The sequence below is a fragment of the Physella acuta genome, unplaced genomic scaffold, assembly GCF_028476545.2.
Source record: "Physella acuta isolate Inbredline_101_S28 unplaced genomic scaffold, ASM2847654v3 ptg001452l, whole genome shotgun sequence".
Classification (NCBI taxonomy): domain Eukaryota; kingdom Metazoa; phylum Mollusca; class Gastropoda; family Physidae; genus Physella; species Physella acuta.
Window position 1 is genome coordinate 414087 of NW_026732967.1, and position 65914 is coordinate 480000.

The window sequence follows — 65914 nt, forward strand, 5'->3', positions numbered from 1 at the left end:
CTTAGTACCACGGCCTTTTTTCTTTATTTCAGCCTCATTCTGAAGATTGATTCCTAGTATACGGTTAGGTCTGACTGTGCCTGTATAATGAATACCTAGCTTCTGCAATTCAACTAAAAGAGCCATACCTGCAAAAAGTTATCTGCTTAAATTTTATAATTGAATGAGGGTTGTCCAGGTACATTTTGTGGCAAAGATGAACACAGCTTTTCTCCACACTGTATTGATTAGCCATTTCAACTAGAAGATCTAACATGTCCTCAGTCAGAAATTCTTCAAAGAACTGCAGAGGAGATGGCAGTTCATAATGGTCTGGAACACGGGTTCCCAACCAGGGGGTCGCGACCCCCCTGGGGGTCGCGAAGGGCTTTCTGGGGGGGTCGCCAACTGGTATACTAAACCTTAGTAATTTGAAACAAAACATAAATATTTAGAAGAATTTTTGAAATTCGGCTTTACAAACATCACTGGAAGAAGCAAATCGTACTGTACAAAGTTGTTCTCAGTCACGAGTTTATGAAATCTTCAAAACTAAAACGTCATTTGAGACGAGTCATTCGAAATACACCAAAAAAGATATGGAGTTCTTTCGTCGGCATGAAGCTAGTTGCAAACGTCAGAGACTTGATCGAACAGGAAGTTTTCACCAAGGAAACTCATGATTAGTGCAAGCATCAAATAAAGTCGCCACAGAAAATGCCAAGCAAAAAAAAAAAAAAAAACAATAGGAGTACATCCCATCAAACGCTGCATGTTGAAGATGGTTAAGTTAATTCTTACACGTCCGTAGATGTTAAATAACACATTTTTTTATTGAAATTAAGCTTTCACCATTGTTTGCTTTTCAAGTTGATAAATCAACAGACGTGAGTTCGTGTTCGCAGTTGCTGGTCTTTGTCTATATTTATTCAGATGATAGTAAAGAAGAGTTGCTCTTTTGTGAAGGTAGCATGGAGAAAATAAAAACGTTTTTTATTTTAATTGGATTATTTTAAAATGGGTTAAAACGGCTGTAAGGTTTTGTACGGATGGTGCACCATCTATGTTTAGGTAAAATCGGGCTTTCAGAAAGCAGAAAATATTTAGCTCCCTAAGGCCTAACCACTGCTCTCACCAATCGCCATCAAGACTCCATTGCTAGTATAAGTCGTAAATTATATAAAATCTGGAGCCTTCAAAGAACTGAGCAAAAACATTAATATAGATTTTCTACACTACAGTGCGCTGGCTGTCAAACGAATTGTTGTAAATCGTGCTTTTTAATTGAAATCTGAAATCAAATTGTTCTTGGAAAAGCAAAGGAAACAAGACTTTTTTTTTACTTAAAACGACATAGAGTGGTTGGAGAGAGTATCATACCTAGCAGATGTGTTCGAACATCAAGATAAGCTTAACCTGAAGCTTCGTGGAAAATGAACGAATATTATCACTTTCCATGATAATCTCGGGGCATTTTTATCAAAGCTGCAAAATCGGCGAAGAAAATAAAATCTTGGAAATATTGTACATTTAAGAAACTCTGCAGTGTGGTAGATGAATCTAATTGTGAGATAATTGCAATTTTGAAAGAAGAAATTTCTGGGCATCTTGAATCTATTGAAAACGAACTGCAGCGCTATTTCTCTGAGCTGAAAAAAAAAGAATCTGCATTGACGCGATATCCATTCTCTTCTTCCCTTGATGTTGCCAGCATTTCCGATAAATTACTAGATGAATTCTTTGATTTGTAGAATGATTCCGCGTAAGATGAAAAACTTCAGACACAATTTTGGTGTAGTATTAACCATTTATATCAAAAAAATAAAATTGATTGACTTTTCGAGAATACAATTTTATTTTGAACACTATTTTTCGATTAAAAACACAATTTACTCATGGTATTAAAACAGTTATCAAAAGTAGTTCATATTGAAAGTCTACTAGAAAATCTTATTTTAGTGCTTATTAATTTCCATACTAATTTCGGCTTTTTAATTCTATGGGGGTCGCGGGTCCTTAATTTTTATAAAAGGGGGTCGCCACTCGAAAAAGGTTGGGAACCACTGGTCTGGAAGTTGCAGCTTTTCACCTCTGAAGATGACATCAGGTGGCTCAAATGTTTTGTGCCAATGATATGTTTTTTTTTGTTTTAACTGACTGGAGTTTCTAGCAACTTATTCTCATCTGAGTCTGGTGTATCTGCAACACCAACTATTTCTTCATTGTCATATTCATTTGCTAAGGTGTATAATTCATCTTCATCATCAGTGGATGACACTTCATCTTCTAAGTCGCTTTCATTATGGTTAATAGTGTCTAAAATGTTCAATACTTCACTTGTAGTGTAGAACATCTTAAAGGAATGTGCCATTCTGTTAAGAAGAGAAAACAATAATTATTTACAATTTTAAAAAATACATTCAAATAGGCCCTATTTATTTAAAATAATCACTAGATCTAGGTAGATCTAGAATCTAGAACTAACATTCTAGATGCCTAAATTGTGTAAATAAAACCATATCTTGCTAAAAAAATAAAAATAAAACTATTTTTTTGTTTGTATAAATAAAACAACATAAACCATATGACAATTTCAGAATTTGGTTACATTGTGCTCCAGTAACCATTAAAGCCCACGGGGGCCACTGGGTCACCAGTAACCCAAAAAATTTTGAACGTCTAAAACTAAAAATTAGCCGTACTTTTTATTAATATTGACATTTAAAGTTTTTAATTAATATATTTTAAATTTAAAAAAAAACGTAAAAAGTATTTATAACTTACCTAAAATGATGTTTTTATTCTTCAAAAGCAAGTCGTAAATTGTATTTTTAAAGCTGCATGGGAGCCACCATTTGCAACAGGGAAATGACTTAGTAATATTAAAAATAAGACAACAGAATTAACTCCCTTGTGTACCACAGTATGAACAATGGGCTTTAGAGGTAAAAAATATTTTAAAAATGCATTTTGTAAAAAAGTGTGAAGCTTTCAGCCAGGTGGGTCACCGGTGACCCGGTGGGCCTCAGAGGGTTAAGAAAGGATATTAGGAGACTCCCTGGAAAGTAAAGGCAAGCCACAACCAGACATGACTATTAACTAGTCATTTTATTTTTTTTGTACCTTAAAAGTAAGTGATTTTAACTGATGGTCACAGCGAATTGGGGTCAAGACAATATTTTTGAACTAGGTGGGGTGGGCAGAGCCGGCGTTAGGGGTACGCGGGGCCTATGGCCAACCATCCGCGCGGGGCCTTATATTTTTTTCATTGGTGCATAATTAAATAAAACATGTACAGTGTGGCGTTTTTTTTTCTTCTCAACGCGAATTAATATTAAAACGATATATATATATGGTATTTTTAAGCTGCTTATCAATGTCGTATTAACATTAAGACACTGATTAACAAATAATTTGTTTACTTAGAAGTGCTTTTGAAACATTGCTTGTTTCTGTTAAGGCTTTTTGTTTGAAAAGTAAAAAATAAAACAGATATAAGTTTGAGACACACATTAAAGAGACGATGAACGTCAGCATCAAACCTAATTTCTTTTTTACATTTATGTTTATTTATGAAAATCTTACCAGTACTTTCACAAACGAAGATCTAATTGTCTTGCCTTTCGTGAGGAAAATTCCATTATTATATCATCATAGTCCATACTGGAGGCTATGTCTTTTTCTATTTTTCTATCCTCGCTTTTGATGCACCTGATTCATACTTGCGAAACCTATCTCTGTCTCTTGTAGCCATGGTGTAGAGGAAAAATGGTGAAATCACTTTGAAGCAACGTTAAATCGGTCCACAGTGGCGGGTGATAGTATCAATATTTTCTCAATTTATCGAGTGTTAACAGTGGCATTCAAAGTGTGTGGATGCCGGGGAAAATAGCAAAACATTAATAGATTTCGGAATAAGCTCGAATCGTGAAAAACACTGTTTACGGCTATAGATATCCAAATTAAATGACTCAAATGTAATCACGGACGCTCAGTAAGGTGGAACACTGGGGGGGGGGGGGTGACAGTTGGTGGGGTGAGGTGAAGGATAACTGTACATTTAAATCTATGGGATGCCAAACCCTTAAAAGAATCAGTTCGGGTACTAAGTTACTGGATCTCTGACCGCAGCCATTCAAGAGAAGGTGCGTGTTTATAGAGCGTCCGCGTATTACATTACAGATTAAGACCGCGTTCTCACAAGAGAAGGTCCATTTAGGGGGGTGACACCAAGGCAAAAAATTGCAAAATATATAGAGAAAAACTTGAGGGGGTGCAAATCGAAAGTTTGAGGGGGGGGGAGGGGGGGTGCAAATCGAAAGTTTGAGGAGGGGGGTGCAAATTTTGAAAGTTTGAGGGGGGGGGGTGCAAATCGAGAATTTGCAATTTTTTTTCCCGGGAAGGGGCATTCCCCCATCAGCTCTCTCCCCCCCCCCCCCTCCTCCTCTGCAAGCCATCATCAGGTCACTGACTGTTTACTACAAGCACCCCCGTCTGCTCACTAAAAAAACGTCTTTAACGGTCCGCAAACAATAGGGGTATCTGTTTACGTTTCTCCCGATTTTACCTCCCATGTCAGGTCGGGGGCTAATTCGCGACCGCCATCTCCAGTCACCTCAGGACAATAGCGAGTCGACCGTTCCAGCGATGTGTGACACTAATGTCTTTCTTTAGAATAGCGGTCTGTCCCAGTCCATATAGAGGATAACTCACTAACATCAGCCGTGGCCTCAGTTTTAACATCCAACAATTTCGGCCATTTAGTTGTTTTTTTTTTATTTTATTCAGCAAAGATTATTTAAGTTTACAAACTAATTCAGGCAACAATGGCGTTGCTGAAGCGCGGGGCCCCTTCAAGCGCGGGGCCCTGGGCGACCGCCCCGTTTGCCACCCCCTAACGCCGGCTCTGCATCTTGGTCCACAGACAGCAGCCTTGCGTGTGCGACACGGCTAGGCACATGTCACATGACATGGAACACAGGTACATCGCTCACAAAAGCATAAAAAAACAACGTCAACAGTTCAGTTGCGGTCCCACAGTCATATTTTTATCCCCCTTTGGCTTGTAACCATATGTGTTACATGCACAATGCCATTGAAGTATTAGTTTTAAACAGTATGTTTAATATCATAGTGGTTATTTGTTTGATTTGTTGTATTTTTCAATATTGAAATAATTTTTAAAAGTATTTTATAACTTCACTTAGATTAGCCTTGTAAACTTGCATAAATTAATACATCCTACTTTTTGCTTCATATTAAGCATTAGCCCTGTACTTTATCATTTATATACGTTTATATACATACATATATACATATATATACATACTTACGTCGGTACACGTAACAAGTGAATTAAAGGCCTATATATTTTAATGTTATACTTGTTTGAGAAAATTATTTTATAAAATAGTTATTGGTTAAAAGGCAATGTGCTTTACTACTCGTTGAACGATATTAGTGACAAAGCAAAGAAATAATTAAATAACTAAAAAGCCTGCACATTTAAAATAAGATAGACTACCAATACCTATTAGGAAAACCAAATTCTCTACATTAGTCAACACAACACCATATTAAATGAACACACTGATTAAGAGAATTGAAGGATTCCTTTAAAACCCGGCTGTTCAATAGTATTTCTGTTGTTTTTTAAAGTAATTTGTACTACTTTTAGCCAAGAAAATTGTATACATTTCTAACGTACGTCTTAATAAGTAGATCTATAGATCTAAATCAAATTTGAATGAAATAGTTCATTTCTTCATATTCTAAAATTAGAAGATGACGCCATTAGTTTTGTGTACTTTCCATAGTTCAAATATTTGACAGCATTGTTTTTTGCTTTCTTGTTCCAACCATAACCACTTTTCTGGTTGCTTAATTAAAAATGTGTTTCTACATTTGAATATGCCTTTATATTTATTTTCCTACTCTAAATAAAATTTAGTCTATACTTTTAAAACATCCAACATATTGTTTTCAACAAAATTACATACCTTTAACTTCTCCATATATCACTCAACATACTGACCACATAGCCTAAAAAATGTTGCGGACAGAGAGAGAGAGAGAGAAGTGAGCACATAGACTTTTGTATAAATTATGATACACACACATATATATATATATATATATATATATATATATATATATATATATATATATATATATATATATGTACCTATATACATAGACCTATATATACATATGTACATTTTTACCTATATATACATTTATACACATATATATATATACATATGTACCTATATATATATATATATATATATATATATATATATATATATATATATATATATATATATATATATATATATATATATAATACATATATATATACATTATATGTATATATAAACTTCTTTTTATTGCTTTTAAGAAAGCAATTTAATTTTTATTGCATCGACAAGTCTGTTTGGCTTATTATTCATGCCTATTGGTTTTCTCATTTTTCTGTTTTCTACTAAACTTGTGTCACTAATGAATGAGAGATGTTGTGACAAAGTCAAGCCAAACTACTTGATATTAAATGGGGCAGACTGGCTGACTACTAACATTCAATTACTAATCTGAAAGTCTGGGTTCAGGTCATGAACATACCTGAGTCTGCCCAGCACTAATGGGTACCTGACTCAGTTTGGGGAAAGTAAAGATGGCTTAGCTCTTGCTACCATGCCTCTAGCTGTTTTTATCTAACAATCACTATTGAATTCCTAGATTATGCCACTTGCAAAAATTGTAAATCAATATATTCATTTACTTGCATTTTGTCCATTAATCAAAAGGTATGCACTAATAAAATTTGTGTCCATTAATCAAATGTTATACACATATAAAATGTGTGTCCATTAATCAAATGCTATACACATATAAAATGTGTGTCCATTAATCAAATGCTATACACATATAAAATGTCTGTCCATTAATCAAATGCTATACACATATAAAATGTGTGTCCATTAATCAAATGCTATACACATATAAAATGTGTGTCCATTAATCAAATGCTATACACATATAAAATGTGTGTCCATTAATCAAATGCTATACACATATAAAATGTGTGTCCATTAATCAAATGCTATACACATATAAAATGTGTGTCCATTAATCAAATGCTATACACATATAAAATTTGTGTCCATTAATCAAATGTTATACACATATAACATTTGAACTCTAACAATCTTCTGCAGTATAAACATGCCAGAAAATTTTACTCAATATGCTGACAAATAATTTGTTTTTAATTGTTTTTAAATTGTAAAATTACTATTTTCATTTTTAGAAGTATTTTTATCCTAAAAATAATAAGGTGTTGCTCATATTTTATGGTTGTTTTAATGTAACGTTAACAATTGTGGATGACTTCTCTTCTTAGTTATCATGCAAGTTCATAAGGATGATTATTTCTCCAGAAGTCCTGGCAATAAAATCCACATAAATATAAATAAGTCAAAACACACTTGGCACTAAAATCAATGGAAATATAACCCTGGCCCACGAGGCACTAAAATCAAAGTGAATATAACCCTGGTCTATGAGGCACTAAAATCAATGTGAATATAACCCTGGTCTATGAGGCACTAAAATCAATGTGAATATAACCCTGGTCTATGAGGCACTAAAATCAATGTGAATATAACCCTGGCCCACGAGGCACTAAAATCAAAGTGAATATAACCCTGGTCTATGAGGCACTAAAATCAATGTGAATATAACCCTGGTCTATGAGGCACTAAAATCAATGTGAATATAACCCTGGTCTATGAGGCACTAAAATCAATGTGAATATAACCCTGGTCTATGAGGCACTAAAATCAATGTGAATATAACCCTGGACTGCAAGGCACTAAAATCAATGTGAATATAACCCTCGCTCACGAGGCACTAAAATCAATGTGAATATAACCCTGGTGTTATGATGTATGTTTTAGTAGGTATTGAATTGAGTGCTTGTTGGTGCGGAGAATATGGTGAACACATGGGTATGATGACGCGGTACGAAAGATAGTGACGTTTTAGGTTAGAGAGTTGGTTGCTATGAGTTTATGTGTGAGCAGTTGAATCCATATCGTCGGTGCGGAAGGACGTGTGTTGTTGTAGATACGAGATTAAAAGATCTATACACGGATTACTTGGTTCCTCTTATCTCTGAGCGTTGTAGACTCGTTTGAATGTGACATAACCTAGTGGTTATCAAGGTGTAATACTCTCTCCCTGGTATTGGAGGCGAGTGAAATGGTAGTTGGCTGGGTCAAGTAAATTAAACCCTCTCACAGCAACACATAACCGTAACACCTGGTCTATGAGGCACTAAAATCAATGTGAATATAACCCTGGACCACGAGGCAATAAAATTAATGTGAATATAACCAGACTGAACACAGGACAGGGTCAATCTGTGTTGTCAGAGTGTCTGCCCCACTAAACTGTGTTTTTTGTAAGTCTTCCCCCTCCCCCCTATACACAAACCCCGAAAGTTTCAAGTGTTCCGCATGGAACATTGGAGAACACAAAGACTAAAGACAAAGAGCCTCAGCGGCCTTTTCGGAAAGGCCTAGGTTAATACTAGGATAACAGTTACCGTTATTATGCCGTTATAATATATCGCATTTGAGTTTTCCGTTTTTCCAGGAATTTCCGATGTTCAATTTTTAAAATTGACCACCGCCTGCGTCCACTTTCTAACGAGCAGGCTACGTTGAATTGTTGTTTTGGACTTTCTCAGAAATAACTGTGTTCTTAAAATTATTTTTCAGGGATTATAACCAGCTGCAGTCACAACTGACATCATTGTAAGTCATAATGTGGCTGCAGTCACAACTGACATCATCGTAAGTCATAATGTGGCTGCAGTCACAACTGACATCATTGTAAGTCATAATGTGATGAGTGGGTCAACTTAACGACAGTGTTCATTGAATTAAATTTATGTTACTGAGTGATAGAACAATTTACTGTTGGCGTTTTTAGATGTTTCTGGTCTAGGTATCACAACAAACTAGGTGTTTTTAGACATAAGTATTTAGTCTAGTTTAGTAGTTATCTCAACAAAATTTCAATTGTCTTAAACATTGATAAATTTTTTCAAAGGTCACCTTTAACAACTTTGATATTCAGCTGAACTGTAAGCCCCTGGTTGTAAAGGTGTAATCGTATTTCTTTATCTGTCACCAGATCAAGGGAGTTTCCAGACTAGCTAGGTCATGTCTGTGTGATACTCAGGACAAGCTATGTGGCGGTTTGATCTAACAAAGATTTACTGTAATAGATCTTGGTTATAACAAACATCTACTGTAATAAATCTTGGATATAACAAACATCTACTGTAATAAATCTTGGATATAACAAACATCTACTGTAATAAATCTTGGATATAACAAACATCTACTGTAATAAATCTTGGATATAACAAACATCTACTGTAATAAATCTTGGATATAACAAACATCTAATGTAATAAATCTTGGATATAACAAACATCTACTGTAATAGATCTTGTAACAAAGAGAGAGTCTATTTACTATCTATAATCCTCTCTGCTGGCTGAATTATGCAGCTGTCTTATTAGCTCAACTTTTGTTAGTGAGATTGGCCAACATGTTTTTGTTTTAGATAGGGGGTCATTAAGATAACAGCAATAATCACATGGCCAATTATCTCAGCCTGTTATTAATTTTTAATCAAAAGCAGTTCTGCTCAAGGTGTGTTGCGCATTTTGGATCTTGAAGTCTACAATTTATAGTCAATCTATGTAGGCCATAAAGTCTACAATTTATAGTCAATCTATGTAGGCCATAAAGTCTACAATTTATAGTCAATCTATGTAGGCCATAAAGTCTACAATTTATAGTCAATCTATGTAGGCCATTAAAAATCTGGTTTTCACATTCCATGTAAGTTTTGAGAGTCTAGTTTTCATATTCCATGTAAGCTTTGAGTCTAGTTTCATATTCCATGTAAGCTTTGAGAGTCGTTTTCATATTGAGTCTCTTTCTTTTGTGTTGTGTGACATCTGCCTCTGGTGATTTGTGTTTGACATCTGCCTCTGGTGATTTGTGTTTGACATCTGCCTCTTGTGATTTGTGTTTGACATCTGCCTCTGGTGATTTGTGTTTGACATCTGCCTCTGGTGATTTGTGTTTGACATCTGCCTCTGGTGATTTGTGTTTGACATCTGCCTCTCGTGATTTGTGTTTGACATCTGCCTCTGGTGATTTGTGTTTGACATCTGTTGCTGGTGAGTTGTGTCTGACAAACTCCTAAAACTGTCGTCACATTGAACTGCATGTTTAAGAGATGAAAGTCTACCCTGCTCACTCCTAATGCAGGTGATGTTACTCACAGCTGTTACAGCAACTTGTTACAGTCTTTTTCACTACCTCACCTATAATGTTAACACCAGCAGTAAATGGTTTAACACCAGCAGCTGAGCTAGGACTTATTGAGCTATCACTGAGCTAAGACGTATTTAGCTATCACTGAGCTAAGACTTATTGAGCTATCACTGAGCTAAGACTTATTGAGCTATCACTGAGCTAGGACTTATTGAGCTATCACTGAGCTAAGACTTATTGAGCTATCACTGAGCTAAGACTTATTGAGCTATCACTGAGCTAGGACTTATTGAGCTATCACTGAGCTAAGACTTATTGAGCTATCACTGAGCTAGGACTTATTGAGCTATCACTGAGCTAAGACTTATTGAGCTATCACTGAGCTAAGACTTATTGAGCTATCACTGAGCTAAGACTTATTGAGCTATCACTGAGCTAAGACTTATTGAGCTATCACTGAGCTAGGACTTATTGAGCTATCACTGAGCTAAGACTTATTGAGCTATCACTGAGCTAGGACTTATTGAGCTATCACTGAGCTAAGACTTATTGAGCTATCACTGAGCTAGGACTTATTGAGCTATTACTGAGCTAGGACTTATTGAGCTATCACTGAGGTAGGACTTATTGAGCTATCACTGAGCTAAGACTTATTGAGCTATCACTGAGCTAGGACTTATTGAGCTATCACATTGAATATCACATTCATATATTGGCTAGTCTACACAAGCAGTCTCAAGTATCCCCCTCACATTTTCGACTCAGTTATACATATATAGTAGTATATATTTGGCTCAGTTATACTTATAAAGTAGTACATTTTTGGCTCAGTTATACAAAGAAAGTTTTACTACATTATTTGTTGTGTCATCATTCAGACGGACTGAAAGAAAAACAAATAAAAGTTGATTCTGGGCGAGCTGATGTGCTCTATGTTGTGTCTAAGTATTTAACAACACAGCCAATTTTACAAATGTGTTAGTTCATCAACACCGGTATTGCAAACTTGTGTCCTGTGGTTTTATCACTCTCCATCAATCTCCAGCAACCTTGCTACGTGTTCAATACCCCTCCCTCCCCCCCCCCCCCCCCCCCCACACCCCTCCCCACCCCTCAGCCTCATCGGCTCAATGCATGACAGAATCAAGTCAATAAGAAACATTGACATGATGGACCCAATCAATAAGAAAACATTGACATGATTGGACCCAATCAATAAGAAAACATAGCCATGATTGGACCCAATTAATTAGAAATATTGACATGATTGGACCCAATCAATAAGAAACATTGACATGATTGGACCCAATCAATAAGAAACATTGACATGATTTGACCCAATTAATTAGAAACATTGACATGATTGGACCCAATCAATAAGAAACATTGACATGATTGGCCCCAATCAATATGAAACATTGACATGATTGGACCCAATCAATAAGAAAACATTGACATGATTGGACCCAATCATTAAGAAACATTGACATGATTGGCCCGAATCAATAAGAAACATTGACATGATTGGACCCAATCAATAAGAAAACATTGACATGATTGGACCCAATCAATAAGAAACATTGACATGATTGGCCCCAATCAATAAGAAACATTGACATGATTGTACCCAATCAATAAGAAACATTGACATGATTGGACCCAATCAATAAGAAACATTGACTTTATTGGATGATCGGACCAAGTGATTAATTTGTGTTGACAATTTTTAAATTATTGTTTTAACTCGACCTTGACACGGCTGGAAAAAGTCCCAACCAAGGGCACCTGCACAAGACTTGTGCCAATCACTTGACATTGATTTATCAGATCAATAAACAGATCAATATCCCAGCCTCAACTGCTGTTGTGTGAAGTCTGTCCCTATAATCATGTTTATGAGATCTACCTCTTCTGTGTCATTTAACTCAATGCTCATTGACTTTCCTTATTACTAGATCTAGAATTATTATTTAGAAGGATTATCTAGAAAGATTATCTAGAAGGATTATCTAGAAGTATAACATAATTGTGCTCTACACACACTGGAGTTCATTCATACATTTTTCTTCTATTTCTGCACAGGGTCCAAGAATCAGCAGTGCTCATGTCAGGGTCCTTGTCAAGTCAACATGTGACAATGTGGTCAAGGTCAAGGTCCAGTCAATGTATAACAATGTGGTCAAGGTCCAGTCAACCTGTGACAATGTGGTCAAGATCAAGGTCCAGTCAACTTGTGACAATGTGGTCAAGGTCCAGTCAACTAGTGACAATGTGGTCAAGATCAAGGTCCAGCCAACTTGTGACAATGTTTTTGACCCTGACTTTAGTCCTGTCTTGTTTTGTTGGTCAGGGAACAACCTTTTCACTAAGTGAGCTCAGTCAGCTAGCAGGTAGGTTTAACTATTTCATAGCACACTAGACTAGTAAATACAGTAGATCAAATAGTGACTAGAATAAAGAATGGCTATTTAAGTTGTACCGAACTAGTAGATTGATTAATACTTTAAAAATCAGCTTGAAATTAAAAGGGGTTACTTAAATACAATTTTTTGATAACTATATAAAAATTAATTTTAACCCCAAAATGTGATCAGCTAATGAAAACCAAATTCTACTTTCATCAAAAATTTTCATTTAATACATATTTATTTGTCACACGTTATCTTTCTCGTGTATACGTAGTATAGAGAAAGTATTGTAATCGTGCAAAAAGAAAAATCGAGATTTTTACAAAACTCGACGTTTTACACCTCACTGATACGGAAAAACATAATTTTGCAATCTTGTCCGTATGTCTGTGTGTGTGTGTGTCTGTGTGTCTGTCCGTGTGCAAACACGATAACTTGAGTACCGTTACAGCTAGGTTGATGAAATTTCATATATAAGTATTATATCAAAATCGTAGATCCGTATCAACTTTTGAGCAATTTCCGACAATCGGAAGTGGTACTTTTTCTACTTTGAATTTTTCAAAAGCCTATAACTTGAGTACTATTTCAGATAGATAAATGAAATTTCACATGTAAGTAAAAGATCTAATTCTCTACCTTCTGTTAAATTTTGAGTAGTTTCCGTTGACCGGAAGTAGTAAGTTACGCTACTTCCGATTTCTCAAAAAACTAATGTAAATTTATTAAGTACTAATACTATTGCGCACTATTATACACACCTTTATTAGGCGTTCGCTTGGTGCGCAATTGTTTTTTACTGAGATTCTATTCTATTTTTAAAAGTTTCAGTATTTAAAATGGATTAAAAATCATAACTATATCCCCAGTTACCATCCCCTGTTGTTTTATTAATACTAATAGTTTCGCTGTCTGTCTATCTATCTGTCTGACAAGAACGCTCTAGAGAAAAGACAAGCAATTTAAAAACATGCATAGTAATTCGAAAAACGAAGTATGACGTCGACACATTTAGCGTAGAGTTGAAAATAATCTCAGGGCGGAAAGTACACAGTAATATAATGACGTCATTGAATCTTGCGTAAACATTGAATAATAAAAAGGAAATGTTGTCTAATCTAAATGGTTTGCGTGAAGAGTTTCTTGCATACAATTCTTCGGGTAGGGGCGAAGCCCCACCCTCCGCGTAAGAACGTCTGAGCCCCCCCCCCCTCCCCAACTCAAAAGAAATTTCCTCATCGATACTCTATAATAAAATTACCGCCTAATTAATGTGTCTGATCTAAAACGTGGTTTTCTTGCAATGGGACGGTAGACATGTTTTTTTTTTTGGGGGGGGGGGGGGGGGTGGAGGGGTGGGGGTGTGTGTATGGGGGGGGGGGTGGTGTGTGGGGGGGGGGGGGTGGTGTGTGGGGGGGGGGGGGTGGGGGGTGGGTTGGTTTCAGTGTTTCTTTCAGACTTTTTCCTCCCCGGAGAGGGGTGGGGGGTACTTGAAATTTTCGGGGGCGGGGGTAGAATTTTCTGGGAGGGGGCGGACACTGGAAAAAGTATATAATTATATTTCGTTGAATGGGACGGTAGACATGTTTTTTTTTTGGGGGGGGGGGGTGGGGGCGGTGTGTGGAGGGGGTGGTGTGTGGGGGTGGGGGTGGTGTGTGGTGGGGGGTGGGGGTGGTGTGTGGGGGGTGGTGTGTGGGGGTGGGTTGGTTTCAGTGTTTCTTTCAGACTTTTTCCTCCCCGGAGAGGGGTGGGGGTACTTGAAATTTTCGGGGGCGGGGGTAGAATTTTCTGGGAGGGGGCGGACACTGGAAAAAGTATATAATTATATTTCGTTGAATGGGACGGTAGACATGTTTTTTTTTTGGGGGGGGGCGGTGTGTGGAGGGGGTGGTGTGTGGGGGTGAGGGGTGGGGGTGGGGGTGGTGTGTGGTGGGGGGTGGGGTGGGGGTGGTGTGTGGGGGGTGGGTTGGTTTTAGTTTAGAGAAAAGAGACAGCACTATCAGCCTAGCGCCCGTTGTACCCTTCCTCAACGGGCCATTTATCTAGTATAAGAATATTCGAGAAAGTTTAGGGGAGATCACTACCGGTTTATTTCTTAATATGCTCATTTTTGTTCTGAGCAAAACTGTTTAAAAACAATTTAGGTTGTCATAAAAATCCGAAAAAGCACCCTCCATTTTGAACTTTTTGACATTTTTTAAAAACGCTTAGGCTTTTTATTTATGCATTTTAATGAAAATCTTTTTCTTTCGGATTTATTGGCTGCCCCCTTCTGCAATGTATACAATTATAATTGTCCCGATCTAGCCATTTCTGAATGGTTGCGTATTTTCTATACTATATATGACAAACATATTCCTAAAATCTCTAAAAGGGTTAAGACTACATACAAACCTTCTTGGTTTAACAACAATATCGAATCTGCAATTAATAAAAGAGACTGGCTTAAACGTTATGGAACTTTCCCTCTCCAAGCCACTAGAAATACATATAAACAAATGCATGTCAAACTACCTAGAAAAGCATAAGTAATCAGTCTGGGTTTAGAAATTTTCATTCTTGTCACACTGCTCTGATTAAGATGAATGAAAACTGGCTTAAAAATATTAACAAAAACCTACTCTGTGGCTCGCTGTTCGTCGATTTCAGAAAAGCCTTTGATTCTATTGATCACACCATATTTCTTAAAAAACTAATTCCATACAAATTCCACGACTTTACAGTTAGGTTACTTCACTCCTTTTTATCTAACAGATCTCATTGCGTGTTTCACCTTAATACCATCTCTTCACAGAAATATGTCAATATAGGGGTTCCACAGGGCTCAACTTTTTAGCGCAATTTCCATTCTGGAGAATTGCGTTTATTAACCCGTCATTTCTGGATGTATGAATGAATGGATGGATGGATGGATGTGTGTCCGCAGCTTTAAGTCGTATCTCCTCCTCAACGAAGCAATATCGATGACTAGTTCCAAAGCAATTGTGTTAAGCAAGTTACGAGGATGAGCATAGGCCATAAAAATTCCGGGTTTCTTTCATGTATTCCCGGAAAAGCCAAAAAACCTCGAAAAAATGCAGTTTTTTTGCCCATATCTCGGCAACCAGACCACTTAACGACTTGAAACATGTACCAATCGATTCCTGCCATAATTTAGAACAATATTGCCGAAGAAAGTTTTCAAAAATATCCTCTCGTTCGGGCACAAATTTTAAAATTACATAAACACCTACAAACCAATCGTTCTTCTAGCTTGAACGCACCCCAGCATTATACGTCAGAGCTATTTTTTGATAACATAAGGAAATTGCGCATAAATGTCACTAGACTTTTTTAATTAACTTGTTTCTTTATACATTAATGATCTTCCATTACACATTGACGCTGGTCAGTGCGAGATGTTCGCTGATGATACTTCGTTACATGTCTTTGCAGACAGTGCTGAGTCACTCAGTTACAAACTTCAAACATGTGCCAATCAGCTTGCTACTTGGACAAAATTTAACAAAATGAAACTTCACCCCGATAAAACCAAGTCAATGTTTATTACAACTCATCAGAAACGCCTTCGTCTTCCATCCACCGCATTACGCATTACTATAGACAATACAAACATTGAACAGGTTAACAGTTACAAATGCCTAGGATTGGTTATAGATCACAACCTCACTTGGTCCGATCATATTCATTTTCTAAGAATGTCCTTATTAAAGACAAATTTTCAATTAGCAAGGATAAAGAACTTTCTCGACTATAGGAGCAGGCTAGTTTTTTTATGAAGCTTTTATTCAATCTAGGTTGGATTATGCTTCTGTAGTGTGGAGCGGCAGCTTTATAACTAAGCAGAGTCCTCTTCTATCTTTACAAAAAAAGGCTATAAAACTGGTTACTGGCTTGTCTAGTAGTCTGGATTCTTTTATTACAACTAAAATACTTCCATTAAATAAAAAGATAATATATACTAAATCAATTTTTTTTTATATAAAATATTCCACGAAACAGCCCCCTCTAACCTCTTACTTATCAGACCAATTTTCTTTTAACATAAAATTAAATCGTCGTCTTCATTTACCATTCCCATATACAACTTTTTTCCAGAAACATAGCTTCACCTACTCTGGTTCTAATTTGTGGAACAATCTTCCTAATAAAATAAAGCTATCTAGATCTGAAAATATATTCAAATCTGAACTAAAACTACAATTATTTAATGACCTCTCTAATTGACCTCATTGTAACATTTCTCATTCATCTATTATATTCTCTTTTTTATCTCATTTTATATTATAACTATGTAACATTATTTCTTTATTCCACCTTTTTAGTGCTATGTTACTGCTATGTGTTATTGAATTGTTTTATTTGTTTAAACGGCCAATGTGAAAAAAGGCCTTCGTGCCTACAATTGTAACTGTTTTTTGAATAAATTTAAATTTTGAATAAATTTGAAACCCTAACCAGTGGCGGAACTAGAAAAAAAGAGCCACCCCGCAAAATTTTTTTAGCTCCCCCCCCCCATATATATATATATGGTAATCGTTTTATAAAACAACCATCAAGTCAAAAATGCAAGAAAATTAGATTTTTTTAAAACTATAACAAAAATTATTGTGGTCGGCCGTGCCCCCCCCCCCCCTCCCCGCATTGCGGGGTCTGGCGGCACTGTAGTTCCGCCCCTGACCCTAAAACATATCCCTATCCGTAACCCCTAACCCTAGGCTGAGGCGGATGCTTAGATTTTTGTCTTTTCCTTAAGGTTAGGCTTAATGTAATAAATAGGTATAGAATTTGAGTTAGAGCTAGGAATCTAACTTTCGGCGGGGGGGGGGGGGGGGGGGGGGGGGCCTGACAAAAAATCGAAAATTGTAGCATCGATCGCAAATCTTTGGCGATTTATAGTTTGGTGCACCTTAAAACTACGAGAACTGCCGAGACTACACTAGACTATGCTGATGTTTGTACAAATCTCGCGATATTTGGGTGATAAAAAAAATTCCCGGCTATTTATCGGATTTCCCGGCAGGGTTGGGGAAATATTTTTTTTAATTCCCGTTTTTTTCCCCCAGGCTCTGTGGGAACCCTGTATATTTAGTCTTGTGTTTCTTCATAGCCCGTTTGTAGTTTTGTCCTTACATGTTACGTCACGCACTTGTTAACCCGTAACAGCGATTCCGTGTGTTCACAACAGGAGGGGTTTGTTCGAAATGGACGGGGGTGGCGGATGGTCGACTCCAAAACAAAACTATTTTGTGTCATTGTGGAGGTAAAGTCTGATATATATTTATATATAGGCCTATACATAGTGGTACCTCGAGGTGTGTGTTTAATTAGTTCTGTAACATGCAGAGGCGTAGCGACCCTTCCCGGCGCCCGGGGACATACTTTCAATTTGGCGCCCCCCTCGGGAGCAAATTTTCGATTTGCACCCCCCCTCGAACTTTACATTTGCACACCCCCCCCCCTCGAACTTTTCATTTGCACCCCCCCCCGTCAAACTTTCGATTTGGCGCCCCCCCCCCCCCCTAAGGTCGGCGAACAAGGCCGACTGAGGAGAAGCCAACCAAGGAATGACAAAAAAAAAAACCATGCAAAACACAATGATGTGCCTAAAATTCGTTAATAATTAACATTTCTAGAGCGTATTTAACAAAATTCATTACAAAAATGTGTTTGCTGTGTAAATTAGATTACAGTATTTTTACTTATTAGTGTTATAAACCACAAATCTTTTATCGTTTATAAAAATACTAAAAAAAAAAAACAACCCACATCAATAAACACCCAAAATTTTACAATTCTCAACAATTTAAATACAAATATTTATTAGAATATTTTTGTGACTTTTTTTCTGTTTTTTTTCTGTGACTTTTTTCCATTGACCGGCCCAATGTAGGGTGCAGGAAATAGTCGGAAGAGCTTCACTTTGTTAACACTATACTTCATACTTAAACGTTCACAGAGCAGAATTGAACCTATATGTTACTATGTCATGTTTTGTTTCCGTTTGTGCCCAAGACACATGGGGCTGATGAAGTTGAGTTTCAGTTGAGTTAATCTGTTTCAGAGACCTCGGCATATGTAGGGGTTAGTGTGGTCAGCACTATGCCAAATCGCTTATTTTCCTAACACTTAGGTACCCATCAGAGCTGGTTGGACTCAGGGACACTCTACTGACTTGAACTGAGATTCAACCTTGAGACTTTCGGGTTAGCAGTCTGTCTCTATACCACTAGGCCAAAATGTTTGGTTACTTGCACTTCATTTTTGTCAATCCTTTACTCATGACTGGTCTTTACTTTTTTCAACGTTTCCTCATTTTCCCACTGTCCAAGGAGGTTTTTTTTTTCTTCAGTCTTTTGGAAATTAGTTAGGTAAGTGTTAATAAATAACACTGGTGCATAATCTGTTGAACCCGCTAATCTGGTTACTCGTATATCAAATGTATGTCAAAGCTAATTTTAGCTGGCCTTGACAGCTCACTCAAATCTCAATAATAATATCTTGGGGAACGCATATGTTGAGGTACCTCGGTTTGAACTTGTTTGGCCAAAAGTATTTTCAAATGATGAAGTTACTCAAGTACAAATGTACATGGATGGTTGACCGTATGTGTGCTTAAGGATACCCAGAAGGTAAATAATTGATCAGACATGAATACTGTTTACAAGACTGGTGCTAAACTCATTCATAAGTGTTGTTGTTTTTAATGACATAAATTTGCAATTCAATCAAGTTTTAATAACATGGAAGCAATAATAATTTATATTACTAGAAAATTGTATGGCCACTTTCAACTTTCAGTCGTTGGACTCTCTACTCTCATCACATGCTCTATTACTTCAAGTTTTTCTGACTTGTCAGTTTTCTGTTCTAGCTGGTGTCTGTCTGAGATGTGAGCAGCTAAAGATTCAAATTTCCCAACAAAATCCAGACTGCTCTCATTCACCATTCCATGAAGTGTACCATCAACCTGCATGAAAAATTTAATTTACAGATTCTACAGTTTTATGAATTATACAATTGTTTGGATATAAATTTAGTTTCAAATAATTTTTCTCAAGGGAATATATATATATATATATATATATATATATATATATATATATATATATATATATATATATATATATATATATATATGAATCTTAAGTAAAATATAATTTAGCTACCAACAGTAAGGTGATTTAAAAAGGATTTTTTTCAATATTTGTTAAATTGTTGTTAGTTTTTAAAAATTTGATAGGCTAATATAATAACAAGGTCATAGATTTTAGTAGCCCACCATATTCCTATTCAAAAGCACTCTTTAAAACTAACATAGGCATCTTAGTGCTCATGGCGGAGACTGGGGCACACCGGGGCATACGACCACTAATGCAGTTTGACCAGTGAAGGAAGTAGTGTGCTGACCCCCCTGTGAAGGACACCAAATCAACAGATCCATGCTATTTTTTTATCCCTTCTCAGAAACCAGTCCAAGGCTATTGTTATCGACTTCCTGAAGTTTTATGGCAACTGAATGAAAGGTGTAGTAATGCAAAAAAGAGCCACTCAGCCATACTTTCTTTTTTATATATATAGAAGATCACCAGCTTAAAATAAAATAATGTGACAGTGACGCCTTATTTCAATTTTATAATGCTATTTTTTCATGACGCCTATGTCACTGTCAGCATGACCATGAGCAACAGGTCAGAGGTGGTTTGTTATGGAGAGACATGTACTGTAGCTAAACAACCTACACACATTACTTACTACCCATAACCCACTGTGCAATATCATACCACCCTAAACACATTAAAAACCACACCCCATAAACCTTCCAACATCAAAAACTACACCAAAAAAAAAAAGGGGGGGGGGATTAATCAGCTGTATTTATACAAAACTGTAAACTTCTGTACTCCATGATCCACCCACTTCAAGCAAAATACAATAACACAAATTACAAAATAAAAAATCTTTTAATTCTTTTTGATAGGCCTACTACATTTTCCAGACATTCTTTTTTTTAAAGTTAATTTGATCAGTGTATGCCTAAGTACTCCCCCCCCCTCTCAATCAAAGGCAATGAGCTAATGTGTCCATTACTAGTGCTGTGAAATTTTCTAGTTTGTGCATTGCCTTGATGACATAACATGTTCATGTACTGCAGTCAACTGTTAATTCTGGTCCATGGGTTTAAGTTAGGATTCATACGTTAAGTGATAGTGAGGATGAGTTTGTTAAAGATAATTAGTCAATCACCACATCATTGAAGACCTTGACCTAGAAGTGAAACATAGCAGATATAGATAATGCTTTAGTCTAGAATAGACAAGTGTGTATTTTAGGGATGAAAGACATCTGCATGATGTAGTAGAATAACTTGGACAAGCCTATTGCAGCAGTTCAATGAAATGTCTTGATACAATGTGATTAGAAACAGAACTCTTTAAACAGCTTTCTTGAGTGACCAAAGTCCACTGAGTTTGAGACCTCTTTAAATAGCTTTCTTCAGTGACATAAGTCTATTGAGTTTATAGCTTTCTTGAGTGACCACTGATTTTGAAGATGGTTCTAACATCATAAGAAACTAGAGTTGTAAAACCCAGATAGTGCCCTCATACATTGTGTCTTTAGAGATGCCAATTCCCATTGCAAGCAATATCTTCCCCCTTCTCTGCAAGCCTTGATGATTTCTATACACCAAATAGGGGTTCATAAAGGTAAATATTTTCAATGCTCACTTTTCTTTGCAATAGGTATTTTCTTAATACAATATTAAAATTAAGATCATATTGTTTTTAGTATTATAATTACTGTATTTATTATCCAGAAAAGATTTTTATGAATTTTTGAGGGTCTAGGAAACAATTCGATTTTATTGAAAAAATAAAAATGGCATTGTTTTTGCACATCATGCACTTTTTTTCAGACAGATGATCTACACAAACCAAGGTTTCATTGTAAAGTTTATGGGTAAGTAACATCAATAGTGAGAATATGAAATAGTCGTGTTAAAAACTCACATCAAGCTTGACAAAAGAGTCTTGTGAGCCATCACCAAATAGCAGGTTCTCAGAAAACATATTGCCAGTTTTAACAGGCGTTGACGATAAGGAATCATCCTTTTTAAAGCTTGGATCTCCCAGAAGAGAACTTAAAGAAATATCTTTGGCCTGGATAAGCAAATTTACATTTTTATATACCATTATCATATTCCCCAACATAATTTTATATTAATATATATATTAATATTATTATATACCCACAAAGCTTTAGCTTTATTATATATCTCAACATAACTTTATAACCCCACAAGATTTTAGCCTCTACTACATTTATACATTATTACATACCCCACATCACTTTAATAGCTTCTATATTTTTTTACAATACTATTTACCCCACATAACGTTCTACCCACACATAATGTTAGTCTCGTCTATATTCTTCTGTAATGCTATAAAATGTGTGCAGCGAACAATTATTTTACCATTACATATACCCTACTTTTTATGTTACCCAATTTTTACTATTTCGTAGATGGAGTAGAGAGGAAGTATTGTAATCGCGCACAAAAAACAAACAAAAAACCAGAGATTTGTGAAAATCTCGGGGTTTTTAGACCTCCCTGAGTCGGAAAAACTTAATTTTGCAATCTTGTCTGTATGTCTGTGTGTGTGTGTGTCTGTGAACATGATAACTTGAGTACCATTGCATCTAGGTGGACCAAATTTCATGAATAAGTATTACATCAAATTGGTACTTCTGTATCAACTTTTAAGCAATTTCTGATAACCAGAAGTGGAACTTATTCTACTTTCGGTTCTTCAAAAGCCTATAATTTAAGTACTATTTCTGATAGATAGATGAGATTTCACATATAAATAAAAGATATAACTCTTTTTCTGCCAAATTTTGAATAATTTCCAGTGACCGGAAGTACTACTTTACGCTATTTCTGGTATCTCAAAAAACATAAATTTATAAATTACTAATGTTCCGCACTTTAATACACACACTGTTTACTGTTCAGATGGTGCACAGTTCTTTTTTCTACGAGATTCTACTCTATATTAAAAAGTGTAAGTAAGTAAAAATTGATTAAAAAGCATGTCTATATCTCGAGTTGCCATCCCCATAGTGTTATATAAGAATATTCTAATATTTGAGAAAGTTTGGGGGAGATCACTCCCACTTTATTTTATTACACTTTATAAAAGTGACTTAACAACATAATCATACTGAGGCAAACAGCTCTACTAAAAGTGAATGAATATATTTGTCAAATAACTGAAAAATGTCATTAGATGTAAAAAAAAAAAAAAAGCACTTCTTTACCTGAGATGGCTGACTAAATGCTATGATGGAAGGTTCTGGTACATCTGATGAACCATTATCAAAATACACAGCATAGTTAGACAATGAGGAAACTGTGGTTGAAGGTTTCTCAGGTTGGCCACTTGCTGTTTTAAATGAAGATGATTCTCCCAAAATCGAACTTAAAGAAACATCCTGTGACTAGGAGTGAAAGAAATTCACTAAGGTGAAGATGAGTCAGTTCAATTTAAAAAGCAGTTTACAGTTGTGAAAGCTTAAGTTATACAATTTTACAGACTTATTTACTATCCTAGTTATGGATGCAATATCTGCTAAAATAGTGACAAAAAATTATCAAGTAAAGATTATGACTTTATTGAGCTTACTTCTGAAGGTATCCATTTGTCAGATAAATCTAATTTAATTGGTGATGGAAACATGTTGGCAGATGAATGAAGATAAGACATTCCAGAATGGGGAGGTGTGCCAAGAACAGTTGAGTCAAATTCTGATTGATTTTCCGCGATGCCAAGTGATTTTTTAGGTGTGCCCAGCAAACCTGGAGGTAAAATATTTTAAACTTTCAGAACTTTTGTAAAAAGTAGTGCCTACAAAAAAAATTTAGTTGACTTACTAACCAGAAAAACCTTGCTCCGAATTCTGTAAAACCATATCTAAGAACTTGTCACCCGCATCAGGACCCACTACAAAAAACATGAACACATTTATTGGTCGCACTATATACAGATACGGACAATTTTTTAATCAACCAAGCCTGAATTATTGATTACTTATAACATCATGATAAATAATATGTAATCCTAATGCTACTTACTGTTAGAACTAGCAACAACAGATAATGATATATCAAAGTCTGACATGCTAATATCTCCTTGTGATGTAATAGACTGACTGCTTTGTTTAGGTGATGATGTACTATTAAAAAAGGATGGTGTAGAGGTGCTTGTTACACAAAATGAAGCCAGAACTGATTCCGGCTGACTCTGCTCAACTTGTATTTTTTCTGGACTCAGTGGACATACATTTTTCTAGAAGAAATATCAAGCATTCAATGCAACTAGATGTCAAGATTTTTAAGATTAAAGTTACTTTTCAAAAACAGTTCTACTTTTTTCTATGACAAAAGAACATGTTAAATAAAATAAATACCTCAATTGATTTTGTGGGGAGTTGGATACTATTTTCAAGTCTACCGCAGTCTGTTGAAAATAAACATAGCACATCAGTTAACTAAAGAGCTGATCATTATATTGTAGTTTTATGCAGTAAATGTTTCTGTAGCGTTCAGTTTTATTTCAGAGTATTACACAGAGTAATTCCTCTGCTGTTGAATCAGGATTGATTAATAATGTAACACATATCTTTGTGTTCCCAGCCAAGGGGCAATAATGAAAATCATATTTGATTATGTGCCCTGTGGGTTTGCAAAGTGCTTGTTGTGTTTTGCTCTTGTGAGCGATTTTCGCGTTTTTTTTTCAAGTCAAGTGACCTCTAGAAGATCTGGTTAGTGTAGTTTGGAGTTCAAAACAGCAGTACAACCAAACCACGTGTGGTTAAGTCACAATGTTCTGACAGTCGTAGTTGGTAAAATAGTATAGCCCTGATGATGGTATGGTCATTAAATTTTACTGTTCTAATGCAGCATGTTGCAGACTAGATATTTTGAGTAAATATTAATTAAAGTCGTTAAGGTTGTTATGATGTGTGTTTCATCAGTCATGATGGTGCAAACGAATATTGGTGCAAAATGTATAATGAACGTATTGAATGGTAACGCTATACGCAAGAATGTGACGTTAGAGTTATGGTGCAATAAACAGTGGAGTTAACTAATGCCATCCTGTCAAGTCATTTTTTAACATTGATGTCGTGGTATTTGTCAGAACTCTATGGTGAATACTGAATTGGTTAGAGAGGAACTTGATGGTATTAAAAACCCTCTCACTGCATAGCTGCGGGTTACACAGACCCCAGTTATAACAAGGGTTGTTATGGTAAGCCTCGGCACAAGTTGTATTTTATAGACAACTAGCGTGCCGCCCCCGCACGTTGAAGTTGAGTTAAAAAAAAAGTCCAGGGAGGCAGAAACCTCGGCAGGCACAACTTCTCAAATTTTCATGATGAAAAGTTGTAATAATGCATAAAAAACAAACAAACTAACTAGTCGTACTTTCAATTTTAAAAATATATGTTAGTAAATCATTAAGAATGTGTCTTTAATTGAAATTTATCCTGAGTTTTATGCTGATAACAAAACAAGCTTTGAACTCTTACCTTTGAAAGGCTCTTTTGATTGACAAGTTGATATCACATTTATAGGCTGAGCATTTTTAAAGAAATCTTCTGGTCTTACTTTTACTACCAATGGCTGAGATGGCTATTTAAGAAAACAAAAAAAGGTGTCAAATTAAGCCAACAAAAATAATAAGTGCTAATTTCAATTTTTTGTGAACATTATAAATTAATGAGACTAACACAACCTCCTCTCCCATGAAAAGCTTCTAGGAAACATCCTTCCAACACCCACAACCTATAACTGTACTTGTTTGAAGAATTTTTTTTAACCAAAAACTGTTTATTAACATTTTTGTAAATTAATTATACATTGAGCTTTGCAGCTAACACATACAATGTATAAAAACCTTCACAACTAATCTTATAAACACTTTAAAAATAAGAAAAAAATTATAATATTAAAGGTTAGCAAAAGAAATGTTCACACATACATACACACATGTACATATAAACACACACACACACACATATATATATATATATATTTATATATGTTACGGTCAAAGCCCGAAGTGCGGCCAAAGCGCGGATTGGCCGGACAATCTGCGCAGTGGCCGACTCTCTTGGCCAAAGCCCGAAGAACTTAGCACTAAGATCGTATTTCGTACATTGGCCGGCCAATGCGCGCTCTGGCCGGGACGTACTGGCCAAAGTCCGAAGCGCTTAAACTTGACAGCGTATTTTGTACATAGGCCGGCCAATGCGCGCACTGGCCGGGATGTCCTGGCCAATGTTCTATGTAGACTAAGTTGTGATCGCATTTTCATTATTCTGGGTGCGTTTTCATTGAGAGTAACGTATTGTTTAGCTCTTGTTTGTATAGCATTCTATATGCAAGGCGACATGGATCAAAAGGGCCGTCAGACCATGAGACAGACATAGCAGATGGCTGTCAAAAGAAAATAATGTAAATCCATGTTAGTTTCCATATATGGGCTCTCGATAAAATAGTTACTGAGGAAGATCTTGAGAAATTGAACAAGAAATGGAGGTTGCCATAAATGCAACGACATCCTCAGCTAACACATCTACTGCTGAGGCCAAACGTCCAGACCAGTTGCGTGACAATAATGTGGCCAACAAATTCTATATAGTTTGTGAAAAACATTGTAGTGCAGCTCATTCTTTTGGATCCTGTGGCAACGATGTCCATGCTATTTGTGGAATACCCAATGAAGCAGACGAAGGGTACGGAGGGAACATTACCTGCAGATTGTGTCACAACAAACAAGACATCATGGAACGCAGATCAGCAGCTCATACTGGCTTGCAAACTCAAGGTGCTAAGATGCTTAAAACATCAAATACAAAATTTAGAGATGGTGAAGTGGGTGAAAATGTATGCATCAGTTTTCCAGATGTTGATAGAGGTCACGGTGATCCCCGAAGCGTGATTGCAGTTGTCATGAGCGTCGAGGGCGGTTTCTACAAATTAGGAACGGAACATGGTGTTCTAAAACAATTGTATGCTAGAAGTGAGTTTTCGAAAAACTGCTCTTATTGTCGTCAGTTGGCACTGAAAAAAAATTACTACGAACCATCGCATCTTCACAATCATTGACTGGGGGCCAAGGCTACACTCGCTGCAATTGCACAACTAAGTGCACAACAAATAGCTGCAAGTGTAAAAATAACAAGCTGCTATGTAATTCTAAATGCCAACTTGTTGTAACAAATGATGATATTGATAGATTGAGACTATAGTACAATAAAAAATTTGAAAGTTTCTGTCATTTACTTTAATTAATAATCAATAAAGACTTAATTTCATGATCCTTAAGGCATAAAAAAAAACCAAAATCTGCTCATGATCTTCTAATTCGGACTTTGGCCGGTCATCCCTAGCCAGATGATCTTCTAATTAAGACTTTGGCCGGTCCACCATGGCCAGCCTGCGGATTGGCCGATCAAAGGACGAAATCAAGCAAAGTTTCGGACTTTGACCGACCTATGGGAGGCGATATTGGCCAATGCGCAGATTGGCCGGCCAATCCTAGCATTGGCAGACTTCGGGCTTTGACCCTAACATTATATATATATATATATATATATATATATATATATATATATATATACATATATACATATATATACATGTGACACACAAGTAGGCCTACACTCGTGCACATATATGTGTATATATATTTACATATTCACACACACACACACACATATATATATATATATATATATATATATATATATATATATATATATATATATATATATATATATATATATATATATATATACACATATATATACATATGTATACAAATATTAATACACATACATCTTTATACATACATATACACATATATATATATAGAAATATATCTTCAAATATATATCTATCTATAAATATATATACATCTATAAATAAATAAATATTTAAATTTTTTAGCAGTAATATATTCTTGACATTCATGACAGTTTGTAATTATGTATAGGACTAATATACCTAAAGAAGAAAGTTGAAAAAGCCTCAACTAGGTAGTTAAATACATCCAAGCACTTGTAAAAGTTATAGATAATTCATATCCCACTCCAAAGCAAGTAAAAAATTTGTCAAATACCTGAATAAAAGCTACAACTTGCTCTGTATCACTTTTTGGTAACAGAGTTCTCTGAACTATAATTGAAGGTGTCCTCCTAATTCTGGGACCTAACATTCGTTTTTTCAGTAATCTCCGAGGGCTTGGTGCTTGTTGCTGAAAATTAGTCATTAATTATAAGCCAACCTGTTAATATAAATTTGAAACTTTTAAAAACAAATTAAATTTCAAAATCAATATTGCTCCTAGAAACAACTATTTTTCTCTGACTATCTATTTCTGACCATGATTTCCTTGGCTTGTTGTTGTAGCCTTTGCTGTTCCTCTAATTTGAGTTGATCTTCCCTTGAAATCTTGTAAGTGGGCAATAAAGGAACACGAAAAATTGGATCAGGTCCATTGATCTGACAAAATGTAGAAAATGGTGAATAAAATCTGAAACTTAATTTTCCTCAATAAACTACCAGAAAACAATTAAAAGAGAATGAAAACAAACAATTGTTAGCAAAATATTGTATGTAATAACAATTAAAATTTAACTTTTCTATCTCTAATGATTCTTTAAGGCAAGTAGATTTTTTTTTACCAACATTATCTGCACCTTTTGACTTGTTCTACAGACTTGTATATCAAGAATTTTTTATCAGTAGATGTATTATTTATTACATATTATTAGTTCAGTCTGTTTCAAGTAAACTAATTTATAAGTAGGCACATCAAAACATTTTTAAAGAGGTAATTTTCAAAAGAATTTTTTTAAAATGCACAATGTCAAATCAATGTGTCAATTTAAATAAATGACCCAAACTTTTCTGGTACAAGAGCCTACAAGACAACTATATCAAAATGTATGGGACTAACAATTCATTAAATTATGGGACTAACAGTTCATTAAATTTAAATGTATGGGACTAACAGTTCATTAAATTTAAATGTATGGGATTAACAGTTCTATGAATTCAAAGGTATGATTGAAACATTAAAATAATGCATTAGTTCAATGTGAGACAAAAATATTGACCAAATGTTAAATGTATTCATTTCTGCACATTATTCATTAATTTATGACCAGGTAATATGAATGGCATAAAAAGACTTCTGAGTTAATAGCATTAGGATAAAAATGGTCACTAGGCTTCCACTAATAAACTGTGTAATATTAAAAACAATAAAAATTAAAATAAAATACTTATTACCATATGAGCACTTTCTACTTTCTCGTATATATGAAGTATAGAGAAAGTATTGTAATCGTGCACAAAAATAACATGAAATTTTGACAGTTTTCACCGTTTTACTCCTCAGTCCTTCATCACATCCGGAGTATAGAGGACTTATTTTAATCAGGCAAAAATTATAAATACAAATATATATACATTTTGGCTTTTTAAGCGTTATCGAGTCGTAAAAACTGGACTTAGCAATTCTGTCCGTATGTCTGTGTGTCTGTCTGTGTGTCTGTGTGTAAACACGATAACTTGAGTACCGTTACAGCTAGGTTGATGAAATTTCATATATAAGTATTTTATCAAAATCGTAGATCCTGATCAACTTTTGAGCGCTTTTCGGAAGTGGTACTTTTTCTACTTTGAATTTTTCAAAAGCCTATAAGTTGCGTACTATTTTAGATAGATGCATGAAATTTCACACGTAAGTAAAAGATCTAATTCTCTACCTTCTGTTGAATTTTGAGTAATTTCCGTTGACCGGAAGTACTAATTTATGCTATTTCCGATTTCTCAAAAAACGCATGTAAATTTATAAAGTACAAATATTATCTCGCACTTTTATACACATTTTATTAGGCGTTCACTTGGTGTGGGACGGAGTGGTCTAGCGGTAGAGAGCTGGACTGCTAACCCATTAGTCTCGAGTTCGAATCCAAGTTCAAGTCAGTAGACCGTCCCTGAGTCCACCCAACTCTGATGGGTACCTAACTCCTGTTAGGGAGAGTAAAGGTGGCTGGGCATAGTGCTGACCACACTATCTCTTCATATGCCGAGGTCACAGAAACAAGTGAACTCTACTTCACTTGCCCCATAGACCGTCAGGTTTGAAAGGGAAACTTTTCACTTGGTGTGCAATTCTTTTTTTTTAACAAGATTCTATTCTATTATAAAAAGTTTAAGTAATTAAAAATGGATAACAAATATTGTCTATGTCCTGAGTTGCCATCCCTCGTAATTTTATATTAGAATATTCGAGAAAGTTTAGGGGAGATCACTCCCGGTTTATTATTGTAGAAAACTGGAAGTAAAAGTTTCAGTGGAATAAAAGCTCAATTTGAGGTACCTTTATTAGGAGTTCTATAGGTCCTACATAGCAAAACAGCTATAAGAGTGATAGACTTTAAAAGTTACACTATGCATTAATTCCTTACGAGTAATTTTAGTATAAACTCTTGAAAGCTAGACGTTTGTCAAAATACAATGCTCATACGAGAAATAATGCACTTTTCATCTGCTAAAAAGTGCAATTAGTAGGAAATGGGATATCTACCTGAACAGATCCAGGTGGGGGCCCAGCAATGAATGTTCCCCCAACTGTTGTCAGCTCCGACACAGATCCTTGTACTTGGCTACCAGATGTCTCTAGTTTCAGCAATTCTGTCATAGTTCCTGTATCTTTGGTATTTTCTCTTCTCTCACAAATTTGTCTTTTAGAGCGATTAGACTTGACTGGTCCATCACGCCCACAGTGAGCACAAGGTATGTTTTTGCTTGGATTCTTTATTTGGTCTGAGCCTTTCTCCTGAAAATCAATAATTCAATATTTAGTTAAGGTGGTTTTAAAAGTTTTAAAGTTTCTGGCCTATGACTTTTTTAATATGTGCTTTAGGGGTTGTCCATAAATGAAGTCACAATCTTTTGACCAATTTTATACCCCTCCCCATGTCACAGAAAGTCAGACCCCCCCTTAGATGACATCACACCGCCTAATTTTTAAAATAGTTTTTATCACTGGTTGACACAGCTTTAAAATTAAGTTTGCATCTCCTTCCGTGATACCATGTGTAGGTAAATTGTACAGAGAAACAATGAAAAAATGAAAGGATTATTTACAAAATTTTATGTAGGTAAATGTAGGTCGTCTTTGCAGACCCGACAACGCTTGTGAAAATAGCAGTAGTACATGTTCTATATCAAGGTGCTTTGACCATAGGTGGTTAGTCTACAGATGGGGTGGGATCGCAGGAGCTTTGTCCATACAGGGCAAGGATTAACTTAATAAAGGATTAAAAAGTTGCGTCATTACACTTTACAGTGTGGCATGATATATTAAAATGATTACTAATCATGTATGTAAAAAAAAATCAGCTGAGAAACAATACATCATGCTGCTCGAAAAAATATGACATATACTCTAACAGATGTACGGACATATTTGGTGTGTGACTGCACATCTGTCATTTTGTTAACCATTAAAGTATTATTTCTTCTATTAAATTAGTGTCATACTATTTTTTATCATTTGGATGTGCTATTTATTTTCATTATTTATTTTTGAAACTTTACTTGTCATATTATTTCTGTTAAATTTATGTTTATTAATAAATCTAGTAGGCCTTGCACAAGCTTTTATGTGGAGTAAAATAACAGCTTTCACTTGCTTTGGTTCATGTTAATTTATATTAATGGAAAAATCAAAGAAAACTTGTTATAAAATTGATAAAAATGTGTTCATCATATCATGAAATAACTGTTCATTAATATTATTATTAAAAAAACTACATGTGGAATAATCACCCATAGAAGAAAAAACTAGTCAAACCCCAATGTGGTCAAAGCCCTGCGTTCCCATAGTAGCAAGTGTGAGGAATTTATAGTTCACCTTATGCCTGGGACTTTACTTTCCCCAACTCAATTCAGTTATTCATCAGAGCTATGTAGACTCAGAAATCTTCTCTCACAAATTAAAAACAGATAAAGGTTTATGAAATTCACCAACTAGAATATTCAATTGCACGTGTTACTAATATTGAAGAGAATGTAAACAAATGACAAGAAATTCAAACTTAAATCTGGGCAAAATGTTACAGAAGATATATTTAAAAAATTATATTTTTAAAATTTATTTTATTTAAAGGGTTACATCAAAATAAAAAATGATGCAAATATTGAATAAAAAAATGATCTAATAATAATAATTTTGTAACACAAAAAAAAGAACAACTGAAAAAATGTAGGTGAATCATTAGGCTAGGATTAAAACAGTATGACGCCACACTGTCTAGACCTCCCTTCCCCCTCGTCACAAAAGTTTGAACAACCTCCCCCAGGCATGTGAAGTAATTTAAACATAACCCCTATATGAAAAAAGATTTAATGAAATTTGAATTTTCTATGTAATTTTCACAGTAATAAAAACCAACTGATTTCATGCTAGAAGGTCACAACTGTAATCCTGTGCAGAATATACTTTGATAGATTTTATGTGAGATAAAAAAATTATTATGCCATGAGAAATGCATTCATATTTTATTAGCAACAAAACTAAGAAATTGTTTTTTTTCTATTGCTGATTGGAATATATTGTGATTTGACAAACACAATTACTCATACCAAGAGAACAAGTTGACTTACTGGATACTTGGAGTAATCTGTCAACTCTAGAGTAGCAATATTACACAAGCGGCGTAAGACATTACTCATCTGATTAGCTGCTTGAGTTAACAAGGGAGGCAACTGAATCTTTGGCGGATTTTTCTCTCTCCATTCATATTCCAACCGGATGACACTTTCACGTCCTAGCATCATACTTAAGTGAAGAAGAGTTACATTGTTGGATGACTTTTGTGTAAAGCCTTCGGCAGCTAAGTTTGTCAATCTCACTACTTCACGTTCAGATTCCTCTTTTAAATCTTGAACAGAAACTGAAGTTAGACACTCATTTTTAGATGGTGATAAAGAATTATCACTTAAACTGGCAGACTGCTCACAGTTGTCTGAGGGAGCATTGATTTCATCTGTAATATGCAGCTTTTTTGATGACTTGGTTAACTTTCTTTTACTTAATGATGAGGGTGACAAAACATTTTGTGGAGGTGATCGTAGCTCAGAAGGTTTGTTTGTGTGGCTGATTGATGTGTGGCTGGGTGGTGAGAAAGGCGGTTCGTCAGGAAACATGGCATTTTCATCATCAATGACTACTGATGGCGGTGTTGGCCCTGGAGGTGTTGGCCCCACCCCATCAGGCACATTTGGACCACTAGTTGAACTCACAAGAGAAGGGTCATTTTCTACAAATGAGCTCATGTCTGTGGCTACAGCTGAGAGTAAACTAGCAAAGGTAGCTGGTGAATCAGATACTTTGCAAGACTGCTCTACATTGTCTTTTATACTGATGAGGTTCTGCTCAGATTTAATACATGGGCCAGGATCTTGAGAACTTTCTGAAACTGGTTTGTCCTCCACTTGTTTATCTTTGTCATCAACTATTTTATCGGACTCTTTGGAATTTCTTGACCTTTTTTTTTTTTGCAATGTAGCTGTTAAAGAAATTGTTAGGGTTAATAAAATAAATCATTTTGTTTGTAAGTCTTTAATATTTTAATTTATGAGCTCCAACACAAAAACATCTGCAAAAAAATGGCAACTTACGAAGAATATTTTCTCTATAACTCCGAAAAGTGACATCTATTTTGGGTTGTTCTCGTGGAATAATTGTCACTGGGGTCAATTTACAGTGAGGATGCAAAAAAAACACTAACTCTTCATTGACAGCTTCAGAAGATTTCAAACTTTCTTTCTGATAAGTACTTAAGGTTTGAAATAATTTGTAAAGATTATCTTTTCATAAGTTTGGGAATTTTATTAAAGAAAGAGGAGTAAAACAATTTGTAATAAATCCTTAATAGCTGTTCTTACATGAAATGAATAACGATACTTGTGAACTAAATAAGCCACAAATTGATGATGCTTAATTGTCTGCCCATTTCAGGAGTTCTCTAGAATCATGTTCTTGTAAAGGGGGTAATAACCATGTTTGAGGATTGAATTTGATAGAGCTGATAACTATAGTGAGGTAACTGATAGAGGTGTAATGTACTAGACCCTGTCAAGTATTAGTGCAGCGCATGCATCAAGTTTGTGTACACCTTGGATCATTTCATAAATTAACTTTTTTATTGTTGAATTATGTCTTGTGACAGCACAAAACTCTAATCCTTAATATTAGCTGTTACTTTAAACAAATCAAAGTAACCTAATGTTCTACTTTAACCTAACTAATATTATATACTAGCGTACCCATCCCACACATTGCTACAATCTCAAGAGAAAGGCTGATGCAACATCATAAGATCGATTCATGTATACATTGCCAATAATGTATTTTTGGAGGATTGACTGTTTTCCAAACTAAATTTTCTTAATTTAAACACTATATTTCTTGGATCATATCTTTTGGAGCCTGGTTTGTCCACACTACCACCCAGACACCTTTATGCATGCTGTATGCAGAGGCGTAGTTAGGGGGGGGGGGGGGCTGCCCCGGGTTCGCCCCTAGGGAAATAAGAGCACCTCCCTTAGTTACCATACCAGATGATCCTTTGCCATTGATTACAACTGGGAAATAATTTACAATTAGCAAAACTGAATACTTAAAAAGAAAATGAATGCATTTAACTTTAAGGATACCCTTCTCACTCTGTGTGGTTTCCATTTCTTATCTAGGTATTTGAATACTGATTCTAGGGTTCTGTTAGGTGTAACTTTCATACGAACTCGAGGATTCTGTGATAGAGCTTGAACTTTGGCCCATGCTTGACTGTTTTTAGGTGTTAGTTCTAGTAACATTTGATTAGGCATCTTGTAATTTTCTGAGGGTTCAGGTACTGAAATGGCAGATTTGAATAGAAATCACACTTTATTCAAAACAAAACACGTGGACCTTATCACATTAACTACATTTGAACACCCTTTTGTAACTCCAAATTTTTAATGTTAACATACACAACAAAATAAGCATGACCAAAATTATCAAATTGTATTTTAAAATGCTACCTTCAATTCGATTTAATTTCTTTAAGTATGTACAAACTGGTGTTTTGATTTTCCCACTTCTGAAACCTCTAATAGAAATGTAAAATAAAATGAATTTATCTCACACACACATAAAAAAAAGCTTTTAAAAATTCAAATTTTGAAAAACATTTCTAAATCTAAGTTTGTAGTTAATTAATGACAACCAAATTACAAAAAGACAAATAGCATGGCCGAATATCAAATTTTCTAAAAACATGTCACTAACACTCAAGCTTACCGTCCTCGCTTCCCTCGACTGGTGTAAACAGTTTCACTGGAGACAAATTTGAAAACAATTGTAAGGGGAAAAAAGCAAGGTAGTTATATTTTCTGTGATCTTACACAGCTTCATAATTACATATATTGAATAAAATATCCACTGTGCTTTTTTTTCAAAACAGTCAATGCAGTTCAAAAGTGTACAGATAAATAAAAGTTTTGTGTTGAATGTTAAGCCACTCCATGAAAGGAAAATTAAATCTCTCTGCCACTCCATGAAAGGAAAATCTCTCTGCCCTTCTATGCCACTCCATGAAAGGAAAATCTCTCTGCCCTTCTATGCCACTCTCTGAAGGGAAGAGAAAATCTCTCTGCCCTTCTATGCCACTCTCTGAAGGGAGGAGAAAATCACTCTGCCCTTCTATGCCACTCTCTGAAGGGAAAGCAAAATCTCTCTGCCCTGTCACTCTATGAAGGGAAAAGAAAATCTCTCTGCCACGTAACTTTTTTATTGCCCAACAAGCTGCCTAAACAAATTTAGTTGCCATACTTTGTTGAATTTTACAATTAGATTAAAAAATTTAGCAATTATCTCTAGTTTTAGAATAATATCAAAGTATTGCAACAATTAACTATAGTTTTAGTATAAAATCAAAGTATAATAGTAATAACTCTAGTCAACAATAAAATCATACTAGCTTTAAATTTCTAAGCATTTATTAACTTACCCAAATTGAATTAATTCATTGAGACATCTTTCAAATTGTGGATCAGTTTCTAGAAATAAAAAGAGAAATATTTATTGAAATTCAGTAGAAGTAAAAGAAATTATGTACTTAATAACAATTATTCTTATTTGAAAAAAAAAAGCCTACCTTTCACATGTTTCTTCAAAACGCCATAATTTATGAGCCCATACAACTCTTGAGTTTTCATCTTCACATCTGGAAATATAACAGCTTAAGAATATATTCTTGTAATATTGCATTTATTTTGTGCTTATGAGAAAACCACCATTATCTTGACTCTCAAATTCAGACTAAAAATGTTATTTCAACGCCTAAATGAAATGAAGTCTAAAATGAATAAATCTAGTAATAAACTTAAATAACCAAAGAAAAATAAGATATTTCAATAATGACTTAGGTAGACATAGTCGTCAAGGCCAGTGCAACCATAAGAAACTGGTAAGAGGTGGATTGTGTTGTGTAGCAAAAAGTCAGTTAAGTCAAAGTAATATAAAAAGCCGTTCAGTAAAAAGGTAAAAGTTACATCTTTGCTAGTATAGTTACTTGTATTGCACAGACAAGCAGGCTTTCATAAATAATGTCTCATTAACAAACAGAACCTATAGAGTCCTTGCATATGACGTCACGGATAGTTCAGTATGAAACCATCCGCCATTGAGGTGTACAGGCCCACATTCAAAATGGCGGTGTGTGCTGTGAAAGGTTGTGATACTTGAAGTGGTAGATCTAAAGGATTCCTCTAATTCGACCGCCAAAGGTTATATTTAACCAAGGTGATAGAGATCATCAGTCAACAGAATGTAGACGCGTCAAGTTTTAGCCAATATTTATCAGAGTTATATGAGTGAAGCAGCAGCAAATCAAATGCGAATATGTTCTCGACACTTTTTGCTCCTCTCAAAATTTCTCACCTCCATGATTCCCAGCCCCCGCTTGTTTCTAATCCATCATCTCTTTGTAGGTAACAGAGATTAATGTTCTTGGATCTCAGCCAATCAGACATAGCATCACTTAGGTAATTTATTACCCTCAGGGTCCAGCAGGGAGAACAAAGGAGAAATCAGTCCAACTGATCTGCATCTATATTTAACTAAACTAGGTCCAGTATCTGATACATATTACTGTTATAAGACACAGTAGGTAATTTATTATAGCCTTCTACTACAAAAATATCAACTACTTGCTAGTAAAATAGTATAAACTGTTTAAAATTTAATTAAAGTAGCAGATTCTAGATCTAAGCCTGGTCATACAATCTATTTCAATTTCAGATAATTTCATTTGCTAAATGAAATGATTAGCACTTAGAGCTAGATTCTAGATCTTAGAGACAATTAAATTTTATTATTAGACCTATTTTTTTATTTATTATTGGTGTATTTTGAATCAAATATAGATCTAAATTTTGTAATTAAATTTAATTAAATAAGTAGATTATATGTCTACCTAATGGAGCAAGTCACACTAAATCAGTGGTTCCCAAACTTTTTCGAGTGGCAACCCTTTTTAAAAAAAGGGAGTGACCCGCGACTCCAATAGAATTAAAAAGCCGGAATGAGAAAGGAAATTAATAAAAACTAAAATAAGAATTTCTAGTAGGAAATATGAATCATTCTTGATGTTTTAATACGATGAGTAAAATTACATGCTATTAACAAGCCTTAACATTCGCTGTTGAGTTTTTGTTAACGCCAACCTCATGTCATTATCAACATTTATTTCATTTCTTTGTTTTGTTTTTAATTCGAGAAGTGTTGAAAATCTATTCTTGCAAAGATATGTAGACGAAAAAGGAGCTAAGACTTGAAAGGCTATCAATTTCACATTTGAGTATGAATGGTGCATACTACACCAACATTGTGTGAGCAGTTTTTCGTTACACATTAGGTAACGCGGAATCTTTCCGCAACTTTAAGAATGTGTCTGGCAATTCATTGGGAATCAAGAGAAGTAGAAAATACGTAACGTATCAATGCAGATTCTTCTAACAAACGCCACAGTTCATTTTCGAGATATTCAAGATGCCCAGAATCCTCTTAACTTTTTGTTCTCAAAATCAGATTCATCTACCACAGCAGAGTTTCTCAAACATTGCAATATCTCCAAGATTTATTTTTCTTCGTCAATTTTGCAGCTTTGATAAAAATCACATGAGATTTTCATGAAAAGAGATAATATTTGTTTATTTTCCATGAAGCGTCAGGTTAAGCTTATGTTGATGTTCAAATATATCTGCTAGGAATGATACTCTCTTCAACCACTCTTAGTCGTTAAAGTATATCAAAAGGTCTTGTTTCCCTTGCACATCTAAGAACAACTTGATTTCATCTTTCAATTCAAAAACACGATTCACAACATTTCCTTTTGATATCAAGCATACTGTAGTGTAGAAAACCGGAACCTCTTTATTCCTGTTTATGCACAGTTCTTGAAACAGACTGTTATTAGGGCTCCAGATTTAATATAATTTTTTACTTTTAGCAATGAAGTTGGAAGAGTTTTGCTAGCAAGGGCATACCTTTGAATAATTAGGGAGCTAAATATTTACAACGTAGATGGCACACCATCCGTACAAACCCCACAGCCATTTTTCCCATTTTAAGCATCCAATTTTTAAAAAATATTAATTTTTGCCAATATATCTTCACAAAATAGCACAGACATGCCTACCTCTGTCAGCCAAAAGTAGGAACAGTTATGCCTAAAAAGAGGAATTTGAAGCCAAAAAGAGGAACATATGCGCTGAAGCAACTTTACTAAGTCAAAAATAAAAATAATTAATTAAAAATTACTTTAATGACATTAGTAGGCCTCTAGTCCTATATAACTAGTCTCTAGGATACATTTAAATACTGCTTAATGTCAGCTTACATTTAAAAAAATAAATTAACCAGTAACCCCCCCCCCCCCCTACCCCCGAATAAAAATCATAGCTTTGACATAACATTATTGATTTGATTATTTATGTCTTGCTATGTTCTATGCTATATGTATAACAAATGCTGAAGGCTTCATCATATGTAATATATAAGTTACGAGCAAAGACCCTTGATCTACCTAGTAAAACTCCTAGTTACTTCTTACTAAGTTCTTCATAATAGTAGTTACTAGTTAAGTTAAACTTACAAGATAGATTAGTATTCACTATTTCAGTATCTACTAGTAGATCTAGTAGTAGTAGAAATACTACTAACTAGATCTAAATCTAGTATTAGATGATACTGGTAAATATTGTAAGTAAACTAGGAAACAGAAACGTGTGCCAAAGGGAGATAATCGCTTTTTCATGACATTTTTTTCAATTTACTTTATTACCATTCTTTATTACTTTTTTTTTTTTTTAAATCGGAACCAAATGAGTCAATTTCGGAATGACGGAACAAATGACTTTTTTAGGTGAAAAAGCGGGACGGTTCCGATTTTCGCGGGACGGTAGGCATGTCTGATAGCAACTCTTCATTGATATCATAGGAATAAATATATTTCACAAAGACAAGCAACAGCTAACACAAACTCACGTCTGTTGAAAAGCAAACAATGGTGAAGGCTTGATTTCATTCAAAATTTGTTCTGTAACACATTCGGACATATCTGCTATATGCCGCTGGATATAGTATTAATAGACACAGATATTTGTTGTATCTTTACTGTGATGGTGGATTTTTACATGGTGAATGATATGTGACGTCATATGCAAGGACTCCATATCATAGCCAGATAGCCAAAGCACAAAAAGTTTGGTCTACAGCCCCACCCAGCTCTCTATACAAGAAAAAATATTTTTTCCTGACTACCTGCAACCTCTGATTAACTTGATGAAAAATAGTGGATAATGTCGGGTGGTAGGCCTATACAGTGTCCATGTGATATCACACTTTCAACAAATAACAATATATAAAAAAATTTGTAGTAAACCCATCGTGTAAAAGATCACTTCTAAAATTGACTTTTATTTCAATCAGACTTTATGAGATCTTAACTGAATTTTATAAATTCTAGACTTTTCACCAACTCTAGTATTGGCCCATTTTGATTTTGTAAAATAGGTCTTAAAATAAATTCTTTTATTTTTTCTATCTTTGGCTAAACAGAAAAATGGATAATCAAAAAAGATTTCATATTTACTTAAAAATAAGTCAATCAGCTGAAAAATATTGATTTTTTCAGCAGAATATTTTTCTCAAATGGAAAAAGAGGAAAAGTTACATATCTGAACACAACTTTAAAATCTTATGGGGAATCTTGTGGGGAAGTGCTGTAGACCTATTTTGTTTCAGAAAAACTTACCATTATCTTTAATGTGTATAAACTTGGCTATTTTGGCCCAAATTCTGTAATAAAAGTAGCGCACTTGGGTTTTGTCTTTCAATGGAAATCCCCGTACTTTGGCAGCAGCTGAGATTTTGTTACTGATAGCTTCAAAATTTCTGCCATACTGGAAATGTACAAATTCACTTAGCTTCAATAAAAAATAAATCAATATGAACATTTTGATAATGAGCTTGTAAAATCTTTACCTTTTCCAAGCCAAGAAAGAAGAGTTTTTTATCACGAATACTCCACTGTGCACATGGTCTCCGGATCTTTTTTTTACCTTTCTTATTTCCTTGCTTGGCTAAAAAACATCAATACTTTACATTTTACTAATAATAATCTCACATTCTTTAAGTAATTAAAAAAGAATTTTTTTTAGCAGCCCTAGAACTTCAATTTCTAGTCTTAAACTAAAAGGTATAAACAAAAATGAAAGTTTTTAAATAACTAAAAGTTTAATATAAGCCTAAATAGTTAAAATAACCACTATATTAAGTAAAATAAGACCTGAATTAAATTAGATAAATCACTATTGCAATCTCTGATAATCTAATTTTAAAATGATCACTATCTATATATATAATTCTCTTCTTGGAGACGCTAGAAAACACCTAGCTGTAAGCGCGCTCCCTACCACCCCCACCCCTACATGGTCTGGTGAACTGTGGTTCACGCTAAATGTTTACAATCGTAGAGCCGGGTTTAGTGACGGCTATTAGGGGCAGATAATGTAGTTTGAAATGAATTTAAACTTAGTGGAGGTAACTAAAAGGAGTTTGCTTTCAAGGGGGGGGGGGGGGGGGGAATGGGTGGGTAATTGGGGGTGGAAAGGAGGGGGGAATCGTCCTTAACGACCATCTGATAGTGTTTTAAGAAAATATATTTTCAGCTGCAGCATTGGTACTGTCGAATTCACAAATTATGAATTACTGAAAAGTAGAAAATAAAACAACTAAATAGCGGCGTATGATACGCCGCGGGTCGGCTCGTTTTTTTTATATTTGTAAAGGCTTAACTACTTACCAGGCTTTGGTTTTTTTGGTGTTGTCTGAGATTTTAAGGGTAGAATGACATTTTCAGGTTCCTCTACATCCCCTACGCGATTACGTTTGATGCTCAGTCTTTCACTAATTCTAACTGGCTTTGGATTGTCATCTTTTGTTTTGAAATCAAAAGATATTTCACTGCATGTTTTTACAAAAGATGATTTATCAACTGCATTATCATCTGTAACCAGCACAGCTTCAAGTGAATGACTGTTAGCAACACTTAAGAGAGTCTCTGAAGTCGAACTACAATCAATGGGTTTGAAAAATAATTGTTAATTAGAGCTAATTAATTTACAATGAACAGTACAAGTTAACATTGCTCTGGGCTAAATATTCTAAAAGATTCAAGAAAATTTAAAGGAGAAGTAACGTCACGTCTAGCTTTTTAAAAAAAGATGCCTGCTGCTTTTTATTTGCTAATATTAGGTTGTTGCGTGTACTTGATTTATTATGGGGTCATCCATAAATGACGTCATGCTTTTTTGATGATTTTTACATCCCCCCTCCCTTCCGTCACACATTGTCACAAAAAGCAAGACCCCCCCCTAAAATGACGTCACACCTTAGCCTACAACCCCACCCCCCTCAAAATTGCAGTTGAATTTTTCTTAAAACATCGATATTTTTCCAAAATCTTGTCTGAACTCTCTCAACATAGAGTATTTTAATCAATTCCTATCACAATTTATTAAAACAGTTTTCTAAAACGCGAAATAATGGCTAAAATTCGTTTTCCAACATTACTTTTGGTTAATGCAAAAATGTGACGTCCCACCATCTGAACCCCCCCTCCTCCCCTCATCACACGCTGTCACAAAATTACGGACCCGCTCTCCCCCCTACAAGTGTGACGTCATTTATGGACGACCCCCTATGGTCACCATTGTAAATAAATTTAAAATATGTTCATCAAAAAAGATAAACCTTCACTTAATCTAGGCCTATAGATCTAGACTAGATCTATATACTAGGCCTATATACTATATAGTATATAATACTATATATCTATATATATAATTCTCTTCTGGGAGCCGTTAGAAAACAAGCTGCAAGCGCCTCCTTGCAGTCCCCTCTCTTTCTCTCTATCACTATCACTACCACCCCCACATTGTCTGGTGAGTTGTGGTCACGCTAAATGTTTACAAAGCTAAATGTTTACAAATCGTAGAGCCGTAGAGCCGGGTTTCTATTAGGGGCAGATAATTTTTGGTACTGTCGAATTCACAAATTATGAATTACTGAAAAGTAGAAAATAAAACATCTAAATAGCGGCGCATGATACGCTGCGGGTCGGCTCGTATAGTAGTAGTAGTATAATATAGGCCCTATACTCAGTATAGGGCCTATATTATACTACTACTATACTCAACTATACTGCCCTATAGTGGCTATAGTCTATAGGCCTACCTAGTAGGCCCCTATCTATATTAATAATATAATAGGGCCTAATATATATATATTATATATTATTATTAGGCCTACTATTAGTATATTAGGCCTAGGCCTATATAGGCCTATATACTATATATTAATATAAGGCCGATTCTAGTCGGAATAAGATACGAATGCGATACGCATGCGCAATGGAGAGAAACTACGACTTGCCTTAGCGGCGATGTTTTCGATGGTACTGCGCATGCGTGTGTTTACAACCGCAGAACCCTAACACCAACCCTAATCCTATCCTTAACCCTATCCCTAATCATATCCCTAACCCTAACCCTAATCCTATCCCTAACCCTAGCCCTAATCCTATCCCTAACCCTAATCCTATCCCTAACTCTATCCCTAATCCTAACCTGGATGATATTTCAAGTCGTCCCTTTGAATCCCGGACAGATCGTCCCCCCGGCGTGGCCTCAGCCAACCGGCGGGCTCGTTGCATTGAGTTAAATATAAACTCAAAACAATAATATAAACAATCTCCTTTTAGGTCGGTCAGGCCACATACCAGGCACGCACAGTGTTGTGTCGTGCCTTAACCAAAATAAACTATCTCCCTTCATTATCATTAGATATATTTAATTAGTTAATTAATTAATTAGCTAATTTATAAAATTATGTATGATGCTATAGCAGTAGGTAAGTTACGGTAAGTATAATTTTTTAAACTATGTATTTGTACTATTAAAGAAACACCTTCGTTGTTTGAATACCACCCCCTCCCCTTCTTGAACTCAAAGTTAAACTTTTAACCCCGTTCGTAGAGACATGCGGTATGTTGTAAGGCGGCGGGTGGGTAGGGTATATACTCATTGAAGAAAAAATCCACTGTGGTGCGTGTTATTGGCCTTGGGCCTTCGGTGACGTTGTTGGCGTTTGCTGTGAGGGGGAGAGGGGTGTGTTATATCCGTTTAAAAAAATCGCAACATGGTATTGGCCTATGATGACGTCGGCGCAAGCGGGGAGGGGGGGGGGGGAAGACACTTTTTTTTTTAAAAACCAAGAACTAGGCGTTTAAAGGCTGTATTGAAAATCAAGGACTGGTATAGCCATGGTGTCGAATTTAACGAGTGATGCTTGCTGGGTCTATCATACGATTGCTTGGCGATGGGAATCTCGTCAAGCTCAGTTTATATTTACAGTGAACTATTGGGATGCTTTCATACACAAAGTAACAGCTACCGAATGTAGCACTTAAAACATCGAGTGCATCCCGCTCATTATAAATTTGAAATACAAGTTATGGATTGTCCAAAAACTTGAAGGACTATCAGAATATATGCATTGTATTATAACATTAATCATTATGATATAACTAAAATGTGTATCCAAATATTTTTAGGCTAACAGGATCTGCATTTAAATAAACAAGACCTATTAGGCTACTTGTGCATGGTAGCACAACTACATTTTTAGATTTCATAATGAGTAGCCTAGTCGTGCATTAAAGGGCTGTACTCAATAACAGGGGTCTCCAAACTACGGCCCGCGGGCCGGATGCGGCCCGCGAGGTCCTCTCATCCGGCCCGCGGAGATCTTTTTGTCCACGGAAAAAAAAACGTTTGTTGGAGTTGGCTGAGCAACTTGCTCAGAAAATCACGACATGCCTGGAAGAAACTGGCCCCCGAAATGAAATTTGATAGTTAACTCGGCCCTCGGACTGAAAAGTTTGGAGACCCCTGCTCAATAACAATGAAAAAAATGAAATGCCGGCTTCAAACTTCAAGCTATGATTTCCCCGTATTCTTCTACTAGAAATCTAGCTCCGTTGTTCTAATGACCTCACCCTCCTCCTCTCACCTAGTTCAATTTAAAGTTACACTTTCAACCCCGTTAGGATGCGTGAACTACTGATGACCTAACTATTGAAAAAAAAAACTATTCTGGCGTTAAATTGCCCTCCCCTACTCGCAGCACTTTGGGGCCATACACATCAGGAAGGTCTAGGTCGGTGTTGTATCTCGTGCAAATTTACTCACAACATGACTACACACTATGGTTGTATCCAGGACTAAAGCTGCGACACTCGCATAGAGTTGGATTTATTCATTAGATCATTGTGCTTCAAATTCTGTTTCAATATTGGATTAGATGGATACAATGTTGGAATTCAGTTAGTTTGTTATATTATATTTATCTAAATGTTGTGTACCATCAGAAACTAAATTGGTTGACAAGACACATGTGTAGGCTAAAGAATGACCTCTAGATCGAGCCAAAGATGGCTGGTTAAGGTTGACAAACTGTGGTTTTCAAATTTCATGGTGATGCTTTTCTGAAGGATTTTATTTTGTGCTTTCTTTGGGATTATTTTGTGTGATGTGATTATTCAGAAGTAATTTGTAAGTAGAAGCTTTTCACATCCAACCATTTTAACAGTTTGCGATTGATCTGCGGCTGGGCTGATTAATTTACATTTAGCGAAACTACACACTACACGGCGCCCTCAGGCCGTTGTTTCAGCATGCCCTACTAGTCAATTATAGACAACTTTAGAATCAATACATAGAGCCAACACACCGATTTTTATTTAATAATCTTCAAGAGCCATTCCTCTAGGGTCGTTATTTTCACGAAATTGTCGTTTTCCATTTTGTTGTCAAGAAACTGGTATTTAGTTCACGAGAACGTATGAAAACCACTCATGCGTGACCGAAATCGTCGATTGGGTGCCTTCACGAGGTTTGACACGTGTTGACCTAGGCCATTGTTTACATCCAAAAATCACCCAAAACGGCCTTTTTTCGAAAAATTTGTTTGAAAAAATGGCTAAGTCCAGTTTTAAAAAGTGTCATTTTCGGGCCCATTTTAAAAAACGTAAAAAAATCCGAACTACACGTAGAAAAAAATGGCTTTTTCGGCCCTTTTTAGCTCCAAAAACGCGTCGCGTAACGTCAGCCGCCAACCAAAACGCGGAGAAAGCGCGCGTTTGATTGGTTGGCGGCTGACACTATGAAATCCTCTAAGGACGATTCGAATGGTATACCCCTAACCCTCATTCTAGCCCTAACCCTAGGTCACTGCGCATAACTATCTTTTGCCGACTAAATGGAGACGTTGGGGAGAAAAATCTTCCGAGTAGACACTTCGTTAATATTACATAACAAAACTAATTTTAAAACCTTAGGCCTAATATTTAATATTAAATTAGTCTATTAGGCTAATAATAATTTAACAATTTTAATTTAACACACTATCACTAATGCACTGAAAATAAGAAAACTTTTTTTTAATTTGATAAAATCATTGAAATGCTAGTACTAGATCTAGATCTAGTACTTAGTTAAAATAGTACCGTTTACTACAACTATCTCTGCCAACTGCCTCATCTAGAGATAATTTTCGACGCTTCGGTGCCATGTCTCAATTAGATGTAGACTCTAGATTAGATCTAGATCTAGTTGTTCTTACAGCTTAGAAAAGAATAAAAATTAGATCTAGATCTAGATCTAGAATACTAGAATTAGGTAGAATTCTCGACTAGATCTAGAATCTAGTACTGACTGTAATAGAGTAATAGCCCCTGTGTAGAGCAGATTACCACAGCTGGTTGGCCAGGACCTTGACTTGATTTAACTTTCTAAACTGCTCCTCATTTTTATGTAACTATTAAATCTATAACTAGATTCTAGATCTAGATCTAAATATTTAGTAAATATCCCTATGGGTTTATTAAAGTGTAGTGTAAATCATAGTTTGTTATTATTTTTAACAACAAAGCTCTAAATCTAGATTCTAGATCTAGAATTTAGTTAGTCGATATCAAAATTCTAGAAACAATAAAATCGGATGTAAAAATAATTAGACTAGATTTCTTGACTCTATATTAGATTCTATATCCAGATATCTGATCCAGATCTGGATTCTAGATCTAGATCTAGGCCTGATCAATATTAGATTAGATTTAGATTTATATCGATCTAGATCTCTCTAGATTTAGATTTTTTATAATACTAAAATACAGTTATTTTAAACAAGTTTCGTTTGTTTGGCCTAACCCTAGCCCTAATTAGATCTAGTAATATTACAAACTGACAAGTTTCAAACAACTAACCCTTCAAATTTCACTGATATAATCAAACTGATGCACACACACACACAAATTGTTAATAAAGACTTGCGTACCCGTCCCCGCGCGTTGCCGCGGGGATAGAAGTAAGTCTGACGATATAATTAAGACGGGTTTCATCAATGCGTTCATAGATGCGTGAACTTCTTTTCTAAAACTGAGTTATTTAAATGTAAAGATGCATGCGCTTGGGCCTAGGATCATAATTATCGGGACACGGGTTTACCTACACTACCGCATGAAAACCTTGAGTGTGCGATAATAACTCAGCGAATTAATGAGGTAGAACACACTTCGGTGACCACCCTTGTATCAAGGACGTAGAGGGGCGATCTCGGGAGCCCCCAGTTACACTACCGCAGAGGTGCCGCGTACGGCCCCTTGCTACTTAAAACTAACATAGGCACCATCGTGCTCATTGGATAACCCGGAGTGCCAAATAGCATCCTGTTAACAATCATGCAGATTGCGTCATTCACTAGACTGACACAAATTCGAACAGTGTTTTTAGCGCAATTTCCATACTGGCAATTGCGTTTAATAATGCGTCATTTCTGGATGGATGGATGTGTGGATGTCTGTCCGCAGCTTTAAGTCGTATCTCCTCCTCAACGAAGCAATATCGAGGACTAGTTCCAAAGCAAATATGTTAAGCAAGTTCCGAGGATGATAGTGGGCCAAAAAATTCCCGGAATTCCCTCCTGGATTTCCCGGAAAAGTAAAAAAAACCTCGAAAAATGCAGTTTTTTGCCCATATTTCGGCAACCAGACCACTTAGCGACTTGAAACATTTACCAATCGATTCCTGCCATAATTTAGAACAATATTGCCGAAGAAAGTTTTTAAAAATATCCTTTCGTTCGGTCACAAAAAATTAATTAAGAAATATTTACTACTTTTTAAATCTGAGCATCGTGTAGGCCTACTCGTTGATATAGGTTAATATAGTTGTCTTTTTTTAGCGCAATTTCCATTCTGGAGAATTGCGATTATTAACTCGTCATTTCTGGGAATGGATGGATGGATGGATGGATGTCCGCAGGTTTAAGTCGTATCTCCTCCTCAACGAAGCAATATCGAGGACTAGTTCCAAAAGCAAATATGTTAAGCAAGTTCCGAGGATGATTGGGGCCAAAAAAATTCCCGGAATTCTTTCCTGGATTTCCCGGAAAAGCCAAAAAAAAAAACTCGAAAAAATGCAGTTTTTTTACTCATATCTCGGCAACCAGACCACTTAGCGACTTGAAACATTTACCAATCGATTCCTGCCATAATTTAGAACAATATTGCCGAAGAAAGTTTTCAAAAATATCCTTTCGTTCGGTCACAATTTTTTTTTAAAAATTACATTATTCATAATACATTACAGTACTATATAGCAAAGAAGGCAGTGTAAGGCGAAGGAGGAGGAGGGTAAATCATGTGACCTGGCTGGCTTAGCAGCGAACTGCGCGAGCCGCAGGCGAAGGAGGAGGAGGGTAAATCATGTGACCTGGCTGGCTTAGCAGCGAACTGCGCGAGCAGTTCTATATAGCAATATAGAGAGCGCGACAACTAAATACCCCCTACACGTCCGCAAATTTTTAAAAATCTCGTTTAAAATGAGCATCTTGTAGGCCTACTCGTTAAAATAAAACTATTTCCGTTGACGTAGAGTAAAGCACACCCCCCCCCCCGGCCTGCAAAAATTCTATACCATTCTCACAATTATTAAGACTGCGACGTATTTGTCAAGATGATGACGAATTTTGGATCAAGGCCCATGAGCTACTACAGTTCTTCCGACTCCGGTCATACCCGGAGCATATACTCCAGTCAGCACTACACCGCATAACAACTGTTGACCACCAAGCCTCCCTTCAACAATTTCCAAAACAAAAAAAAGATAGAAGTAAACTCATCTTACCCTATCATCCTCATTCAGTTTTGGCTAAAAATATCATTATAAAAAATTATTCTATCCTCAAGTCAGACCCCCCATTTAGGCCATTTATTTCAACAGAATCCTTTGGTTGTGTATAGAAGGGAACGCAACCTTAGAGACCTTTTGGTTCGCAGCCGCCTGCCACCCACTACCAACACCGGTTTTGGCACCACTCCTTGTCCCCGTAAATGCAATACCTGTCATTTCACCCTTCAGGTTGAATCACTGCAGCTGCCGAAGGGAACCCTCAAAATTAAAAATCACTTCAACTGTGAGTCCCGCAACGTAGTTTACGTCATCCAGTGCAGGCGTTGCAACATCTTTTATATCGGACAAACGGGGAAAAGATTGTCTGACAGGGTTAGCCAACACCTGCGATCAATCAACAATGAAGACGGTCTTCCTGTGGCCAAACACTTCAACAAGAGTGGGCATGACTTAAAAAAGGACTTTTGTGTAACCGCCGTTCGGTTTTGCCACAATTTTAAAAATCGCCTTAGCACTGAAACGCGACTAATACTTAAATTTGGTACACGGGCACCCGATGGCTTGAATGAACAGATATCTTTCACCGAACAACCCCCCCTCCCGCATACACCACGCCCCCAACCCCACCCCTATACGGTGTCCAAGCGTCCTTCTCACACGTCTTTTCTTTTGGATATCGTGGCTAGCAGACAAGACGTGTTTTCACTGTCGAGCTAAGTCAAAAAATGTGTTACTGTTTGTCTTTATTTGTCTAATCTGTAATCACACTGTTGTGTGCTGACGAAGACCATGGGTCGAAACGTCCATAGTACTTGTAACTGTCTTTAACTTGTGAGGTAACTAATACTATCTGTTTTATTACTAATTACATTAACCTCACTGCAGCTACCATTTGTTTTTTTAATACTTGTAAAATAAACCGGGAGTTATCTCCCCTAAACTTTCTCGAATATTCTTATGTAACACTACGTGGGATGGCAACTCGGAATGTAAACATGATTTTTAATTACTTAAACTTTTAAAATAGAATAGAATCTCGTAGAAAAAAGAATTGCGCACAAGCGAACGCCAAAACAAATAGTGCATAATAGTGCGGAATATTATTAGTACTTTATAAATTTACATGCGTTTTTGAGAAATCGGAAATAGCGTAAATTACTACTTCCGATCAACGGAAATTACTCAAAATTTGGTAAAAGGTAGAGGATTATATCTTTTACTTAGATATTTGTAATAGATTGGGATAATTGTGAGGTCAAGGGAACTCACTCTTCTGTATTAGTATTATATTTATGTTGTTATCTTGAGTGATGTCCCTTGGGCATTGTACTTCCTTCCCCCCTCTTTGCATCATGGCCGGTCTGTAAATAAAAGCTGTTTTACATATTGATGGCTTCTGTCTCCGTTGTATACATAATCTACCTCATTTGGCGACGAAGGATAAACATCTACTAGAAAGAGCACCTACTTAAGCAAAAAAGAGGTTTGCTAGAGCTTATTAGCTAATTATTTCTAGAATAATGGCGCTGTATGGCCAAATAAAGCAATTTGATGCGAATGATGAAATCATTCAAGATTACCTAGAGAGGTTAAGCTTTTACCTAGAAGCAAACAACGTGAAGATAGAAGCCAAAAAGAGAGCTGTTTTGTTAACAGTCATAGGGCCTCAACAATTTAGGCTACTAAAAGACTTATGCGCACCAGCTAGTTTAACTACCAAGAGCTTTAACGAGCTGAGCAAATTGCTTACAGACCACCATGCGCCTGTGCCATCAAAGTTTTTATGTCGAGCTAGATTTGACAGTAGGACTCGTCAACCAAACGAGTCAATATCAGAATATGTTGCTGCTTTACGTCATTTAAGTAGATTCTGTGAATTTGGAGAAACGCTGTCTGACAGACTATGTGAAAAGTTTGTGACAGGTGTAAACAGCCCTGATATTCAAAGAAAGTTGCTGCTCGAGTCAGATCTAAAATTGGAAAAAGCAATACAACTTGCAATGTCATTCCAGCAGTCATCAGATGCGGCGAGATCTTTAGCACCTTCAGAGATCCATGCAGTAAACAGCAAGTTAGTCAACAAACACCAACCCTATCAGAGCATTCCAACTTATGCTAAACAGCCTGCTCGTTCAAATCCTAGATCTAAATCTAGTAATAATTATCAAAAATGTCATCGATGCAAGGGTCCCCATGCATCTCATCGGTGCAAGTTCAAGTTAGCAACTTGTTATAAGTGCGGTAAGCAAGGTCACATTGCTAAGGCCTGCTTTGCAAAGTCTTCGTCTGTTGCTAAATCTAGCCAGTCAAGACAGTACCGCAACCAAAAGCAGCACTATGTTAACTCTCACCAAGAATACCTAACCCAACCAATGAACCACTCTACCTGTGAAAATGCTCAAACTGATTTGCAGCCGGATTTCAACCTATTCTCTGTGAAATCAATAAGTCATGCTCCCATCAATGTACCAGTTAATATCAACGGTAAGAGCATCAGCTTCCAACTTGACACTGGAGCATCTCTAACAGTCATAACAAAGAAAGATTTTGACGCTGTCACAGGAGGATCAGTGCCTCTACAGCCATGTCACAAGTGTCTAACAACATACACTGGTGACAATGTTCCGGTAATAGGAGAGTGTATGGTTCATGTAAATTATAATGGTCAAAGTGTTAAACTTCCTCTTCTTGTGGTTGAAGGAAATGGACCGCCATTACTAGGTAGGAACTGGTTAAGTAATCTTAAGTTAAATTGGGAGAGTATTTGTACATTGAAGAATGTAAAAGAATCTAGTCTTACTTCACTAGATAGAGTTATATCTGAAAATGAAAGTGTTTTTAGTAATCCAGGATTACTAAAGGATAGAACAGTGAAGTTAAGCATTAAAGACACAAATCCAAGATACTGCAAAGCTAGAATTCCACCTTATGCAATGAGGAACAAAATTGAAAATGAGCTAAGTAGATTGGAATCTAATGGCATTATAAAGAAGGTAGACTATTCCGATTGGGCGTCACCCATTGTGCCAGTGTTAAAGAAGGATGGTTCTATAAGAATTTGTGGAGATTACAAAACTACACTGAATAAGCAAATAGAGCTAAATAGGTACCCTATACCTAACATTGAGGAAATTTCTTTGAATTTGGCAGGAGGAGACAAATTCACTGAATTAGACTTTAGTCATGCTTACACTCAACTAGAACTGCATCCAGATTCAAAAGTCTATACGACAATAAACACACATAAAGGACTCTACCAATATGAAAGACTATGTTTTGGTATATCATCCAGCCCTGGAATTTTCCAAGCTGTCATGGACAGTATTTTTAAGGACATTCCAAATGTTTGTGTGTACTTTGACAATGTGTACATAACTGGTAAGAATGACACTGAACATCTTAAAACACTAGATAAAGTATTGAAAATTGTTGGTGAAAAAGGTTTAAAGATAAAAAAAGATAAATGTCAATTCATGCTGACAGAAATTAGTTTTCTTGGTTATATATTGAGCAAGCAAGGCATTAGACCTCAACCTGAGAAAACAAAAGCCATTAAAGAAGCACCCAAACCTGAAAATACCCAACAACTAAGAGCTTTTTTGGGCTTAATAAATTATTATGCAAAGTTCATAGGAAATCTGTCTGGTAAACTATCACCACTGTACAAGCTGCTACAGAAAAATGCAACTTGGCACTGGGGTAAACAACAAGAAACTGCTTTTAATACAGCAAAAGAGGCTTTGTCTGCTGACACCTTACTAACTCACTATGACCCAGGGAAAAGACTTATATTAACATGTGATGCTTCACCAGATGGTGTAGGAGCAGTCTTGTCCCACATGGATGAGAAGGGTGACAGACCCATTGCTTTTGCCAGTAGATCTTTGAACCAGGCTGAGAAAAATTATTCTCAGTTAGATAGGGAAGGCTTAGGCATCATTTTTGGTGTTAAGAAATTTCATAAGTTTCTGTTTGGTAGGAAGTTCACCATCTTTACAGATCATAAACCATTGCTAGGTTTATTTGGAGAAAACAAAACCCTACCTGAGCATGCCTCTCCAAGAATTCAAAGATGGGCTATCACACTAACTGCATACAATTATGAATTGAAATACAAACCTGGATCTGAGAATAGTGCAGATAGTCTTAGTAGATTACCTGTAAAAAAACCAAAGCCTGAGCTATGTACCAGAAGATGTATTTGTTCTCTTCACTATCATGGATAACTCCAATATAAATGTGAATGATATTAAGAAAGAAACACACAAAGATGAGTGCTTAATAAAAGTATATGAGTACTGTAAGAATGGTTGGCCTGAAGAGTCTGTGAATGATGACTTAAGGCTATATTAAATAAGAAATTAAAACCCTTTGTGAAGATAATATAAAAGATGGAGAAGATGCAGTCCATTATCAGTCAGAGTTGCCTAAACAAAGTATTTGTAACTTAATAAATGATTATGGTGATATGGCAATTTCAAATACATTAGTAAGAAGGAATGTGATCATCAAACAACTTTGCTAACATCATTAGCACTTAAAGAAACTAAAAGGGTAACATCAAAAGAAAAAAAAAAGATTTTTGCCATTTAATACTTTCAGATGCCAATTCAAAAACAGTTCCATTAAATCATGACAACACATGCATTGAAAGAGAATTTGGTGTTAATAAGAATGTGTATCTAAGAAATTATGGGAGAAAGGAAAAATGGATACCAGGTCAAATTGTTCAATGTACAGGACCTGTGCCTTATAAAGTTAAAAATAACTTGTGCAGATAATAAGTGTGAATCTGTCAATCCCACCAAATCTGATCAGTTCACACCAACTCAGTTTGTTCCACAACCAAGTTCTGTTGATATGAGTGAACCAAGTTGTCTGGAGTCAGGAAATGTAAATTCTGGAGCTAATGATTTAAATCCTAGACCTCCTGAGATAGAGAATCCAAATGGTCAGAATATTGAGTCACCAAATCAAAAGCTACTGAGAAGGTCAAACAGGACAATCAAAGTCCCAAATAAGTTAGACCTATGATTTTAAAGGTCAAAAGGACTTTGACATTATTGTTTTGTATTTTAATTATGTTGTAACATATTGTGCATTGTTTGTAAGGATGTAATCTACCATAGTGTTCATGTTACAATATAATTGGTGAATTTTAGGATACTATCAATTGTCTATTGAGAGATGTGTTATTGTGTTCTAAGGGTAAAGGGATGTAATAGATTGGGATAATTGTGAGGTCAAGGGAACTCACTCTTCTGTATTAGTATTATATTTATGTTGTTATCTTGAGTGATGTCCCTTGGGCATTGTACTTCCTTCCCCCCTCTTTGCATCATGGCCGGTCTGTAAATAAAAGCTGTTTTACATATTGATGGCTTCTGTCTCCGTTGTATACATAATCTACCTCAATATTAAATTTCATTTATCTATCTGAAATATTACTCAAGTTATAGGCTTTTGAAAAATTCAAAGTAGAAAAAGTACCACTTCCGGTTATCGGAAATCGCTCAAAAGTTGATACGGATCTACGATTTTGATAAAATACTTATATATGAAATTTCATCAACCTAGCTGTAACGGTACTCAAGTTATCGTGTTTACACACGGACACACAGACACACAGAATACGGACAGAATTGCAAAGCCCAGTTTTTCAGACTGGATTACGCATAAAACCTCTTAATTTTGATAAATCTGGATTGATAATTTTTGCCCGATTAAAATAAGTCCTCTATACTCCGGATGTGATGAAGGACTGAGGAGTAAAACGGTGAAAACTGTCAAAATTTCATGTTATTTTTGTGCACGATTACAATACTTTCTCTATACTTCGTATATACGAGAAAGTAAAAAGTTATGCAATTTTTAAAATAGCAAAATTTGGTTAAAAAACTGATTTTCAAAAAGTGCCATTTTTGAGAACCCATATTTTCTAAACTAAACAACTAAACATACACAGGTGACAATGTTCCGGTGATACAAGAGTGTATGGTTCATGTAAGCTATAATGGTCAAAGTGTTAAACTTCCTCTTCTTGTGGTTGAAGGAAACGGACCACCATTACTAGGTAGGAACTGGTTAATTGATCTTAGGTTAGACTGGGGGAGTATATTTTCAGTGAACAAAGCAAGAGAATCTAGTTTTACTTCTGAAAATGAAGGTGTCTTTGGTAGTTCAGGGTTACTAAATGATAGGACAGTGAAGTTAAGCATTAAAGACACAAATCCAAGATACTGCAAAGCTAGAGTTCCACCTTATGCAATGAGGGATAAAATTGAAAATGGGCTAAGTAGATTGGAATCTAATGGCATCATAACGAAGATAGACTATTCCGATTGGGCAACGCCCATTGTGCCCGTGTTAAAGAAGGATGGTTCTGTAAGAATTTGTGGAGACTATAAAGCTACACTGAATAAGCAAATAGAGTTAAATAGGTACCCTATTCCTAACATTGAGGAAATTTCTTTGAATTTAGCAGGAGGAGACAAATTCACTGAATTAGACTTTAGTCATGCTTACACTCAACTAGAACTGCATCCAGATTCAAAAGTCTATACGACAATAAACACACATAAAGGACTCTACCAATATGAAAGACTATGTTTTGGTATATCATCTAGCCCTGGAATCTTCCAGGCTGTCATGGACAGTATTTTTAAGGACATTCCAAATGTTTGTGTTTACTTTGACAATGTATACATAACTGGTAAGAATGACACTGAACATCTTAAAACACTTGATAAAGTCTTGAAAATAGTTGGTGAAAAGGGTTTAAAGATAAACAAAGATAAATGCCAATTCAGGCTGACAGATATTAGCTTTCTGGGTTATAATTTGAGCAGACAGGGTCTCAGACCTCAACCTGAGAAAACAAAAGCCATTAAAGAAGCACCCAAACCTAAAAATACCCAACAACTAAGAGCTTTTTTGGGCTTGATAAATTAATATGCGAAGTTCATAGGGAATCTGTCTGGTAAACTATCACCACTGTACAAGCTGCTGCATGTAATGGATTGACGATAGAAGCATGTTGTTGGTTGTATAACGTTTATTGGGTCTAACTACCTCATGATGGAAAGAGGAAGGAAGTGGCGAGAGAGAACTATTTATAGATAACAACTTGTAAGGGACATCACTCAAGATAACAATATAAATATAATACTAATACAGAAGAGTGAGTTCCCCTGACCTCACAATTATCTCAATCTATTACATCCCTTTACCCTTAGAACACAATAACACATCTCTCAATAGAACAATTGATAGTATCCTAACAATCACCAATTATATTGTAACATGAACACTATGGTAGATTACATCCTTACAAACAATGCACAATATGTTACAACATAATTAAAATACAAAACAATAATGTCAAAGTCCTTTTGACCTTTAAAATCATAGGTCTAACTTAATTGGGACTTTGATTGTCCTGTTTGACCTTCTCAGTAGCTTTTGATTTGGTGACTCAATATTCTGACCATTTGGATTCTCTATCTCAGGAGGTCTAGGATTTAAATCATTAACTCCAGAATTTACATTTTTTGACTCCAGACAACTTGGTTCACTCATATCAACAGAACTTGGTTGTGGAACAAACTGAGTTGATGTGAACTGATCAGATTTGGTGGGATTGACAGATTCACACTTATTATCTGCACAAGTTATTTTTAACTTTATAAGGCACAGGTCCTGTACCTTGAACAATTTGACCTGGTATTCATTTTTCCTTTCTCCCATAATTTCTTAGGTACACATTCTTATTAACACCAAATTCTCTTTCAATGCATGAGTTGTCATGATTTAATGGAACTATTTTTGAATTGGCATCTGGAAGTATTATGCTGTTATTCAGATCCTTGACTGACATAGATTTCTTTGATTGATCAATTTCCTCAGGTAATCTGATAGTGCTTTCCTGGTAACCAAAAATACTGTTTATGAGTAATATTCTGGACCATATCACTTTGCAACTGTGATCCAGTATTTGAAATGGGTGTATTAAATGGCAAAAATCTTTATTTTTTTCTTTTGATGTTACCCTTTTAGTTTCTGTAAGTGCTAATGATGTTAGCAAAGTTGTTTAATGATCACATTCCTTCTTACTAATGTATTTAAAATTGCCATATCACCATAATCATTTATTAAGTTACAAATACTTTGTTTAGGCAACTCTGACTGATAATGGACTGCATCTTCTCCATCTTTAATCTTATCTTCACAAAGGGTTTTAATTTCTTATTTTATATGACCTTAAGTCATCATTCACATTTATATTGGAGTTATCCATGATAGTGAAGAGAACAAATACATCTTCTGGTACATAGCTCAGGCTTTGGTTTTTTAGAGGTAATCTACTAAGACTATCTGCACTATTCTCAGATCCAGGTTTGTATTTCAATTCATAATTGTATGCAGTTAGTGTGATAGCCCATCTTTGAATTCTTGGAGAGGCATGCTCAGGTAGGGTTTTGTTTTCTCCAAATAAACCTAGCAATGGTTTATGATCTGTAAAGATGGTGAACTTCCTACCAAACAGAAACTTATGAAATTTCTTAACACCAAAAATGATGCCTAAGCCTTCCCTATCTAACTGAGAATAATTTTTCTCAGCCTGGTTCAAAGATCTACTGGCAAAAGCAATGGGTCTGTCACCCTTCTCATCCATGTGGGACAAGACTGCTCCTACACCATCTGGTGAAGCATCACATGTTAATATAAGTCTTTTCCCTGGGTCATAGTGAGTTAGTAAGGTGTCAGCAGACAAAGCCTCTTTTGCTGTATTAAAAGCAGCTTCTTGTTGTTTACCCCAGTGCCAAGTTGCATTTTTCTGTAGCAGCTTGTACAGTGGTGATAGTTTACCAGACAGATTTCCTATGAACTTTGCATAATAATTTATTAAGCCCAAAAAAGCTCTTAGTTGTTGGGTATTTTCAGGTTTGGGTGCTTCTTTAATGGCTTTTGTTTTCTCAGGTTGAGGTCTAATGCCTTGCTTGCTCAATATATAACCAAGAAAACTAATTTCTGTCAGCATGAATTGACATTTATCTTTGTTTATCTTTAAACCTTTTTCACCAACAATTTTCAATACTTTATCTAGTGTTTTAAGATGTTCAGTGTCATTCTTACCAGTTATGTACACATTGTCAAAGTACACACAAACATTTGGAATGTCCTTAAAAATACTGTCTATGACAGCTTGGAAAATTCCAGGGCTAGATGATATGCCAAAACATAGTCTTTCATATTGGTAGAGTCCTTTATGAGTGTTTATTGTCGTATAGACTTTTGAATCTGGATGCAGTTCTAGTTGAGTGTAAGCATGACTAAAGTCTAATTCAGTGAATTTGTCTCCTCCTGCCAAATTCAAAGAAATTTCCTCAATGTTAGGTATAGGGTACCTATTTAGCTCTATTTGCTTATTCAGTGTAGTTTTATAATCTCCACAAATTCTTATAGAACCATCCTTCTTTAACACTGGCACAATGGGCGTTGCCCAATCGGAATAGTCTACCTTCTTAATGATGCCATTAGATTCCAATCTACTTAGCTCATTTTCAATTTTATTCCTCATTGCATAAGGTGGAACTCTAGCTTTGCAGTATCTTGGATTTGTGTCTTTAATGCTTATCTTCACTGTTCTATCATTTAGTAATCCTGGATTACTAAAAACACTTTCATTTTCAGATATAACTCTATCTAGTGAAGTAAGACTAGATTCTTTTACATTCTTCAATGAACACATACTCTCCCAATTTAACTTAAGATCACTTAACCAGTTCCTACCTAGTAATGGCGGTCCATTTCCTTCAACCACAAGAAGAGGAAGTTTAACACTTTGACCATTATAACTTACATGAACCATACACTCTCCTATTACCGGAACATTGTCACCAGTGTATGTTGTTAGACACTTGTGACATGGCTGTAGAGGCACTGATCCTCCTGTGACAGCCTCAAAATCTTTCTTTGTGATGACTGTTAGAGATGCTCCAGTGTCAAGTTGGAAGCTGATGCTCTTACCGTTGATATTAACTTGTACATTGATGGGAGCGTGACTTATTGATTTCACAGAGAACAGGCTGAAATCCGGCTGCGAATCAGTTTGAGCATTTTCACAGGTAGAGTGGTTCATTGGTTGGGTTAGGTAGTCTTGGTGAGAGTTAACATAGTGCTGCCTTTGGTTGCGGAACTGTCTTGACTGGCTAGATTTAGCAACAGACGAAGACTTTGCAAAGCAGGCCTTAGCAATGTGACCTTGCTTACCGCACTTATAACAAGTTGCTAACTTGAACTTGCACCGATGAGATGCATGGGGACCTTTGCATCGATGACATTTTTGATAATTATTACTAGATTTAGATCTAGGATTTGAACGAGCAGGCTGTTTAGCATAAGTTGGAATGCTCTGATAGGGTTGGTGTTTGTTGACTAACCTGCTGTTTACTGCATGGATCTCTGAAGGTGCTAAAGATCTCGCCGCATCTGATGACTGCTGGAATGACATTGCAAGTTGTATTGCTTTTTCCAATTTTAGATCTGACTCGAGCAGCAACTTTCTTTGAATATCAGGGCTGTTTACACCTGTCACAAACTTTTCACATAATCTGTCAGACAGCGTGTCTCCGAATTCACAAAATTCACTTAAATGACGTAAAGCAGCAACATATTCTAATATTGACTCGTTTGGCTGACGAGTCCTACTGTCAAATCTAGCTCTACATAGAAACTTTGATGGGGTAGGCGCATGGTGGTCTGTAAGCAATTTGCTCAGCTCGTTAAAGCTCTTGGTAGTTAAACTAGCTGGTGCGCATAAGTCTTTTAGTAGCCTAAATTGTTGAGGCCCTATGACTGTTAACAAAATAGCTCTCTTTTTGGCTTCTATCGTCACGTTGTTTGCTTCTAGGTAAAAGCTTAACCTCTCTAGGTAATCTTGAATGATTTCATCATTCGCATCAAATTGCTTTATTTGGCCATACAGCGCCATTATTCTAGAAATAATTAGCTAATAAGCTCTAGCAAACCTCTTTTTTGCTTAAGTAGGTGCTCTTTCTAGTAGATGTTTATCCTTCGTCGCCAATGTAATGGATTGACGATAGAAGCATGTTGTTGGTTGTATAACGTTTATTGGGTCTAACTACCTCATGATGGAAAGAGGAAGGAAGTGGCGAGAGAGAACTATTTATAGATAACAACTTGTAAGGGACATCACTCAAGATAACAATATAAATATAATACTAATACAGAAGAGTGAGTTCCCCTGACCTCACAATTATCTCAATCTATTACACTGCAGAAAAATGCAACTTGGCACTGGGGTAAACAACAAGATGCTGCTTTTAATGCAGCAAAAGAAGCTTTGTCTTCTGACACCTTGCTAATTCACTATGACCCAGGGAAAAGACTTATCTTAACATGTGATGCTTCACCAGATGGTGTAGGAGCAGTTTTATCCCACATAGATGAAAATGGTGATAGACCCATTGCTTTTGCCAGTAGATCTTTGAACCAGGCTGAGAAAAATTATTCTCAGTTAGATAGGGAAGGCTTAGGCATCATTTTTTGGTATTAAGAAATTTCCCAAGTTTCTGTTTGGCAGGGAGTTCACCATCTTTACAGATCATAAGCCATTGCTGGGTTTGTTTGGGGAAAACAAACCTCTGCCTGAGCATGCCTCACCAAGGGTTCAAAGGTGGGCTATCACACTAGCCGCATACAATTATGAATTGAAATAAAAAAAACCTGGATCTGAGAATAGTGCAGATAGTCTTAGTCGTTTACCTTTAAAAAACAAAAGCCTTAGTCATGTACCAGAAGATGTATTTGTTCTTTTCACTATCATGGATAACTCCAATATAAATGTGAATGATGTTAAGAGAGAAACACAAAAAGATGAGTGCTTGATAAAAGTATATGAGTACTGTAAGAATGGTTGGCCTGAAGAGTCAGTTAATGATAATGTGTATCTGAGAAATTATGGGAGAGGGGAAAAATGGATGCCAGGTCAAATTGTTCAATGTACAGGACCTGTGTCTTATAAAGTAATAACAAATAATGGACTGATTGTCCGTAGACATGCAGACCAGTTAAAAATAACTTGTGCAGATAATAATTGTGAATCTATCAATCCCACCAGATCTGACCAGTTCACACCAACTCAGTTTGTTCCACAACTAAGGTCTGTTGATATGAGTGAACCAAGTAGTCTAGAGTCAGAAAATGTAAATTCTGGAATTAATTATTTAGATCCTGGACTTCCTGAGCTAGAGAGTCCAGATAGTCAGAATCTTGAGTCACCAAATCAAAAGCCACTGATGAGGTCAAACAGGACAATCAAAGTCCCAGATAAGTTAGACCTATGATTTTAAAGGTTAAGAGGACTTTGACATCATTGTTTTGTATTTTAATTATGCTTGTAGCATATTTTGCATTTGTTTGTAAGGATTTAATCTACCAAATGATTCAAATCATATAATGTTCATGTTACAATATTACAATATATTTAGTGGTTTACTAAATTGTTTAACATTTCGGAAGGAATGCATATAATGTTTTGTATTGACTTTTGAAGTGTTATAAATTGAAAGAGGATCATTGTTCAATCTTTCTTTTATTATTGCTTGGCAATTCTAATGTTTTAAACTAAAGAAGGAAATAGCAAAGTGATTTTAAGATACTATAATTTATTCTCTTGAAAGCTATGTTATTATTTACTAAGGGTAAAGGGATGTAATATATTGAGCTTTATATTGAGGGGAACTCACTCTTCTTGTATTAGTCTTATAATGTTTGAGTGATGTCCCTTGCATGCCTTGTGCTTCCTGTTTCCGATTCAGAATAAAAACAAGGTACCTAGAACATGGCTTCCTCGTCTGTTGTGTTATCTATCTAAGTACAAATCTACTACAATAACAGAAGGGGAAATTAAAATAAAAAACCAACCCCAACCCGCACGTCACCGCGAAACACAAACCAACCCCTCAACTCCCGTTCCACGCCCCCAACACGACATGTCACTACACTCTTAGCATAACCCAAACCTTAACCAATTAACATAACCATATACACCCAATCACTCATCCCTCACAATAGCGTTACAAGCAATTGATGTCACTACAAAAAGGCTCACTTTTGATGTTTTGGACCAAGCAAACATCTGTATATACACCTACGAATAAGGAAACATCTTATGATTTGGCAAAAAAAAAAACCAAATAAGTTATTGAAGCAATGAAGTCAGATGAAAAAGTGATCATTACTCATGACGTCAGTGATTTCAAACTTTCTACCAGCAAAATATCAACACGTAAGCACGCTACAGTCCAGATAAACTTACAGAGATCGAGATTCTGAATTCCGATCTAGTCTAAGGGGGTCATCCATATATGACGTCACGCTTTTTTGACGATTTTTACCTCCCCCCTCCCCTCCGTCACACGTCGTCACAAAAAGCCAGACCCCCCCCCCCTAAAATGACGTCACACCTCAGCTTACAACCCCCATCAAAATTGCAGTTGAATTTTTTTTTAAACATCGATATTTTTCCAAAATCTTGTCTGAAATAGTCTGTCAAAATAGAGTATTTTAATCAATTCCAATTATAATTTATTAAAACTGTTTTCTAAAACGCTAAATAACGTCTAAAATTCGTTTCCTAACGTTTCTTATCTATAAAGCAAAAGTTTGACGTCGCATCATCTGAAACCCCCCCCCCCCCCCTCATCACACATCGTCACAAAATTACCGACCCCCCCCCCCTCTTCCCTACGAGTGTGACGTCATTTATGGACGACCCCTAACCCAACAAAATCGCGGATTGTTAACATATGAACAGATCGTGGAGCTTAAAGAAAAGAAACTGATAAGTGATAAGAGTGTTTTGGGAAAAAAAAAGCTAAAGAGGAAATAAGATTTTAGAAAACTCGAAATGAAAAAAAAAGAAAACTTTATGCTTTGTTTGAAGAGAATCCGGGGCTACGCGCTACTCTGAAAGTTAGATCTAATCCTGACAGGCCAAGGATTCAAGAAGATCAATCTTCTTTATTGGAAACTATCATAAAAATTGCATGGATCAGCCTCACACGAGAGGAGGCAGAACGAAGTCTACAGGACTATCAAAACATTAGATCAGCTAACTGATCAATTGAAACAAGATGCGCTTATTATTAGTAGAAGTGGGCTGTACCTTCGGCTGTTGCCGAAACGTACTTCTTCTCTTGAAGGGCAACATGTATCGAAAGTCCCAGTTTAACTGATAAGAGCGCTAAAACGATTGCCATGCAAATCACATAGATAGCTTGTTTTCAACAGCAACAATGCATCACCTAGAAGAGTTAGCGTCCATGCTTGGACCGAATGAGGTAAGCTTTATAAGCCAAGATGATAAGGCCGGCGTTCCGCTTGGGTTGACAGCAGCACCATTGCTCATGCACATGGAATACAGGGTGAGCTTGCCTGACCATGACTGGGTTGTGGCTGCTGGACATAAGCTGATCTCTTCAGTTTATGCCGGGATAAAAATTCAGCCCAACACCTTGGGAAATCGAAAAGCTGTTGGAATTTTGAATTTGCCGGAAACACTTTGGCAGAAATATGGTCACACTTGAATATATTTCCTACAGTGGCAGCGTACATCGATCCAGAAGTCTGAAGAGTCTGAAATCCTTGAAACTTCTCTGCTCACAAAGGATACGAGTTTGCACGATATTCATGTGAGAACTAAGCAGTATTTTACTCAGATTGTTAAATGCATGGATTTTAAATGTTGCTCAAATAATAGAAGCTCGTATTTCAGCTTAATGACTGATAGATTTCTTCCTCCACCTTAACCAGTCGTCCAAACAAGCTGTGGACTAAAAATACATGAGCGTCAACAGATGGATAGAAGTGGTAGACTTTGATGTAAAGCGGTGTTTTCCAAACATTTTGGAGTGGCGAACCTCTTTTATAAAAAATAAGTTTTTGTTAACGCCAACCTCATGCCATTCTCAACATTTCATTTATTTATTTGTTTTGTTTTTAATTGGAGAAGTGTTGAAAATACATTCTCACAAGAATATGTAGACACAAAAGAAGCTAAAACTCGAAAGGCTATCAATGTTTCATTTAATACGGCACGTGAATTCATCTTGTAATTTATCGGGACTGCTTGCAACATTAAGGGAAGCAGAGAATGGTTTACGAGTCAATGCATATGTAAGCCCTGCCAGGGGGGATACACCTTAAAATCTATCTAACTGTCCGGGTCAGTGCAACCGTGGTGAAACCCACGGTGGTTATATCTTATCCTTAGTCTAAATAAAAAAACTACTAAAATAAGACAAAAACTTTAACAATTAATAAAATGTATTTATCAAAAATATGGAGCCAATAAAAAAAATCATAGAAAAAGAATAGATAAAAACTGACACAAAACAGACACAACAAAACCAAACAAAACATTACGTTTGACCATTTGATGGTGTTGCGCCGACTTATGATGTCTAGGATGGTCCAGGCCCTGACACACAGAAACCTCCCTTCATCCATTCTCGACATCCAAAAGTCCACACCAAACAAAACACAACGTACAACCACTACGTACAATACTTTACGTACAAAACATTACGTACAAAACAATATATACAAAACAAACTTTTTACACCACACAAAACACCCAGCCAAGTTGCACAAGCAACCTCACTCCACGCGTGAGGTGCGCCACGCGCCCACACAGAAACCGACCCTGTCTAGATCTTGTCTTGGGTCAAAAGGAAGAAAATCCTCCGAGCGGTCAATTTATACTGACGCTTCGGGCGGAAAGGGGGACCCGTGGCCGTTCATCATTGGACCATACACTCGCAGATTCGCACCAAATAAAATAATACAAAATAATCCATTCACCCGCTCACATTTATATATATATATATATATATATATATATATATATATATATATATATATATATATATATATATATATATATATATATATATGTGTGTGTGTGTGTGTGTGTGTCGGCCTACATAGGCCTAAAATTTATATATATGCCACATACTGGTACACGTACGTGTATAAGCTTTAATCACTGCAGACTTAATAGTAACGATGTTTATCTACAGTCTGTTTATAATGCAGTTGTATGTGGCATTGTTTTCTTTATAGTTTACGTTTACGTCGTGGTGTCACCCCTCCCTCTCTTGATATAATTTTCGATTTGTACTTAAAAGACTATTTAACTTTAACTAATGGATCTGGAAAAATGGCATTTCATTCTATAAAGTTTGCAATTTTTTGCCTTTGGTGTCACCCCTCTAAATTGTGTCACCCATTGCGGTCCGCATCCCCCGCCCCGCCTTCGCTACGCCTCTGCGTTAGGCTACAGAGGAGTTAAACGAAGAGACCAACTTCTACTTGCGATGTGTATTTTTTAATATATTGTGAGGTGGTAGAAAAACACAGGGGTGTCCAAAAAAAAAACTCGCCATATTCTGCAAATTCTGCAGTGGTCAAAATTGACCAGTCGTATTTCCCTATATAATCTGTGTAATTTATGGGAAAATCAGAGGGTGATTTCAACAGATGTTAGGGCACTTACCGTCTCTACTTCTAGCTAATTTTTTGCATGCACCTATGTCAATGGCTAGGCCGTATGGAAAAAACTGTCGGTTCGACTCAAAGCCCTCCATATATATAATTCTCTTCTTGGAGACGTTAGAAAACAAGCTGTAAGTGCGCCTTGCAGTCTCCTCTCTTCCAATCTAGGAAGTCTGGTGAGCTGTGGTTCACGCTAAATGTTTACAATCGTAGAGCCGGGTTTAGTGACGGCTATTAGGGGCAGATAATTTAGTTTGAAACTATTTTAAACTTATTGGAGGTAACTAACAGGAGGCTGCTTTCAGGGGGGGGGGGGGGTTAGGTTGGGGGAAAGGAGGTTTTTAGTGTTTTAAAGCAAATATTTTCAGTGACAGCATTGGTACTGTCGAGTTCACAAATCACTGAAAAGTAGAAAATAAAACTAAATAGCGGCGCGTGATACGCCGCGGGCCGGCTCGTATACAAGTATAAAAGATAAAAGGGATCTGTTTCTATTCTAAACTATTTCCAACCTTAATTTTTACTTTCCCGTATACAGAGTATAGAGGAAGTATTGTAATCTTGCACAAAAAAATCACATGAAATTTTGACAGTTTTCATCATTTTACACCTCAGTAGAGTCAGTACTT

The 65914-nt window shown here is 36.0% G+C and overlaps 3 protein-coding genes and 1 long non-coding RNA gene across 4 annotated transcripts in view; 1 reads left to right on the forward strand and 3 right to left on the reverse strand.

The window, feature by feature from the left end:
- LOC131927977 (piggyBac transposable element-derived protein 3-like) overlaps nt 1–126 on the reverse strand; it is a 564-nt gene extending 438 nt beyond the window's left edge. The window contains exon 1 of the mRNA XM_059283855.1: nt 1–126. This exon is cut by the window's left edge and continues 438 nt beyond it. Coding sequence (XP_059139838.1) covers nt 1–126 — 126 coding nt within the window.
- Nucleotides 127–1810: 1684 nt separating this feature from the next.
- On the reverse strand, nt 1811–2848 carry LOC131927997 (uncharacterized). Its single transcript, XR_009383724.1, has 2 exons — nt 2764–2848; nt 1811–2351 (listed from the first exon to the last, which is right to left on the reverse strand). It is a non-coding gene; the product is annotated as an uncharacterized LOC131927997 (long non-coding RNA).
- Nucleotides 2849–9802: 6954 nt separating this feature from the next.
- On the forward strand, nt 9803–16841 carry LOC131927995 (uncharacterized). Its single transcript, XM_059283880.1, has 3 exons — nt 9803–9899; nt 12423–12730; nt 16184–16841. Coding segments are annotated over exons 1-3 (654 nt in total). The 5' UTR covers nt 9803–9897; the 3' UTR covers nt 16528–16841.
- Nucleotides 16842–19436: 2595 nt separating this feature from the next.
- Nucleotides 19437–46258, reverse strand: LOC131927982 (protein cramped-like). Its single transcript, XM_059283861.1, has 22 exons — nt 46019–46258; nt 41255–41523; nt 40435–40532; nt 40205–40352; nt 36044–36112; nt 35897–35945; nt 35188–35223; nt 34929–34996; nt 34563–34759; nt 33525–33672; nt 32508–33412; nt 30424–30675; nt 28209–28328; nt 27946–28080; nt 25349–25451; nt 24224–24273; nt 23889–24102; nt 23692–23757; nt 23440–23612; nt 23075–23254; nt 21760–21909; nt 19437–19718 (listed from the first exon to the last, which is right to left on the reverse strand). The coding sequence occupies exons 1-22, from the start codon at nt 46081–46083 to the stop codon at nt 19539–19541; spliced, it is 3675 nt and encodes a 1224-aa protein (XP_059139844.1). The 5' UTR covers nt 46084–46258; the 3' UTR covers nt 19437–19538.
- Nucleotides 46259–65914: the final 19656 nt, after the last annotated feature.

Excerpts from the sequence above, each read along its gene's own strand:
- LOC131927995 (XM_059283880.1), top strand. Across the intron at positions 12,731-16,183 it reads TGAGCTCAGTCAGCTAGCAG|ACAGTGCTGAGTCACTCAGT; the intron begins GTAGGTTTAACT and ends ATGTCTTTGCAG.
- LOC131927982 (XM_059283861.1), bottom strand. The coding sequence starts at position 46,083 with ATGGCACCGAAGCGTCGAAAATTATCTCTAGATGAGGCAGTTGGCAGA. Across the intron at positions 41,524-46,018 it reads AGAGATAGTTGTAGTAAACG|TTCGACTTCAGAGACTCTCT; the intron begins GTACTATTTTAA and ends CATTGATTGTAG. Across the intron at positions 23,613-23,691 it reads TTCGGAGCAAGGTTTTTCTG|GTTTGCTGGGCACACCTAAA; the intron begins GTTAGTAAGTCA and ends TTTTACCTCCAG.